Source organism: Salmo trutta, chromosome 8 (assembly GCF_901001165.1).
Source record: "Salmo trutta chromosome 8, fSalTru1.1, whole genome shotgun sequence".
Classification (NCBI taxonomy): domain Eukaryota; kingdom Metazoa; phylum Chordata; class Actinopteri; order Salmoniformes; family Salmonidae; genus Salmo; species Salmo trutta.
The window spans coordinates 33,308,280-33,380,368 of NC_042964.1; the positions used below are offsets into that span (position 1 = coordinate 33,308,280).

General features: G+C 42.1%; 1 protein-coding gene across 1 annotated transcript; it reads left to right on the forward strand.

The window, feature by feature from the left end:
• Positions 1-25,949: 25,949 nt before the first annotated feature.
• On the forward strand, positions 25,950-43,419 carry LOC115198730 (leucine-rich repeat neuronal protein 3). The gene is made up of 2 exons (XM_029760957.1): positions 25,950-26,281; positions 39,395-43,419. The coding sequence occupies exon 2, from the start codon at positions 39,789-39,791 to the stop codon at positions 41,907-41,909; it is 2,121 nt and encodes a 706-aa protein (XP_029616817.1). The 5' UTR covers positions 25,950-26,281; positions 39,395-39,788; the 3' UTR covers positions 41,910-43,419.
• The last annotated feature ends 28,670 nt before the right edge of the window (positions 43,420-72,089 follow it).

Consider the following 72,089-nt stretch of genomic DNA (forward strand, 5'->3'; position numbering starts at 1 on the left):
GCGGGATGTTTTCCTGGGCCAAACGTGGAATTAGCTGTATTGAATATCCGCCGTTGAATATCAAACAGCTTTTCTAGTTATTTTTCTTCTCTCTTTACCAACTACAACCCAAAATGACGATAAATGTAGAAACAGGTGTGGTGGCTAATTTCTGCATTACCAAATGAGAAGAGTTACAAACACACCAGTCCGAGTTAAACTACATCTTTAATACTTAAGATACTTTTGCAAAAGTTCTTGACCTTCAATAATGCACTCTCTCGAATGAACCAGGAAGGTGATTACACAATGGCTACAGAGATCTTTTATAGCAACGATACACCCCCTTCAACGTACATTGACAAACCACAGATACTTAGTAACAGTTCACAAAGGTTAAGTTTTGTATGACAGATATCCATAAAACACAGCAGACAGTAACTGCTATGTCAACCTGGTTCATTGAATAGCCCAGTATCTGGTCTCCTTAGAACCGTCCCTCCCTGGTACGGTATAGAACAAAAACACCATTTCATCCAATGGCATATATCAATTGTCAACTCTAGATACTCCCATCTCAAGCAAACCCCCTCTTGACCCTACTCCTGGACAGGCTCACTGGGGAGTGAGCCTCTAGGCCATATATTATCACAGGATAAGTGCGAGATCTATGAGAGGACATACAAGGGTCCATTTACTGCCATAATCCTCCCCACAATAAGGAAAAGGAAGGAGTGACTTGCTCACAGACATTGTGGAGACAAGTCATTGGTTCCCCATTAATCACGCCATCCCTTCACATGGTTTAAGAATAAGTAAAGACACATTCCCATGACGACAAATCTGACCTCTCCCCTCTCTTGGCCCCAAGTGTCTGAGCCCCAGCTAAGGTAGACGTGCAACTGAAAAGACACCAGAGTCCAATGGACACTTTCTAATGACAAGTACCTCAAATAAGCATATTATACTAATAAAACATCTTAATTATCTATGTTACCCAACTAATTCTGATTCGTCCACGACATTGGGCAAACGAGGAATTCATTTCACCTATCCATTACTGATGTGAACAATTTATCTAGGTTACGGCAGGTACCCAAAACTAGACATCCGAACAGCGTGCTGCGTATCACAATGGCGGTCTCCTAAAACTGAATGCCTTTTGTTCTGAATTTGAAATAGCTGAACGGTTTCACCGCTCCCATTACTCCAACATTACCCTGGTATTCCATTTAGCACATCAATGCCGGGAATATTCCTGGATCCTGGGGGTAGAATCATACGGTAGCGTTGCGCATCACTCTCATTAGGGTAGGCATTTAAAACACCCAGGCCCTCCACTCCTCCACTCCGGCCGGTGTTGTATCTAAAAGCACTCCCATTGCTAAATATTCACTGCGTCCTTCTCTTTCAGTCAGTGTAGTATTTTTGAAGTGTGTAAATTCCTTATTGGTGTTCCATAGAGCAGCTTTAATGGTGCGTGACGTGATGGTGGACACACAGCAACTACATAAAGCAGCTAACAACATGTCTGTTACATGCAGGTACAGCCAGAGGTGGGTCTGACAGCTGGAATAGGACCAGGCTAACATCTATGTCTGTATGTGTCTGGGTAGGCTATACTGTGAGGATAGGAGACAGGCGTTATGCTGGTTGAATACATAGGCGTGAACCCTCCTCTCATGCCACACTTGGCTGATCTCAGCCTCCAGTATTTATGCTGCAGTAGTTTATGTGTCGGGGGGCTAGGGTCAGTCTGTTACATCTGGAGTATTCTCTTGTCTTATCCGGTGTCCTGTGTGAATGTAAATATGCTCTCTCTAATTCTCTCTTTCTCTCTTTCTTTCTTTCTCTCGGAGGACCTGAGCCCTAGGACCATGCCTCAGGACTACCTGGCATGATGACTCCTTGCTGTCCCCAGTCCACCTGGCCATGCTGCTGCTCCAGTTTCAACTGTTCTGCCTGCGGCTACGGAACCCTGACCTGTTCACCGGACGTGCTTGTTGCACCCTCGACAATTACTATGATTATTATTATTTGACCATGCTGGTCATTTACGAACATTTTAACATCTTGACCATGTTCTGTTATAATATCCACCCGGCACAGCCAGAAGAGGACTGGCCACCCCTCATAGCCTGGTTCCTCTCTAGGTTTCTTCCTAGGTTTTTGGCCTTTCTCAGGAGTTTTTCCTAGGGAGTTTTTCCCAGCCACCGTGCTTCTTTCACATGCATTGCTTGCTGTTTGGGGTTTTAGGCTGGGTTTCTGTACAGCACTTTGAGATTTCAGCTGATGTACGAAGGGCTATATAAATAAATTTGATTTGATTTGATTTGATTTGATCTGATCTTGTGTTCCTACTTTCCCCGCCCATCACTTCCTCCAATTGAAAGTTGAAAATTCGATGTCCTTGAGAGTAGTAACCTGCCACTATGTAATCTCACATAGGATTCCCTTTTAATTGACAAAAGCACCATCAAAGGTAACTTCACAGCACAGACTAACCGTCAATTCTGTTTTAATTAAGAAGGGATATAAGGTTTCCTTTTGTACTAGACTTTCCCCCATGGACTGGAATTCAAATTCTACAGTAGCATTACTCCAAAGAGATTATCTTGATGCTAATGGGAAACATTGTTAGCCAAGAGGAGGTTACGACATTCCTTTTAATACATCTTTTTAGGCAATAGGGCATCGGTTTTCTGCGGCACATCGTTTACAGGAGGCGAACAAAAAAATAAACGAAAAACAGAATAAAGGAAACTTTTGTATGCAACATATTTTGCAAGCACCACAGAAAAGGGTTGATTGTGAGCAAATAATGATTTTTTTCTTCTTCTTCATAATCATCACCTTAAAAGCAACTGTAAAACAATGATAGACGCCCCGAACGAGAAGTCATGCCATTGTGAAAATGCAAAATGGGAAGTGCTGCACATCTATAAAACTGAACTTGAAACAGTGGTAGTGTTTAACCCATTATATGTAGGCCAATAGCATGGGCTGTGTGTCCTATGGTGTCCACATGCATTACTATCCTTTTGTCGGCGTGAAGACAAATAATCAATCAACAACTTTGTCTTCGTTAAGACTTAGCGATCAACTAATAAATTACCAAAACCAATCTGGTCTTGTCAATGGCAACAGATGAACAATGACTAGAACAAATGACTACAAGCAGCATGTTAACAAAATAACAACAGCATACAACGACTACAATCTACTGTGCTGAAAGACAGCTAAGAAACAATTAAGAGGACTGTGCATGAAGCCATTAGAAGCCCAACGTATTCATGAGTTATTTAACCCCAACGTAATTGTCATCTGAAGACTGACAGATTCAGACATGAGGATAGGCGAAACTTCTGAGGGCCTTTCGAAAGCTATCGGTTACCCAAATGTGCCAATAATCAGTCACTCAAGCATACACCTAGGCAGTGGGAGGGAAGAGGCTAATCAGTGACCAGCAATGAACACACATATTTATTCTAATCTATCCTTTTTTTCATGGTATCAAACTATGCCATTTCACGTGGCAGGAGGGTCGCTGCAGCACTTGGTGTGTATCCATAATGGCCACAGTTACTTGATTAGGGGGCTCCCCTCAAGGCAATCACAGTGCTGTGGGCGCCTGTAGGGGCGAATGGTGACCTGGTGTCACAGGCAACTCTAAAGATGTGCCTTGGGTTTCAACAGCTAAAATGACAGAGGAGGTAAAGATGGTCCAATTAGAGGTGTATAGGGCGACAGGTAGAATAGCAGTTAAGAGCGTTGGGCAAAGTAACCGAAAGGTTGCTGGTTCGAATCCCACGCTGGCTAGGGGAAACTTCTGTTTGATTGCCCTTGGGCAAGGCACTTAACCCTAACTGCTCTGGATAAGAGCTTCTGCTAAATTAATAAAATGTGTAGTACCTATAAAGGATACTAGATAATCTAAGCTTTTAGCAACAATTAGACTAGGAGTAATTCACCTGGGTTCAGGTTTGTATGGGCTGATTTTTATAAAGTGGAAAAATATTCAAAAACTATGATAAAAAAAGTGTACCTTTATTTACTGCTCTGCAGTAGCTAGCCAGCAAGCTGCCCCTCAACTCTCCCTTGCAAATGTAGTGTGATATCAGGTTGGGCATTTGGACCGAACAGCAAGTCTGGACTTTCCATCGGTAGCACTATGCCCTCTGGTGAGCTGGAGACAAACAGCAAACAGCCATGGCTATGAACAGAAACATAAAAGCACAAGTGCATCTGAAACTACACACACACATACACACACTAACTAATGCTAATGAAAAGTGTCTCTAATTAGCCCTTCATCTCCCTCCCACTTTCTCAACACAGGATCACAGTGTTGGTCGGTCATCTGAGTGTGGAGGGCAGGAAATTCGCCAGAGAGCCCTTTACTGTTGAAAAGCACAAAGATGCTGGTGAGCAGCTTGTCTGATTAGCGCTGATTACTCTCTAATTGGAGTTCTCCAAAACAAGATGACCTCTGCTTTGTTTACTGATGGGATTAATCGTGGCCTGGTAGAATTAAAAATCCCAGCGGAATTAATTCCTCATTATTTTGAGAGAGGCTGCAAAGGGCCCCCTGCCCGCCTCATGTTCAGAATGCAAACTGTGCAGAGGTGCTTTTCGCCCTGAAATGCCCCAAACAAGTTCACGTTGAGTCAATTAACTTACAACAGTTAGCTCACTCTCTTGCACTGACTCTATGCACACACTGGACTCTACCCACACACTCACACGTACTTACAGTGACACCCCAACACACACACACACGCACACACACACACACACACACACACACACACACACACACACACACACACACACACACACACACACACACACACACACACACACACACACACACACACACACACACACACACACACACACTCTTGTTTGTCCATCCTAGGTTGATGATGACCATGAAATGATTCATTGGCATGAGTCTGAGGTACGGTTAGTGCGCAGATGGCTGATGAGAACAATCCCGGAAACACTCTTTACCAAACTGGACATGATATCTTGGTAGCAAGATCTCCCGAGGTACGGCTTTGCTGAAACTGCTCTTTCGCTGTTGTCTATCCACCATGGCATTTTTGGTCCTGCTGGTTTCAGAGGTGGTAGCGCCATCCCCAGATTCTGCCAGGTGGTTCAATCCTGAGTAAGGCATTCCAATGACCTTAGATCGATGTTAAACCTCTTGAGGGAGGCCTCCAGTGTTTAAAGTGTTTCTTCGGCCCACCTTGTGCCACCTTCCCATTCTTCAGCTCTCCGAAGAAGATCTGCTTAGGGAGACAGGTAGCAGGCATCCTGGTCACATGGCCCGCCCATCTGAGCTGTGCATTCATAAGCAGCGTGGGAATGCACATCATTTCGGCACGGCTGAGGACTCCAGTGTCTGGAATTCTGTCCTGCAACTCGATCCTCAGAAGCTTCCTCAAACACTTCAGGTGAAAGTGATTTAGTTTCCTGGCAAGGCGTTGGTCGACTGTCCAGGTTTCGCAGCCATAAGTAAGGGTCGGTAATATGACTGCCTGGTAAACCTTCCGTTTTGTTGCCGGGTTTGATGCCTGTCCTTTTTCCACACCGAATCTCGCAGACGGCCAAAGGCTGCACATGCCTTGGTGATAATGATGTTTGTTTCGTTGTCCATATGAACAGCATGGGGTATTGTGCTGCCAAGGCAGGGGAATTTGTCCACAGCTGACAGTGTCTGACTTTTCACAGAGATGGTTGGGTCCATGTCAGGATTACTATTATCTATTATCTATCCTTTTGCGTAGTCACTTTACCCCTACCAACAGTATATGTACATAGTAACCTCAAATACTTCGTAGCCCTGCACTTTGACTGAGTACTGGTACTCCCTGTATTTAGCCATGTTATTTTTGGTCGTTATAGTTATTTGTTATTCACTGTGTATTTATTCCTCGTGTCGCTATTTCTATTATTATTTGATATTTTTTTTATCTTTAACTCGGCATTGTTGGAAAAGGACCCGTAAGTATGCATTTGACTGTTAGTCTACACTTGTTGTTTACGTAGCATGTGACAAATAGTATTTGATTTGACGTAACTTGGCTTTTTCCCTTACTCTTTGGGTAAGCTCGTTTGACTCAATGCTTGATGAAGTACTGTTCATGCTTAAGGAATTTTGTGGTTGCACTTCAAATGCTCACTTCAGTTCATTGTGAACAAGTCCCTAACGGAGCAGACAGCGGGCAGAAGAAAGGAAAGAGGGAGCGAAGGAGCGAAAGATAGAGAGAAAGAGACCAGATGCTCTGGGATGGATCTGGGGTCCTGGCCATCACGACCAGAGCTTGTTGTCAGAAAAGAGTTTGGTGTTTGACAGTGGAGATCCCACACGAGAGCCTGTCTGGGCTGACTGTCTGGGGCCTTTATGGAGCCAATTGGGGTCATTCCTCTGTAAGGGACTGTAAGGCACTCACCCACAACCACTCTCAGAGCAGAACATGTCTGGGTGGTTGACATGTCCAGGTTTCCCATAATTCTTCTGACATCTGTCATCCTCCCTCAGGCCAACTTGTTAAGGCTTGTCCCCGACCTGATGGATTTCTTTGCAAGGTTTCTATTCTCCGATCCGTCTACCCATCTATTCCCTGGTTGTCTGACCTCTGCTACTGACGTCTGCACATGTCAAGACATTAGTTTTGAAAAGGCAGTGACAGTGTTTTCTTTTAACGTTAGCTAGTTATGAAAAAAGTAACTTGTGTTATTTGTTGCGTGTGTTGTGGAGAGGTAGCTGGCAACACGACGCTGATTCAGATGCATGTTCTGTGGCTCTGAGCTATTCTTTGTGTCTTTACAACTGTCAGATAATATCTTTCTCAATGTGAAACAGAAATGTAAACCAGCTCCTGTAAAGACATGTCGGTAACAAAATATTTCCCATTAGCATTAACTCACACTGACAGCTCCTCAGATGTTAAAATGCAGTCCTCTACCGAAAGTGTGCTGCAGCAACCAACTTTAATAAACGCATTACGGAGTGACTAATGGAACACTCCTCTTACCAGATTCTTAATCCGACATTTTCCATTTGGCTAATAACAAAAAAAACTCATGTTCAATGTGAAAGACAGTTAATAATGCCCCTCTGACATGATAAGTGCAGTCGCCTCTTACAGGGACGTGAAATGGAGTCCAATCATACTTTTTGTTTCCTTTCAATTTTAGCCTAACACTATTGATCAAGTCATCTCTAAAGTACCTAACGTCACCATTTCTGTTGTTTCAGTCATATATTACATCATTATGTCTTGCCGTATGACAGGTTTGGTTAAACTCCTACATGTCCCCAAAGTTGTCCACGGGGAAAGTTCAAACCAAGACTTCAAACTAACAAACACATGTCCACACAGCATGGTGTGTGAAGACTCGTTTCAGATGACGATACATGATCTTCGTCTTCGTGCTGGTCGTGAATCGGGATCTGAGGGGTGAGGAGAAATATAGCCTCCATAAATAACTCGGCCGTCACATCGTCACATCAGATGGCTTTGATGAGCGTTCGTTATTACTGCCTGCTGTCACAAACACTATCCAATATGTTTTTGCGTTGAATGGGAGAAGGAGACAAAGTTCAAGAAGAAGACTTCACTCCACGGTTCATAGAGCCCCTAAAGATGAAAAGAGACTTTTGAAACTAAATTCTTCATCTCTTCTTGCAAACTGAACCGACTCTTATCAACGGAGCACTGGAAGATTTAAGTGGCCGCCACATATTACGCTTGTATTGATTACAATAGGTTCTCAGTTCATACCTTTAATCTGTTACTCTCTCCCTAGATGACAAGATAGAGCAGGGCCCTACAGTTCACTTCAATCTTTGAAATCCAGTCTTTCCAGGGAGGAAAAAGGCTCTAGTTAAGAGCACAATTGACAATTGATCTACCCACATCACAACCGTAACTTTTAAATGTTGAAATAATGCTTCAAATCCAGCACTGTCCCCTTTAATCATGCGAAACACACTACTAGTCTTCCCTCCTCAAATGACCCTGAGATTTTACCACTAAATTTCACCAGGTCAGGCTCTCTCTCTGACAGATCCGCGCTCACAAGCTGAATACAAATGATATAATTGGTGATGTTTAAGTCTCATCTATTAGACAGTGGGAGCGTTGTGTTCCATAGCGTTCATACCGTTCCCTCCAAATACACACCATGCTTAACCCGGGGTAAGGGTTAGCTTTTCCGCTATCATTTAAAGCAGTGGGAAAATATGGCCACAGCTAACGGATAAATCCGAATGCACTTATGCTACTTTCTGCTTCTCTCCTTTTCTCTCTTTGCATTCTCTCTCTCCTTCTCTCTCCCCCTCTCTCGCTCTCTCTCTCCTCCTCTCCGGGCCTCACAGACTGCATTGATTAGTTGAGAGATTTGTGTTTTCATTACCGCTCATATCCACGAGGTCTCCGGTCCTGGCCCGCATTTCATTTCCAGTTTCTAATGGACGATACGAATAAATACATCCCGGTGACTCCTTCTCCCCTTGTAAAACCCTCCGTTTATCAAAAGAGACCACGTCCTAAATGGCCCCCTATTCTCTATGTAGTGCACTGGTATTGACCAGGGCCCCATAGGGAATACGGTACCATTTGATACACACACAATGAGACCGCTATGGTCCTCAGTCACTGTGATGCTCTGGGGCTCGCTATCTTTAAAAAGACACCCATATGTTACAGCCCGTAATCAAAAGGGCGGTTGACTGTGATGAGGAGATGAGCTTATTATAATGAAATATGTCCCTTTAATACATTCAGTCGCAGTGGACTCAATAGATGTGCCTTGTAATGGTGTTTTACCGGGAAATAAATGGTAGTGGCCATTTCAATGTAGTATGTTCTACACGGAGCAGGACTCCATATATGCACACAAGAAATGCCCATGTGCATGTACATACACACACACGCGCACACGCACACGCACACGCGAACACACACAGAATGTGAGAGGCTGTCATAGGTCGCCAGCCCAGCTCGATCTCTCTTACACACGTCCGTAGTAGAATCCATCCCGTTCAATAGAATGGAACACAGCCAACAACGCTACTAGCGCCTCCCTCTCTCACCTATCGACACAACACGTCCTTCACAATACTCCTTATGATACATACTGCCCTAGTCTGAATGAGAAGCTCCATGGTGTCTCTCTGTCAGTACATGGAGATCCATGCTTCCCACTGCTAAAAATCATTACCAGGCAGGCTCTGTTTCCTCCCGGTGGTCTAGTTCAGTTGTATCACGTCCGTAACAACTAGCCTACTTACTGGGCGGATTATTATTCCGTTAATACACAGATCAAAGGATAAAACGGATCATTCAAGTGAAAGTCCACAATCCCGAGTAGTTCAATATTTCAATGTATTAATCTCCGCCTCAATCATTGTTACTAGAATGAATCTAAGCTAAATAAGTGAATTTGTTTACATGGCATTTGTAGTGACCTACAATTTCATAACTATCTCACGGCCTGGGATGTAGTCTGCAACCTGCTGCTCTCCCGTCTGTCAACAGTTCCACCACTCTGAGGGCACAGAGGGCACAGAGCTAACTACGAACGCCACCCCAGGCTGCAACTGTACCTAACACCCTGCTGTGATCTCACACCTCCACGTGTACCACTGAATTTGGTCAGCTGACAAGCCAAGCCGGTGTCTAAATGTCTGTGGTTATCACAGGCCGAATGCTGAATTACAAAAGCACATTGATTTCTTGGAAATGAATGACTGAATGTATGTTTATAGAAGAGAAACTGCTTCCTGACACACTGCTCGCTTAACCCGGAAGCCCGCCACACCAATGTGTTGGAGGAAATACCGTCCAACTGGTGTCCAAGGTCAGCTTGCAGGCACACCACCTGCCACAAGGAGTTGTTAGAGCACGATGGGACAAGGAAATCCCGGCCGGCCAAACCCTTCCTAACCCGGACGGCGCTGAGCCAATTGTGCGCTGCCTCATAGGTCTCCCGGTCACGGCCGACTGTGACTGAACCCGGGGCTGTAGTGACACCTCAAGCACTGCGATGCAGTGCCTTAATCCTCTGCGCAACTCGGGAGGCCCTAGACAGAGAAACACTTTGTTCATGTCAGTCATTTCCTAGAAGCAAATAGAAGGGAGCAGTGTAAACACACGTTATGGATAAATGGAAAGACAAACACGCACGCAGACACACACGCAGAGACGCACAGACACACAAGAATTCACTCTGTGATAAAGAGTCACTGACTCAAAGCCACAAGAGAGGAGAACATATTTCAAACGTTGCTTGCTAGGGGGAGGTAGTGGCAGAAACGTTGGACAGGGTCCTGGCACAAGGATCCCAACGCACATACCTCTACTTTCTCTATCTCATCCAGGTGATGAACACGGCTCCATTTGGGTACTCAGCACAAGATAACGGTGCAAATTAGAGCGTATAAAACGCGTCCCCACTGGGAGATCCATCACTGGGTTTAGTGGCTGGCGACTAATGCTCACGGTGCGTGTGTGTGTGTCGGTGGCTGGTGCCTGGGTGGGGGAGAGGAGTGGAGAGAGGGATGAGGAGGGGGAGAGGGTCCTCAAGAGGATTATACTGTTGGCCTGCTTCTCTTTCTCTCTCTCTCCCTCCTCTCCCCCCTCTCTCCCCCTCTCCCCCCTCTGTTCCCTCGTGGTTTTGCTATGCGCCAAAACCCAATTCCACACCCTGAGTGCTGTTGATAAGGGGCAGCATGGTGCCGACAGACCCAGGAGAGGAGTGGCGTGTGCCGGCGGCATGGCAGAAAATCGAATTTCTCTGAAGACAATGAGGTCCATTTGTACCGTTAAGCTGGATGAAAGGACCATATTTAGATGACCAGTGTTTCTCACACGTCCCTCCTGCATTGTCTGCAGAGACAAATAAGGGTTATAGAATAGGGAACGTTTGTAAAATTGTTTCCCCCCCGTTAATTAGCTAGCGTACCATCGTGACCGCCAATGCTTCTTATTCGGCTGACGTACAGTAACTATTTTACGTTGTATTGTGACGATGATTGGCACTTTCTCTAAAACACTGGGTCGGAGGAATTGTATTTGATGTAAAGTACAATTGTACAGGAAGTACTTAGACTTCCACCATGAGAGAGGCTTTTTAATAGACAAGGTGAAAAGAAATACCAGACAGAAGTGTATCGAGAGTTCAACATAGAACTATAGAACCCGTTGGCAAATGGTCAATTCGTCCAACACAAACCCTCATGTCAAGGACCCAGAGTTTTTCCTTGTCAGGTCACCACGCGGTCAGGAAAAACTCCTGTCACTACTTTAGGTCCACTATTTCTCAGCTGACTGATTAGTGATAGCTGAACATGTTGACGGGTGGTGGCTCACCAGCATGGTTTAATTGTGCATCAAGGATATTACTGCCTGCTCTCATGGTTGATGAGAGTGACAAAGACGATGGCAACCCCTCATTTTCCCATCAATGTGTAAAAGTGTTCCCCGCTGAGCACACCCCTGCTGAGTCTGTCCAGCTGAGCATCAAATGGCTGCATGCATCCATCCATCCATCCCCTCCTCTCCTCTCCTCCTCCCTCCATCTCCAGAAAGAGGCAGAGGCAGCGGGTAATGGCATGTTTTCACGCCCGGTGACCCTCAGTGATTCCCACAAACCTTCCCTGATGCATTCCACTGCCTTTCCCACTCATCCATGCTTTGTGCCTTTCTGACAGCAGCAGCACCGAGCAGCACCCGGAATCGGCATTTGGCACGTTCCCTTTTTGAAAGACTTTTTGATCGAGTAGTAGGTTGACCAGATCAGAAGTTCAGGAGAAAATAGAGGAACCTTGATGAGTTCTGTGTTGTATTATGGCACTCGTATAATAGAAGGACGAGTCTATATTCTATTGGCATTGATTGGGGCATTGCACTCTGTATCTTTGCTGGATTATTACATTAACCGGCGGTTTAATCGCATGAAAAATTCAAAGGAGTTGGGATGGAGTATGTCATAACCCCACTGACAGGCACATCAAAAAGCTGGGCCAGGGCTTGGGCCTGCTTGGAGAGAGGGGGGAGAAGGCCTGTCTGGCTGGCTTCCCATTGTGGACTATGAAGTCTGCTGACTGCACTCACTGACAAATTCAATTTTATTTTCCGCAGGGAGCAGCTTTTCAAGAGATGATTTATGTTGTGTTCCTGTCTACAGTGACTGTGATCTGGGCTTTAGGGGGTGCTTGGGTTTCTTTGCCACTCTTTTTTTTGTATTCTCTGAAACTCTCTGAAATTGCGAGCCATTGTTTTAGCAGGAACAATGAGATGTCTTTAATGCAGCTACTTCCAAGTTTCCACACAAAACTTATCTGTTTAGGGTCTTTATGCCTCTCAAACTTCTACATTCAAGACTTGACCCTTAGATAGAAATCCTTTCCTGAAACGAAGTGACATGAAACGAAGGGAAGAGAATTTCTCAGTTGGTATGCCTTCTGCGCTTTCACCATCCACTGACCTGCATAATGCCAGATCCCTCACTCCACAAAGCGACAGATTGTGCCTCGTCACTCAGTCAGTGTCTATAAAAATTATTCAGCGATGACTCCGACTTCAGCTTGCTCTGGAGGTTAATTTACCCCAGGCTAGTCTGGCTCTCTCTCACCCCAGCAAGGGTCCTCTCTTGATGGGCATCGCTCCTCTCAACGCTGCCCTCTCAGTGGGGGAGCCAGCCTCCTGCCTCAGTCAGAGCCAACCTCTTGGCACTCTCTCCCATCACCTTCCCGTGACTCACACACTAATGAGTAATTTACCATCTCCTGGACTGGAGACGAGGCCCCTAGGCCGTGGGCGAGGCCCCTCAGGTTCAATGTTCCCCTCGCTGTGCACCTGGCCACCTGCACTCCTGCTGCCCTCGTTGGTGTCTGAATGAATACTGATGCTCCATACTGATGCTCCAGATCATTCTTTGTCTGACTATGCCTCTGCATGTTTGTCACAACCAGAATTCATTGGGTGTCCATTAAGAGTTGAACGTGTCCAATGAACATACTGCAGGTCTCAACCTTGATGACGGGCTGTATGACCGACACGTGTTTAGCGTCTCGTAGATGTATCATAAAAAAAGATTGACAGACAACTTGTACAGAAGCTTGAGACGGAGACAAAACGTAAGTGAAACGTGAAGAGAAATTCTCAAAAAGACAATAGACCAACATCAGCATGTAGCTAAGAATGCAAAAATCACGAATTCACCACTAGACACCTTCTCAACGCATAAGAGCTGCTTCTATAGTGAATAAACAGATCTGACAATAGCCTACATGCTTTTCTTCTACAAAGCGTCCCCGGAGGATTTTGTAACCAACACCACGGCCATGCACAGTCTCAAACGCAGTCTCCACTCCTTGACCCTTGGTTCGGTTTCTCTGGTTGGGTCCCAAATTGCATCCTATGGTGCATTACTTTTGATCAGGCTTATGGGCCCTGGTCAAAAGTAGTGCCCTTTATAGGGAATAGGATGGCATTTTGGAGATAGGAGGCAGCCTATCTCTCCTGGTGGCAGTCAGAGAATATCCAAAAGCCCATTCTCCGCCGAGATAATGACCCATGCTGCTCCACTGCCTTATTTGCATAATCATCAGCAGTCATTCACGGAGGCAACACAAAGGAACATAATGAGGAAACAGAGAACCAAGGAACATTTCAGAATCCATTGACAACGTAACGCACATCTGGGCATACTTTGTCTTAGGCTTTAGCACATCTAGTGTAGCGGTGTAGGCCCACCACAAAGACAGATTGAAACTGTGTGGATGGATGTTTGTGCGGGGAGAATCACAGACGGAATGTAGGTTTGGTCAACGGGTTCGTGGACGTTCCGTAAGTGAGCGTGTTGCACATGACTCAAACAAACGTAGCTGCGGCGTCTCGTACGTCGCGCAAACGCGTACGCTCAGCTGCAGACTACGTCTATGGGTCAAACTACACGACTTAAACACACGGACGTGGGACTGTACGCTTATTTTCCTGCAGATGCGAAACATCATGTTTGACTGAAAACCTGAGAGAAACAGACAATCTTTCCGATCTATCTGCCTGTGGCTACATGACATGAATAGCTGCTTTATAGCTCATTTATTCACAGTTGGGGATCACTTAACTTAAAAACTTCTCTGCACACATCAAAGGGAATGGCACAAGCATTGATCAACAGACCCCAATCCCATTTCCTCCCACGCCAAATCATTCACAATACATACATTGGCTTTGATGTCACTGATGTATTGGAGGTGTGAAGACCAAACTGACAAACAGGGGAAATCAGGATCAGGGGAAAAAGTTGAAAATGTGTCAAAGTCAAAAGTATTCCAGATAAATTAATCATGAAGACCCCATACCGCCACACAGGCTCAGTAATATTGCAACAAAAAAAAAAACACAGCCCAGAACCAGAGGCCCCTTCTATCAATAATGGATCCATGCCTTGCGTCGTATATCATGAAATATGTGTGCTGACAGAGCAATGTGAAAAACACACTGAACACAGCTACTCCACATACAAGCCTGGAAAAACCAACAGCGAAAAACACATCCAAAACCACAGCAAACTACAAGCCACACTGGATATAAACTGAACACACTGCAGTATGTGGTCCTTGTTTTGGAGGTTGGTAAATGCATGTTACACTACATCAAGCTGCATGTCCTTTGACGGGTGACGCATCATTTATATAAACAACAAGAAAATCAGCCATTCACCCATTCCCCCTTACTGAGCCTCTGCCATGTAATGTAGTCAGTGTACATTGAGTAGACTAACCTCGTCAACAAATCAGTTCAGTCAAGAGCAAACCTGCTGTGGGGACAAGAAGGAAGGAAACTGAGTGCTGTCCTATCTCTCAGCTGTCCTAGTTATCATGCTCTCTCTCAGCCTGTCGGTCTCCTCTGTGGTTCTCGCTCTTACACTTCCTTCACTTCACAAGGGTCCCCTATGAAAGGACCTGTCATCTCTACAGTACACCTCCCTCCAACTTTATTTCCTCCCTTCCTCTCTCTCTCCCTTCCCTTCCCTTCCTCTTCCTCCTTTCATCCCTCTCTCTCTCTCAATCCCTTCCCTTACTCTTCCTCTCTTCATCCCTCTCTCTCTCTCTCTCGCTCTCTCTCTGTCTCGCTCTCTCTCTCTGTCTCTCGCTCTCTCTCTCTCCCTTCCCGTACTCTTTCTCCCTTCCTCCCTCTCCCTCTCTCTCTCTCTCTCTCTCTCTCTCTCTCTCTCTTTCCCTCTTCCTCTCTTCCTTCTCCTTCTCTCTCTCTGCTCTGCTTTTGGTTGGTAAGATTTCACTTGTTTTACCTCGTCTTTCTTCCCTGGAACATGTCCTCAGTGACAGTGTCCCCGTCTCTCCCCTGTATCCTCTTGGAGTGATAGAGAGGTTCCAAAACTCCAAAAGCACAGCAAGCCTTCCTCTCACAACTAGGGAGAGGGAGCGGGAAAGAGAGAGAGAGAGCGTCAGGGCTGTGCCTCCTCTTCTCCACAGAGGGGATATCAAACATCCTCAGGCTATATCCCTCAGCCTCAGTTCTCTCACGGTGGAGGAAGAAAAAAAAGAAGGCCCCTTCTTTTATGTCATAAACTTTTGTTGCATTTCAGACAGGTCTTAGGAGTAGGTGTGCTGCTGCTGCTACTGCTGCCGAGAGGGACGAGGAATACAAATGTTGGACGCCTTTGACTGGGGAAAACAGGGGATTATTGTGGGGGGCATTAGGCTGTTTCTTGTGAGCCTGGCTCTTTTGACAAGGACAGCGGAGGAGGCACTCAGAGGGGCCTGCGGGTTGAGCTGAATGAACTCCAGAGCCTGTGAAGGTGCTGACACAAGTCACTCTTTTATTACAGTATAATACTGCCTAATAAATCTCATCTTTATTTGAATACCTTTTAATATTGCCAGCGTGGGCCATCCTTTAATAAGCCAATGCAAATTAGCTGTGCAACTGACCACATTATTGAGTTTTTGAACAAAGGTATTTTAGAATCATACCATCTACAGTGTATCGATTACACCTTGAAGTACTCTTTGGGTTTTTACCACACCAGCAGATTGTGCTCGGGGCTGTAAAGCGTGTGTGTGTGGGTGCACAGGCAAGGTGCGGGGGGGGGGGGGGGGGGGGAGTTGGGATGCGTAGGCTTTATTTAAGGCATTTTGGCCGGTCCTTAGAGCACAGAGCACCGGAAAAGAGCACATTGCTCTGCCTGCGGTCTCTATGTTTATAGAATAAATCAGCTCAGAACACAAAGATGAAATAGTGTTTTAATGCGAAACCTGACACGTACTGTAGTCGTTTAATGACTCCCTCACAGTCCCACGGTGCTGACTCACTTCTTCAGTCCGTTTCAAAGTCGGGGCATGTCTATTTCCCGGCTCTAAAAATACACGAGAACCATAAACATGTATAGGGGGAAAATAAAAATGTTTTTCATATGACATTTACCGAACGCAACATGCAAATGATATGGCTTATCTTTGTTTTAACCCTGCTATCACACTGTAGAGTGGCTACCTCACACACAGTATATAAATACATAAGTACATTAGGTTATTTATAGTCACACCCAAGGACACTATCTGCAGGGATATTTTCTATATCATCTACTGTATCACATTAGCATAATTATGGGGGGAAAATAGCATTTCCTTAAATGGGTTTATGAAGGGTAATGGGTTTAATTTACACAGACGGGAACACTCGCTCGCTGCCTGCCTGCTTGCCTTGCCTGCTGCTGGTAAATAAAATAATAAAACATATTCATTTTTTATTTTTAGGGGCACTGAAGAAGCTAATATCAGGTGTATAACAGTATAATTAGCAGCCTGGCTTGCTGGAGTCTTCCAGGTTCCAGGTTGGTATTTTCTTAATGGGCTTTTCCCGAAACACCCTCCACCTGTGCCGTCTTAAAGACTGCTTCAGTGAACCTGCTGGAGCCCAAACACCGGCTTGGAGAGTACATCTACCATCTGAGATGCTGCTATTTGAGCTAGCTCGTACTGTGCTGTAGCCAAGATTCATGCGGTCTGTAGGCATCTAGCTAAATGTCAAACTCTGTCACTAAGCTTAAAACGTTTTCCTTAGAAAATGAGACGTTGTCCAGCTTTTCAGTTACAGTATTTCTCATACGTTTTTACATCTGTGCTGTGCAGCATTTACTATGAGGTGTGACACAGGGTTTGTTTGCGTTAGTGTGACATTGAGTTAATGATGAATTAAACTGTGGTGTGTCTCCTTGAATGTCAGTTTCCTCCAGGGACAGAGAGGCATAGAGAGCTTCCTATAGAACAGTCAGGGAATGCTTCTCGGTTATTTATCATGTCTATAGGCTTGAAGCAAATGCTAGAAGACAGGGTGTTGAAGAGAACGTTTCCATATAGTTTTTAAACAAGACCTGTTCATTATTCAGTATAACTACACAGGACTACAACATCCATCTAGTGAACTAGTGACCGATAAATAGTTCCTAGTGGGATTTGAACATAGAACTAGTGACCAATAAAATAGTTCCTAGTGGGATTTGAACATAGAACTAGTGACGGATAAAATAGTTCCTGGTGGGATTTGAACATAGAACTAGTGACGGATAAAATAGTTCCTAGTGGGATTTGAACATAGAACTAGTGACGGATAAAATAGTTCCTAGTGGGATTTGAACATAGAACTAGTGACCGATAAAATAGTTCCTAGTGGGATTTGAACATAGAACTAGTGACCGATAAAATAGTTCCTGGTGGGATTTGAACATAGAACATTCTGGTTACAAGCAGTGGTTAACTACAATACTTTCACAAGTTCTCCACAAATAATCTAACTGTACATTAAATACTTTTACAGATTTCCATTGCATTGCTCAGATGAGCAGATCCGTTTTTGTTATGTTCCCAGTAAAACTGTTTATTATGTGAAATTCACTCAATAAATTCCGCTGCCCTTTCAAACCCTTTTCCCCAGCAAAGGAGACGTCTAAAATGTCACCATGAAACACTCCCAGAATATTTGCTGAATTTTTTCATAAACAGGGTCCGGGAAGGAATAAATAATTCAAATCATAAACATTGTACCACCCCGAAAACCGATTTATAGCTTTTAATTTGATATACACTGAGTGTAAAAAACATTAGGAACACTTGCTCTTCCATGACATAGACTGACCAGGTGAATCCAGGTGAAAGCTATGATCCCTTATTGATGTCACTTGGTAAATCCACTTCAATCAGTGTAAATGAAGGGGAGGAGACCGGTTAAATACGGATTGTTTAAGCCTTCAGACAATTGAGACATGGATTGTGTATGTGTGCCATTCAGAGGGTTAATGGGCAAGACTAAAGATTGAAGTGTCTTTGAACGGGGTATAGTAGCAGGTGCCAGGCATACCGGTTTGAATGGGTCAAGAACTGCAACGGTACTGGTTTTTTCATGCTAAACAGTTTCCCATGTGTATCAAGAATGGTCCACCACCTAAAGGACATCCAACCAACTTGACACAACTGTGGGAAGCATTGGAGTCAGCATGATCCAGCATCCCTGTGGAACGCTTTCAACACCTTGTAGAGTCCATGCCGGACAAATTGAGGTTGTTCTGAGGGCAAAAGGGTGTGCATCTCAATATTAGGAAGGTTTTGTACACTGTGTACATTTTTTTACACCATGGCAGTAGGGGAGAATGGGGTATTTTGAGCCAGTTTTTATATTCAGCATCACAGTGTCAAGGGAAATAAAGTATTCTTTCTAACAAAGATTTCTACATATATTTCAGGATGTTGTGTATCCCTGGAAATAATCAGAATGAATGTAAACATAACAGTTTTGAAAACATAACTTGTCGAAACTATATGGGGTAAGTTGAGCATAGGGACAGGGTAAGTTGAGCCGCCTTGGGGTAAGTGGGTGATAGTGCTGGTACAGTAGGTCAAAGTTGAATTCATGGAATGGGGGTGTGGTGTATTGTATATCTTAAATGTATGCCTAGATTCAGCTATAGATCTCTCTGTTCAATATCACTTACCCTCCCATTTCTTGGCCAGTTGTCTGGGACAGAGATGTTGTTTTCGATGCGTCAATTCGTAGAAAAGTTCTCTGCATTTAAAGCCCATGAAACTGGACCGCGAGCTTCTTCATTTGCTAAGCCAGCTCAGACTCCATGTTATCAGATAAGACCTTGTGTACCTCTGCTACTCTATCATAGCCTCTCTTTCGCACAGGTACATGTTCATTGTCTTTTTTTGTCAGTGTACATCTTGTCATTCAGTCTATTTATTCATCTTTTGCTTCTGCTCGAATGGACTTCTTCCCTTCTTTCACTTCCTTGGCTGCTCCTTCAAGAACCTCATGTTTGTATACACGGAGGCGTGATGATGTCTGCTCTATAACAATAGAAATGGACTATCGTGAGTTCATCGGCATGACACATTACAAAGATTCTATGCATATTATGCATAAAACTGGTACTAAATGTAATCATAATTTGTATGGGGTATGGTGGCCATTGTCTCAACTTACCCCAAGGCAAAAAATTTGACTATGTTAGCCCACACAGCTACAATGATGCACTTCCATGCTGGATTTAGAGCCTCATATTGTAGCTTATAGAGACCCCAACGGATGTATAGAACAATCTTAAAATGATCTACTTTGGTTTAGATACAGGCATCATAAAACCTAGAAGACATTACATTCATTTGAATTTGTGAAGATCTGTGTTTAGGAACTTCACAGACTCCACAGACTACGGGTCAAAAGTTTTAGAACAACTACTCATTCAAGGGTTTTTCTTTATTTTTACTATTTTCTACATTGTAGAATAGTAGTGAAGACATCAAAACTATGAAATAACATATACTGCTCAAAAAAATAAAGGGAACACTTAAACAACTCATCCTAGATCTGAATGAAAGAAATAATCTTATTAAATACTTTTTTCTTTACATTGTTGAATGTGCTGACAACAAAATCACACAAAAATAATGAATGGAAATCCAATTTATCAACCCATGGAGGTCTGGATTTGGAGTCACACTCAAAATTAAAGTGGAAAACCACACTACAGGCTGATCCAACTTTGATGTAATGTCCTTAAAACAAGTCAAAATGAGGCTCAGCAGTGTGTGTGGCCTCCACGTGCCTGTATGACCTCCCTACAACACCTGGGCATGCTCCTGATGAGGTGGCGGATGGTCTCCTGAGGGATCTCCTCCCAGACCTGGACTAAAGCATCCGCCAACTCCTGGACAGTCTGTGGTGCAACGTGGCGTTGGTGGATGGAGCGAGACATGATGTCCCAGATGTGCTCAATTGGATTCAGGTCTGGGGAACGGGCGGGCCAGTCCATAGCATCAATGCCTTCCTCTTGCAGGAACTGCTGACACACTCCAGCCACATGAGGTGTAGCATTGTCTTGCATTAGGAGGAGCCCAGGGCCAACCGCACCAGCATATGGTCTCACAAGGGGTCTGAGGATCTCATCTCGGTACCTAATGGCAGTCAGGCTACCTCTGGCGAGCACATGGAGGGCTGTGCCGTCCCCAAAGAAATGCCACCCCACACCATGACTGACCCACCGCCAAGCCGGTCATGCTGGAGGATGTTGCAGGCAACAGAACATTCTCCACGGCGTCTCCAGACTCTGTCACGTCTGTCACGTGCTTAGTGTGAACCTGCTTTCATCTGTGAAGAGCACAGGGTGCCAGTGGCGAATTTGCCAATCTTGGTGTTCTCTGGCAAATGCCAAACTTCCTGTACGGTGTTGGGCTGTAAGCACAACCCCCACCTGTGGACGTCGGGCCCTCATACCACCCTCATGGAGTCTGTTTCTGACCGTTTGAGCAGACACATGCACATTTGTGGCCTGCTGGAGGTCATTTTGCAGGGCTCTGGCAGTGCTCCTCCTGCTCCTCCTTGCACAAAGGCGGAGGTAGCGGTCCTGCTGCTGTGTTGTTGCCCTCCTACAGCCTCCTCCACATCTCCTGATGTACTGGCCTGTCTCCTGGTAGCGCCTCCATGCTCTGGACACTACGCTGACAGACACAGCAAACCTTCTTGCCACAGCTCGCATTGATGTGCCATCCTGGATGAGCTGCACTACCTGAGCCACTTGTGTGGGTTGTTGACTCCGTCTCATGCTACCACTAGAGTGAAAGCACCGCCAGCATTCAAAAGTGACCAAAACATCAGCCAGGAAGCATAGGAACTGAGAAGTGGTCTGTGGTCCCCACCTGCAGAACCACTCCTTTATTGGGGGTGTCTTGCTAATTGCCTATAATTTCCACCTGTTGTCTATTCCATTTGAACAACAGCATGTGACATTTTTTGTCAATCAGTGTTGCTTCCTAAGTGGACAGTTTGATTTCACAGAAGTGTGATTGACTTGGAGTTACATTGTGTTGTTTAAGTGTTCCCTTTATTTTTTTGAGCAGTGTATATGGAATAATGTAGTAACCAAAAAAGTGTTAAACAAATCAAAATATATGGTCAAAACTGAAGCCACATTGTCAAAACTCTTCACACCGTCAGCGAAACAGAAGTGTGCGTGGACCAAACTGTGAATCAGCTTTCACACACAATACATTCAATGACCACATTCTCCGAAATCCATAAACTCTTCTCTCATTCATACTCCATCACCTGCAAAACTATATATTTGCAGCACATGTTTTCAAATTCTAACACACTGTTTCCAAAACTGTTAAAAACACATTCAAAACAGAATAATGGCAAATGTCGTGCATTTCTGCAGTAACCAGATTGAAACATATAGATAATAACAGCAGAATTTTGAATCATTCCAAACACAACTGATTTCAATTTCAGCTGAAAGCCTACCCAAGTGTCCTGTTTTAAGTCTCGTTACCAAACAGACAAAAGAGGACGGCTTCGGAATGATTTATTTTGGAAACATGGATCAAGGAAGACAGGTTGGTGGGGAAAGAAGAGTGGCAGGGAGAGGGAGAATGCGTGGAGGACAAAGGAGAGGAAGACCAAGAGCGGTGGTCTCTGATGAGATAAGGGCCACAATTATTGACCATGTTGTAAACCAGGGTCTCTCTTTGAGAGAGGCCGGTTTAAGGGTGCAACCAAATCTGCAGCGTTCAAGTTGCATCAATAGTACGGATTTTCCGGTAAAACAACAGGTGAGATGTGCATCTTTCAATGATAATTGAACGACATATTACAGTACAATACAGTATGTTCACATTTTTACATTTTGAAATATATTGATTGTTTTGTGTTTTTCAGTAGGATCCAAAGGTTGCCTCCCACAGGAAGGAGAGGCAGAATACTATCAGATGCACAGGAAATTGCCATTGTTGACATGGTAATTTGCAACAATGCAATAAAACTGTGGGAAACTCGGGACAGAGTGTTGACAGACAATATCCCTTTTGGAAATGTGAATACAGTCAGCACAACAACAATTGCCAGAGTTCTAGAGAAACATAAAATAAGGATGAAGCAGTGTACCCTTTGAGAGAAACGGTGAACGTGTGAAAGAACTCCGGTATCAATATGTCCAGGTAAGATGTCTGTTCATTAACCAAACAAGGTACATACACAGCTAAGCATAACATAAAGTACTGTAAAACTGTGGATTTACTGTATTTTAGAGAGTAATGGAGATGGAAGCCAGGCAAACTGCACATACATTCATCTTTGTGGATGAAGCTGGATTCAACCTGGCAAAAACACACCACAGGGGAAGAAATGTGATTGGACAGAGAGCAACCGTGGATGTCCCAGGCCAGAGAGGAGCTAACATCACAATGTGCCCAGCACTGTCCAGTGATGGCTTGCTGTTACACAAACCCCTCATTGGCCCCGACAATACAGAGAGACTCATTTATTTTCTGGATGACCTGCGTAATCGACTTGTGTCAGCAGAGGAGAGAGGGGCAAGTAAACTCCCCTACCTTTGTTGTTGTGTGGGATAATGTGGCATTCCACCACTCTGCTGTAGTCAGACTGGTTTGCTGCACATCCCAGGATGTCAGAACTATTCCTGCCTCCACAATCCCCCTTCCTAAACCCCATAGAGGAGTTTTTCTCTGCGTGGAGGTGGAAGGATTATGACCACCATCCACATGACCAGACACTTCTCCTGAAGACTGCCGAGGTTAGATTAGACATTCCAGAAGATACTTTCCAAGATGCATCGCCAGAGAAGACATAAGATGTGATGTTGATGAGAACTTGTGGCCAAATGCAGGAGAGAGGGAGAACTAGAACCCTCACAGTACTGTACAGTATGAGTGATTATACTATACATGTTGTTGAGAACTAGAACACTCACAGTACTGTACAGTATGAGTGATTATACTATACATGTTGTTGAGAACTAGAACCCTCACAGTACTGTACAGTATGAGTGATTATACTATACATGTTGTTGAGAACTAGAACCATCACAGTACTGTACAGTATGAGTGATTATACTATACATGTTGATGAGAACTAGAAACATCACAGTACTGTACAGTATGAGTGATTATACTATACATGTTGTTGAGAACTAGAACCATCACAGTACTGTACAGTATGAGTGATTATACTATACATGTTGTTGAGAACTAGAACCATCACAGTACTGTACAGTATGAGTGATTATACTATACATGTTGTTGAGAACTAGAACCATCACAGTACTGTACAGTATGAGTGATTATACTATACATGTTGTTGAGAACTAGAACCCTCACAGTACTGTACAGTATGAGTGATTATACTATACATGTTGTTGAGAACTAGAACCATCACAGTACTGTACAGTATGAGTGATTATACTATACATGTTGTTGAGAACTAGAACCATCACAGTACTGTACAGTATGAGTGATTATACTATACATGTTGTTGAGAACTAGAACCATCACAGTACTGTACAGTATGAGTGATTATACTATACATGTTGTTGAGAACTAGAACCATCACAGTACTGTACAGTATGAGTGATTATACTATACATGTTGATGAGAACTAGAACCATCACAGTACTGTACAGTATGAGTGATTATACTATACATGTTGTTGAGAACTAGAACCATCACAGTACTGTACAGTATGAGTGATTATACTATACATGTTGATGAGAACTAGAACCATCACAGTACTGTACAGTATGAGTGATTATACTATACATGTTGCTGATTTTGTTTTGTAATTATTATTGCAGCCCTGGAATTTCAGGAATTAGTTTTTTGTTTCAACTTTTTATTTTTCACAAGTAAATTACTATATGCAAAAGATATAGAAAAAATAAAGGCTATTGAAGAAAATTGCCGTATTTCTGATTCATTCTTGTTACATATACTTTAGTACAGTCAATAAAGTGAAAAGGTGTCATTCTTATTCTATAATGAAACACAGATTTATGTGAAAAATCATTCAAACTTCAAAGAGAAGAGTTTTTTAGGTCAGTGTGTTATGAGTGACAATGCATGCTTTCTGAGTGAGAATTGTTGCCAGTGTTATGGTCGAATAAGCTTATTTTGAGACCTGTACGAAGTGTTTTGGTGGTTTGAGTGAGTTTTGGAGGTGAGATTAACTGTTTGGCTAAAATGCATGTTGGTAATGCAGACTGTGTGAAGAGTTTTGAAAAAGTGTCTTCAGTATTGATCGATGCTTGTTAGCAATTGAAAAAAACTGTAATTAACTTTTAAGAAGGCACACCTGTTAATTGAAATGCATTCCAGGTGACTACCTCATGAAGCTGGTTGAGAGAATGCCAAGACTGTGCAAAGCTGTCCCCAAGGCAAAGGGTGGCTATTTGAAGAATCTCTAATATTTAAAATATATTTGATTTGTTTAACACTTTTTTGGTTACTACATGATTCCATATGTGTTATTTCATAGTTTTGATGTCTTCACTATTATTCTACAATGTAGACAATAGTAAAAATAAAGAAAAACCCTTGAATGAGTAGGTGTTCTAAAACTTTTGACCGGTAATGTATTTGGTCACATGTTTCATTTTGTGTATGGTTTAGAAACAAGGGGTGGCTCAACTAACACTTTGGGTCAATTTACCTCTCTCCCCTATCAGTCATGCACCACATAAAAAAGTGACTGCCATTCACCCCATTGAGAGTTTTACTATGAACTGTGTGTGTGTGTGTGTGTGTGTGTGTGTGTGTGTGTGTGTGTGTGTGTGTGTGTGTGTGTGTGTGTGTGTGTGTGTGTGTGTGTGTGTGTGCGTGTGTGTGTGTGTGTGTGTGTGTGTGTGTGTGTGTGTGTGTGTGTGTGTGTGTGTGTGTGTGTGTGTGTGTGTGTGCAGTCCCCTGGGTCAACGTTGAAGGTCTGAGCATGGGCGGTAAAAGTGCGAAGCCAGCTTAAGGACAACTTCCTTCACAATTTATTCATCCCTGAAAATTGAGTTGGCTCCTTTCTAAAAGCTAGGGGGATTGTGGCCGCTGAAGCCTATACAAAGTAAGGGCACTTTAGAAGTCATGAACTTCTCATTATGAGAAACTTAATGATGTTTTACATTATTCATTCCAGAAGATATTATAAAACAGTAACTGTTTAATAACGGCATGTTATGATAAGATGGCACCAAATGGATAGCAACATGTCCTAAATGTCTCTAGGACCTGATGAACAGAGGGTATGGGAATCCAAATGATCTGTTCCAAACCACTGGTAAACCATACAGTAATGGAGCTTCCTCTTACCCAGCAGGAACATCCGTTTGTCGAACAATGTGTTCAAACCCCCCATGGGACTCAATCCGAGCGCAAGCTCTAATAGGAACAGATATCCATTTTCTTCCTGCGCCCTCATCTCATTTCCATCCTTATTGCTTCAAGACTCCCCTGCAAGACTCCCTGGGAGAGAGGGTCGAAGAAAGGACAGACGGGTGAATTCAGCCAACCAGACTCGGGATGCTGAGAGCGCCGTGCCTGAATCTCCAACGCCATTGGCTGTTCTCTGGAGAGCCGAGGTTGTTCTGATATTAATGAGTGTTGAGCAGAAAGCACCATGACTCTGTGACAGCTGATCGAGAGGGAGATGCGCCGTTAACCACCGTGGAAAAGGACACGGGGGATAGAGGCTCTTCTACCAACCCAACAGCTATCTCTGCTTGTGGACTTTCGGTTTTCTGATAGGGAACAACACTGGGAAGAAGGAAAATCTGGAGCTGGTCTCTCTCCAACTGCGTAAAAATAAGAAGCCGCCGTCTAGGCTTGTCTGTGTTGCGCGCTCTCTCTCCTCCGTCTCTGGACCAGTGCGCTAGATGGGGATATAGGGAATACTTATCGATCGATGGGAGAAGATGACTATTGCGGGTGAGTTCCCCCCTTTCCCCAATATTTTTTCTGTCATCTAGAGAGCAGATATGTGGGGCATATTCTTTATCGCCACTGTTGCAGTACGGATTTCCAAGAAGTTAACGGGAAATATCTGGTTTGCTGAAAGGCTTTGACGACACAGTAAATACTAGCATAACGAGAAAAGGTGTTGCTAAGCTATATAAAACATGATGTATGAAAATGTATATCGTTATGTTTTACTGCAAATGTAACAATCGGACATGCATGACAGCTTGGAAGGCTACTGATTGTTCTCGAACCTTCAGACGCAGGAAAGCTTTTGCGCAACTATGCAGAATGTGCTTTATGATGGAAATGGATTATGAATGAAATCCCACCAAAAATATACGACGTCGAATATATATATTTTCGTAAAGCAGGTGGATTTGTGCATATATGTATGCTATGATGCGCGTCCTGTTGCTGATGCATTTAGAGAGCGCGCACACAAGACACGTCTAGAAACTCTCAGAATGGTGGCTAACTCTCCCTCCCCTCTCGCTTTGCTCTCGGTTGAATCATCCTGTTGCAATCAAAGAGAACCCGTTCTCAGTAGCTACCTGCCACGAAAGCACTAATAGGCCTATCCCCGGGCTGCACGCAACACACACAACACGCGCACGCACACACACACACACACAAACACTCCCACGATGCATCGTGCATCAGATCCATTCGCTTCAGCACCATATCTGCACGTTGCATCCGGAGCTTTTGCGTAATGACACTTGTCACTGCGAGGCATCTTATGTTCAGATCATAGTCCACATTGAACACAATCACATAACCACATATCCCCGGAGCCTGACCTCCTACACCTTGCAGGATTTGGAAAGCGAAGCAGCGAGTCTCTAATCCTTTAACTGCATTGGGGCGTTTCTCTCCCTCTCTCTCTCCAAACTATAACCTCTCCAACGCTCATGGAATATTCAAATGAGAAGTCAACATGTCAGGCTTACTATAATGTATCCTATATATGAGGCACAGTTGTCCTTTGACAGTGTTTACCTTGTTGCTGGATCAGGGAATCAGTCTACCTTGTTGCTTCTGAAAGCTAATGCTGCTTATATTGAACATGGGCACAATGGGTCGAGAACCATTGGAAGCCTAACCAACACTCATTCAATATGAAATGATATAACATTGCTCAATGCTCACCATGAAACCTAACCACCCTTTTATCATTGTAATTTGCCTCTGATGGAGACCATCTTCATCCTGTGGTGAGAAAATGGCAGACCGAACGGTGCTTGGCACGCCTATCCAAGGCCAGCTCATCCTATAGCGCTGTATAGCACAGCATAGCACAGTAACCTGTCTCTATGTAACACAATTCATATTTAGCCTAGTCTACTGTACATTACATACAATACTGTTTACCTTCATTTTACAGAGCTCTGTGTATGTCTATGGACGGGTTGGTTGTTTAGCAACAAGGGGAAAACCAGATGGGGTTGGTTTAGACTGTTAACAACATTTAAACTGGTAGACTCTTACTATTTTTTTAGTTTTTAAATTTTATTTTTTAGAGTTTTTTAGAGTTTTTTAGTTTTTTAAAACGTTTTTTAGACTCTTACTAGTCTCCAAATGTTTATTGGAAACATAAATACATTTGCACAATGAGCACTTGTTGTTTCTCAAATATATCATTACAGTTGTTGGTTAGCTCATAAGTGGATTTTAGCCGTATTAGCATAGACATGACGTCAGTCAAAACACCTCAAAACAAGACATGGCATCTACAACAAGCTGAAACGAGACACACACAATTCCCCACATGGCAGCTTCTTGTCATTGTTGCTAGCTATCTGACCAGTAAGAGTCATAACAACACACTCCTTCCGTCCACATTGAACGCACGCACATAATTTTTGTGATGTTGTCAGCAAACCCGTCGATATTCACCTTCTCTTTAAACGAGTATTGCTATTCACTTTACTGAGTTAATCTGTAATGCTATGTGTCTAGCCTGGGATTTTAAGAATCAGAGCCCTAAATGTAACTACTTCTCCCTCTCAGGTGGGAATAAAAATCCTTCAGTCAAATGGTGATTTCATTTAGTTCAAAATAGATCATTGCTTTTTACCCAATAACTCCTGCAGTAGAGCACAGTGTAAACAGGTCTATTGATCTTGTTAGGGCTACATTACATTGGGCCTATGTGAAACAGGATTTAAATAGCTTTTTCTCATACAATAGCCTAATACAGTGATGTGTGCCAGTGTGTGGGTGTATGTATTTAGAGGAGAATTTACATGTAGCCCGAGTGCAATTTTCAAGGCTATCTATCTATGAGGAGGAGCAAAGATGTGTGGGTTTAACTCTCAGTCCTATACTCAATGTCAAAATACACTGCGCCTAATTAATTGTTAGTTGCATAATGATGTATGACAAGAAGCCCCTGGTTTGATTCTGATACCTGAATACACAGCATGGAAACAGTGGTGCAGACAGAGAGCTACAGGGAAGAGTTCAGAGCATTCAAGCATACAGTAGAGTAAACAGGCCTTCCATAGCTGATAGCCTTCTGTTTACAAACATATTTGGGTTGGGCACACATTAAGAAAAGCAAGTATGAATTCAAAATCAAAGTATTGTTGTTTACCTGCATCAATGACATTTCAGCTTTTCTAATCTAGCCTGAAAATGGCGTTGAAATGAAGCGATACCCTTTCATCCGTTCAAAGGTAACTCCTGAAGTCTCAGGGAATATAGATTTTAATCAGAGGGAGCATGGTAAGAGGGACATATGCAAATAGCATTTTCAAATAGAGGAGAGACATCTGAGGATTGCTGCCGTGCTTTCGATCTGTTCCATAATATTCAAGATTAATAGGTATAGCCCCGGATAAACTAATGAGAAGCTATTGCTTAGGAGTGATACAATACCACTGAGACTGAATGGGCTAAAATCCAGGCAGTCACGCAATTGTGAGCTACCCAGACAGAGTGATGGATGTATGGAGACACAGACACATGCATCATAGACTTGCACACCCACCCAGACACACGAGTACAGTCGACATGCATGCACAATTACACACACACACACACACACACACACACACACACACACACACACACACACACACACACACACACACACACACACACACACACACACACACAGACACAGACACATACACTCCCCTCTGTATGTATTTGGATAGTGAAGCAAACATTTTTAATTTTGCATCTGAGTTTGTAGAGTCACAAGCTTGATGTAGTCATTGCGTTCAAGAAATACAGGACCAAATACTAAACTTTTCACTTCTTTGATACACTATAACCACTATGGCAGGTAGCCTAGTGGTTAAAGTGTTGGGCCAGTAACCTGAAAGGTTGCTGGATCGAATCCCTGAGCTGACAAGATAAAAATCTGTCGTTCTGCTCCTGAACAAGGCAGTTAACCAACCAACTGTTCCCCGGTAGGCTGGCATTGTAAATAATAATTTGTTCTTAACTGACGGGCTAAAATAGTAACTGACGGACTTACCTAGTAAAAAAAAATAGTGAATTTGTCCAAATACTTATGACTTCTTCACATGGGGGGGACTAACAACATAAGGTGCTTTCATTTCTAAATGGTAGAATAGATACGTATGAAAATGCACTCAAATTAAAGGTGACATTCTATACTGTCGCCTCATATCAAACACTTGATTTCAAATCCAACATGCTGGAGTATATACCTTTGTAATTTTAGCTTGACTGTCCAAATACATACGGAGGGGAGTAAATGTGCACTGTACCCAACATCAGTACAGACATACCTCTACTGAGCCCATGGACATACCTGATATAGCAAACCATCTTGCATTTCCAGGTGGCAATTTTTTTTCTTTAACTAGGTAAGTCAGTTAAAGAACAAATTCTTATTTAAAACAACGGCCTAGCCCGGACGATGCTGGGCCAATTGTGCACCGCCCTATGAGACTCTCAATCACAACTTTATGTGATACAGCCTAGATTTAAACCAGGTACTGTAGTGCCACCTCTTGCACTGAGATGCAGTGCCTTAGACTGCTGCGCCACTCAGGAGCCCCAGACCGCTGCGCCACTCAGGAGCCCCAGACCGCTGCGCCACTCAGGAGCCCCAGACCGCTGCGCCACTCAGGAGCCCCAGGCATGTTCAGGCCTGTTCTGAGCCAAGGTGAATGGAAACAATAGGTACCCTAGAATACCCTATAATTTTTTATTTAACCTTTATTTAACTAGGCAAGTCAGTTAAGAACAAATTCTTATTTACAGTGAAGGCCTACACAGCCTATCAGAGCCATAAAATCATAGTAAAGAAGGCCGAGCTGAAATTAAATTCATTTCAGTGGTGTATAAAGATTGATTCTGTCTGCTGAAGGAAACATAGTCCCTGCAGACTCGTGGCCTCTTGACCAAATATATATATTATTCATATAAATATAGATAGCCGTGCATCTATCTCCAAGGGAGAAAACATGACACATTTGCACCTGCAGATTAAATTTCCTTCTGACTTTGAGTGAAATCTCTGTCTCCTTTCATTCTGGTTAACAACTATGAGGAGAATAATGTAGATGAGTGACAGGGAGAGTACGGTTATCTATTAGGGAGATAAATAAGTGTTTGGCGTGTTCGCCATGCTTTGGACCTTATCAATGGCTGATTTAGCGGGATTATAAAATGATGCCTTATTCTGTAATTCAGATGGGCTAACTTTCTTGTGCACGTGTGGTTAAACACGTGCATGTGTGTGAGTGTGTGTGTGTGTGCCTGCCTTTGCATGCATGCATGTGTCCGTTTGTGTGTGGTCTGTAGTTGCCTGTAGGCAAATGTTTGTGTGCATGTGATTTTGGATGTGTGTTCTCTGTTCTCTCTTGCTCAGCCCAAGGGCACTGGCTGTAGAGCAAGAGAGGCACGCGGCTGAGCTAGGCTGAGCTCAGACCTGGGGTGTCCTGTGGTTAATTTGGAACATTGATTCCGCATTAACTGTTGACTCGCTGCTGATTTGCGGCCATGCAAGAGCAGGTGTAAGGGGAAACGTTTTCCCCTTTTCACACCGCCACACAAAACTTAATTATGCACACACACTGCATAGTAGACAGTGTTTAATGGACTCTCCCCTTACCTTAGAAAAAAAGGTGTAATGGCAAATCAATGAGGTAAAGGGCAGGGGAAGGGACAGGAGGCTCACAAAGCAACCCACCAAGCGGCTTATCCATGCAGCACTTAGCCTGCCAGGCAGACAGACATGGGGACCGGGAGAGAATCAGGCAGGCAAACAGGGGCAGGTCAGGGAGACACATTGCGTTTCCTCTATTGGAGATAATGATGCTAATGGGTTGAATGGAGAAGAGGGAAGGAGTGGAGATGGAGAGGAGAGGAACCCACTATAGGGGTTTCATCTGGGGAAGAGAAGAATGAGAGAAAGCATGATGAGAAGAGAGAAGGAAATGGGCAATATAGAGAAAGGCAAGAGCAGGAGAGAGAAAGAGAGAGAGGGAGAGTGTGTGTGAGAGAGAGAGTGAGAGAGAGAGAGAGAGAGAGAGAGAGAGAGAGACAGGAGGGGGGAGAAGAAACACGGAAAGTAGGATGAGAAGAGAGAAGGGAAGGGAGATATTAGAGAGAGAGAGTGGGAGAGGAAGAGAGAGAGAGAAGAGGGGTAAAGAGAGAGCCTTTGATGATTATAACCAATGGATCAGAATTCCTGTGAACCATTTCTTAAATACACACGCCATTTCTCCTGCAAAAAGGAGGCAATTCCACTGATGCCCTACTTTGCAATTACGTATGACCTTTATGTCGGGGAAACAGTTTTAGCCCTGCCAGGGTAATGTCTACCTTTCAGCAGATACCATACTTCCTTGTTACCGGCGAAATGGTATAGGCTACATAATCACATCCCTGAGGGCCAGTATGTTCCCTTTCAACACCTACGATAGATGCAGCACATCCACTGTTTCCTCTGGGAATCTACTGTACATTCAGGGAGTTTTACTGACCCGTGATCAGAACAGAATGTGATGTTTATTTCATACATAAGACAGTACCTTTCGTTTCTTACAACATATCTACAAGCGACTGCACACTACCAAAATAATGATCTCAATTTTCTTCACCTCTCGACCCCAGCCTAATTTACCCCAACTTAATGTCGGTACAGAACATTTTGTGAATGTAACGCAACATCCCCTTTGTACCTCCATACTTATAAATACTGTAGATTGGCATAAATAAGTGACGGTTACATGTTCCAAAGTAATCATCTCCAGATCCCCCCTCATCGCCACTTGACCCCAGCCGACCGCCGCAGGCTAGGATTTAGAATTCACTTCAAACAAGCAGCTAGCTTCCAGACTAACAGTGCAGGCTGGCTGCTTGATGATGAGATGAGCCACAGCGGCATGGCTGAGTTACCGTCACAGAGTCAGGAGGAGCCCAGCTCTCTGCTTGTCTGAACTGAATTCTTCCGCTGCGCTATGTTCGCTACGTACTCCAGTTCTGAGACTGCCGTCGTTGATGTCGTTTGTGGTGACGTGAAAATGAGGTTGTGTTGTACAAAACAAAGTCATCATTAATTGGATCATCTCTAGCCAATCAGAGTATCAAAGCCAATGACGAATTTTCAAAAATTGCTGCTTTACCCATATGTGTCCTGCCTCTTGTCCAACTCATCGGTTTCTAGGACCCATCAAAACAGTTGTCAGAATCAGAACATGTGTTTGTGTTCTAGAAATCATTGGGGATGTACTCTGGAGAAGAAACTATCGTCTGTTGGCATGTTGTAGCGCAATGGTCACCAAGGCATTGATAAGGCAATCCTAATCGATCACCAAACATTTCTGTAAAAAACTACAACGATAAAGCTTTGCATGCCTATATTTTGTATTCGTTTCACGCTGTTGTCGGGCGGTGCACTTGATTCAGCCGCCCTAGCGACTGTATATATATATATGTAGATATGTATCTAGTCCCCTCATTTGAAGGTGTCATAAATATTTGGACAAATGTATTTATAGTGTATTACATTTAGTCAAAAGGTTAGTATTTGGTACCCATTTGTGGACAAGATACATGAAGGGCTTTAATTTCTAAACGATAAAACAGATATGTATGAAAATACCCTCAAGTAAAAGGTGACATTATGTACTGTCACCTCATATAAAAAATGTGATCTCAAATCCAAAATGCTGGAGCGAAGAGCCAAATTAAAAGTTTTAGTACATAGGGGAGTGTATGTGCCACTGGCCTGGACACATTGGAAGCAGTAGGGACAAATCCAGATTTCTATTTCTCTCTCCCTTTGCCGTATCGTTCTGTTGATGCTGCACTGCATCAGGACTCTGATTAGGAGCATCCATCTTATAATTCCATTTGGCTTCGGTATTAACCGCATTCCTCTTTGTCTGAGAACCGCAGGCGTTATGCAAGTTATTGCCACTTAACGCCAAACAAGCTCCAGTTTTCCCTCCTCCCCTCTTTGTTCCTTGGAACTCTTGTTTTCACCTAAGCTTAAATGGGTTATGGCTGATTTCCCTCATCTGTCTTGGGCTAAGGTTTTTAATGCCATTACGACTTCCTCAGGTCACTGGAGGTTAATGTGATGGTATTGATACCCAGGCAGTAATTTTTTCCTAGATATTTTCTCCATTGCTTCCTGTTGGCTACTGGTAATTGAACAGTGTATTGTGGGGGAAATTAACTGTATTGTGGGGGAAAATTAACTGTATTGAAAGGGAAAGAAAACCCAGCTTGACCTGATTTCATACTGACATGTTAGTACAGTGCAGGAAACACTTGAATCCTGGACTAGACACAGTAGTTAAGTGTACGAGCCCTTTGCCACATACACTATTGCAGGCTGTACTGTTTGTAGTTTACAGCAGCTAGAGTACAGTGGCTTGCGAAAGTATTCACCACCTTGTCATTGTTCCTACTTTGTTGCCTTACAACCTGGAAATAAAATTGATTTTTTGGGGGGGGGTTTGTATCATTTGATTTACACAACATGCCTACCACTTTGAAGATACAAAATATTTTTGATTATGAAACAAACAAGAAATAAGACAAAAAAACAAAACTTGAGCGTGCATAACTATTCAACCCCCCAAAGCCAATACTTTGTAGAGCCACCTTTTGCAGCAATTACAACTGCAAGTCTCTTGGGTTATGTCTCTATAAGCTTGGCACATCTAGCCACTAGGATTTATGCCCATTCTTTAAGGCAAAACTGCTCCAGCTCCTTCAAGTTGGATGGGTTCTGCTGATGTACAGCAATCTTTAAGTCATGCCACAGATTCTCAATTGGATTGAGGTCTGAGCTTTGACTAGGCCATTCCAAGACATTTAAATGCTTCCCCTTAAACCATGCAAGTGTTGCTTTAGCAGTATGATTATGTATGAAGGTGAACCTCCATCCCAGTCTCAAATCTCTGGAAGATTGAAGCAGATTTCCCTCAAGAATTTCCCTGTATTTAGCACCATCCCTCATTCCTTCAATTCTGACCAGTTTCCCAGTCCCTGTGATGAAAAACATCCCCACAGCATGATGCTGCCACCACCATGCTTCACTGGGGATAGTGTTCTCGGGGTGATGAGAGGTGTTGGGTTTGCGCCAGATATAGCGTTTTCCTTGATAGCCAAAAAGCTAAATTTTAGTCTCATCTGACCAGAGTACCTTCTTCCATATGTTTGGGGAGTCTCCCACATGCCTTTTGGCGAACACCAAACATGTTTGCTTATTTTTTTTCTGGCCACTCTTCCGTAAAGCCCAGTTCTGTGGAGTGTACGGCTTAAAGTGGTCCTATTGACAGATATTTCAATATCCGCTGTGGAGCTTTGCAGCTCCTTCTGGGTTATCTTTGGTCTCTTCATTGCCTCTCTGATTAATGTCCTCCTTGCCTGGTCTGTGAGTTTTGGTGGGCGGCCCTCTTTTAGAAGGTTTGTTGTGGTGCCATATTCTTTCTATTTTTTAATAATGAACTTAATGGTGCTCTGTGGGATGTTCAAAGTTTTGGATTTATTTTTTTATAACCCAACCCTGATCTGTACTTCTCCACAACTTTGTCCCTGACCTGTTTGGAGAGCTCCTTTGTCTTCATAGTACTTCTTGCTTGGTGGTACCCTTTGCTTAGTGGTGTTGCAGACTCTGAGGCCTTTCTGAACAGGTGTATATATACTGAGATCATGTGACAGATCATGTGGCACTTAGATTGCACATAGGTGGACTTTATTTAACTAATTATGTGACTTCTGAAGGTAATTGTTTGCACCAGATCTTATTTAGGGGATTCATAGCAAAGGGGGTGAATACATATGCACGCACCACTTTTCCGTTTTTATTTCTTTTGAATTTTTTGAAGCAAGTTATTTTTTTAATTTCACTTCACCAATTTGGACTATTTTGTGTATGTCCATTACATGAAATCCAAATAAAAATCAATTTAAATTATAGGTTGTAATGCAGCAAAATAGGAAAAACGCCAAGGGGGGTGAATACTTTTGCAAGGCACTGTATATTCTTACCTTACACACTGCGTGGGGTAGTATTTACAACATGTTTACTTTTTCACGTTTGCATTATAAGGCTAGGAGACCGAATACCTCTGAATAGGCTATTTAAACCTAGCGATGGATTTCGTATCATCATCTCTTTTACACTATTGTATTATGAACCTGGCAGTGTCCTAAACATTTAAAATACTCTAGCCTAGCTTGAAAGTTCTGTCGGTGTCACCTCCAATTCCCCATTTCTCTGTCCCCTGACTAATGTCTCTTAATGTTCTGTTGAATAGTAGAGCAGCAGAGCACGGAGACAGTCTCCTCCGTTGGGTCATGAATTAAACATTAATAAGTGAACTTACTTAACAATATTAAGTTACAGACGTAATGTTGAAGTAATTCATGTATTTAGTTTCTAATATGAAAGTGGTCACCATCAGCATAAAAGCAGAGGGCATGGGAGTTGAATTAGGTTCAGTTCTTAAGGGATGTCTTTACATTTTTAAGCTTATTGTTGATTAAACAGTATCACAAAAGAGCACATCACCAATAGCACCAATCTCTCAACATTCTCTGAGATGTTTCAATTCATTTATTAAATAGGATGCTCAGTGCACACTCATTCAACAGAAAATCTGGCATCCCTAAAGTACTGGTACTCGGGTAGTTTAACCTTGTCCAAAAGTGAAGGGTAAAAACCTTTATGATCTATGATTATGTGTGGAGGAAATGCAATAGTGCTGCAGCGTGTATAATAATTCTAGCCCTCTTGTCATTACACAACGGGAGAGGCTAAGAAAATATTATGCAGGGTGTGAACACAACCAGAAATAAATTGTATGGCAAAACATCAATTTTCATGAATCAAGTTGTGATTATCATAACTCAAATTTACTCACAGATGAGTAAGTACTGAGCAACGCTGTTATGTTATCCAGGCACACCACACCATTTGAATCAACAACTAACCTCAATATAATCATACACTAGTCTACATGTCATGTGTAGGAGGGATTTTAAGCACTGACATTAAATGGATATGAAAATAGCCCTTTGTTCCATTGTACAATCAACACGGCAGTACTGTAGGCTACCTTGCTACCCGTTCCAACATTCGGATTCCATATCACCTTGCCAAATCTGAAGGAATCCAGGAAGAAGGTAGTATTCATTCACTCCATTTAATATATTGTGTGGCAGCTCTTTTTTTTAAATTATTTTTTACAGACCCCTGATTCCTCGTTCAGGCTGCTACCGGTATTTTCCAGCCTCCATTTTGTGACCACTGTGAAGAAGCCCCGTTGGCTCACAAAGATATTGATCACCCAATGGAAGTCATATCCAAATAATGTCTCATTTAGCCAATTAGCAGGCAGGGTGGGTGATTAACAGCATAACAAGGCACCAGACCCTAAGGGACCGACAATGGCTACCCACTGTGATGGAACATGCGGTGGATGCAATAACGTTTAGCCCAAACACATTAAGGTGTCTCTAATTGTGATTAGTAAACACAGGAACAAGAGCAAGCAGGGGGTGAGAACCGAAACACCATAGAAGAAAATTACAGTTGTAAGAGAAAGGAAGGTCCTGTGTTCTTTCCCCAGTGAATATTAAGCAAAGAGCTAAACAATGAGAGTCAATGCTCCCTGAGGGAAAGAGAGGGTAACCATGTTTTTCAGAATGCTCTAGGTATTCCACTTACTAAAGTGCCAGGTGATTTGAAAAATAATATCCCCCCCCACCCTCTCTTGTCGCTTTCTCTCTCTCTCTCCCTCCCTACCTCATCCAAAACCACATTCTCAGCCACACACTCCGACAGTGGCTTGAGAAATGAACTCTTGGCCTGTTTTGCCATTGGGGCTGACTGCAGTGTTTTTGTAGCACCGTTCGGACTTTCTCATCTCCGTCGTCGTCTCGGAGCACCGGGGTGGAAACAGAAATGAGGATGATGGAATGTCTCGGGTGCAGTGCACCCCTCCTCTCTCTCTTTCCCCCTTTCCTTTTTTCTTCTCTCCGTCTTGTGGCTCTGCCTGGCGTTTTGTTGCTCTGCAGCCCAGGTTATGACAAGCACCATCAAACCCATCCGTTCAGTAAAAAAGTGTTTATGTATGACAAATGATAAAGAGCAACATCCTAACTGTGGAGAGGTAAGCATAGAGAGGAAACAGTAAACAGAAACGCAGCAAAAGTCATTTTGTGTTCATGAGTACTTTTAAATGAAAATTGTACTTTTTACTTAATTTTTTTATTTTTCATGTTTTTTTTAAATCTGTTTCCCATACATATTTTCCCAGGTGATATACATTTTGTATAGAAAAGTATGTGCAGACCCCTTCAAATTAGTGGCACTGTTATAGGATGCCACCTTTCCAACAAGTCAGTTCGTCAAATTTCTGCCATGCTACAGCTGCCCCGGTCAACTGTAAGTGCTGTTATTATGAAGTGGAAACGTCTAGGAGCAACAACGGCTCAGCCGCGATGTGGTAGGTCACACAAGCTCACAGAACGGGACCGCCGAGTGCTGAAGCAGGTAGCGCGTAATCTGTTCTCAGTTGCAGCACTCACTACCGAGTTCCAAACTGCCTCTGGAAGCAACGTCAGCACAATAACTGTTTGTCGGGAGCTCCATGAAATGGGTTTCCATGGCCGAGCAACCGCGCACAAGCCTAAGATCACCATGCTCAATGCCAAGCGTCGGCTGGAGTGGTGTAAAGCTTGCTGCCATCGGACTCTGGAGCAGTGGAAACACGTTCTCTGGAGTGATGAATCAATCATCACCATCTGGCAGTCCGTTGGACGAATCTGGGTTTGGCAGATGCCAGGAGAACGCTACCTGCCCCAATGCATAGTGCAAACTGTAAAGTTTGGTGGAGGAGGAATAATGGTCTGCGGCTGTTTTCATGGTTCGGGCTAGGCCCCTTAGTTCCAGTGAAGGGAAGTCTTAACGCTACAGCATACAATGACATTGTAGACAATTCTGTGCTTCCAACTTCGTGGCAACAGTTTGGGCAAAGCTCTTTCCTGTTTCAGCATGACAATGCCCCTGTGCACAAAGCGAGGTCCATACAGAAATGGTTTGTAGAGATCGGTGTGGAAGAACTTGACTGGCTTGCACAGAGCCCTGACCTCAACCCCATCGTACTCGCAGACTGCGAGCTAGGCCTAATCGCCCAATATCAGTGGTAGTTAGTAACTTTTTTCAAAATGCAAGCTGAGACATAAAAAACGGTATCCACAGGTTCATCTGACTCTGGGGAAGGACATAAAGGGCTTCATTGCCAAAATCCTAAAGTATCCCTTTAAGCCGACGCAATCTGCCATTTAAGAATTTAATAAAGACTTATCGCTTTAACTCTAAAGGCACTATCCTCCTATATTTATCCTTTAATGCCATATCAGGAGGGCACAGAAATGCCCCCAAATTATATGAAATAGGTCAAGCAGATCTAAATCCGTGCTGATGTGTCTTGAAGGGCCGTGCAATGTAAATGTCAACATGCGTCCTTCTGCCTCTATAACAAATGTCAATATGTCTAAATCCCCTTTGTATGATGCACCCAGGTTTTCTGTCAATGTATTCACAGTTTTTTCCCCTCTCTTCTTTTACAGGTGGGAATGGACTCATTTGACGATGCAGGCAGCTAGTAACAACGGCGAGAGATGGATGTGATTCATCTTCAAAAGAAAGCAGAGCGTTAATGGAGGCTAACCCAGATGTGTTTAGCAGGACTGTAGCTTACTGAGGTATATGTTCATCGTTATCTACTTGGGCCTGTATGACTGAAGTCTTAACCCCAACCCTTACGCCCAGGAGGGAAAATTGAGCGGTTGGACGCCAGTACAACCACAGCAAAACAAAAGCCCCCTGGGAAACCCTCCTTACCGGTGGGGGGTAGTCAGTCGCTATAGCAACAGCAACAAATTATTCATTATTTGTGAAGTTAACAGCTCAGACCACTTAATCTACAAAGACCAATTACTTACTGGAGGGAATCGGGCCAATATGAAGGACGTGTCATTTGTAGATTGTTTCTTCGTAGGCCTTGCCATGACTGCCTTTGTTCTGGCCTCTGAGGAGAGAGTCGATTGCCCTCAGCTATGTGTGTGTGAGATCAGACCCTGGTTCTCTCCCAGCTCCGTGTACATGGAGGCCCCAATTGTTGACTGTAATGACTTGGGACTTTTCACTCTGTCTGGGAGATTACCAATGGACACACAAGTGCTATTGCTGCAGACCAACAACATTGCAAAGATTAAGAAACCTTTGGATTACCTGGCCAACATCACAGAGATTGACTTGTCGCAAAACAACTTATCCTCAATGAGTGACATCCACCTCGGGCGGCTGCCTCAGCTGCTGTCCTTACACATGGAGGAGAACTGGATACGCCAGCTGCCAGATAGCTGCCTGGCAGAGCTGGCCAACCTTCAGGAGCTTTACATGAACCACAACCTGATCTCCTCCATCTCCCCCACGGCGTTCCAGGGTCTCCACAGCCTCCTCCGGCTCCACCTTAACTCCAACAAGCTGCAGACGATCAGTAGCGAGTGGTTCGACACCATACCCAATCTGGAAATACTCATGATTGGGGAGAATCCGATCACCTCCGTTCAAGACATGAACTTCAAGCCCCTTCGTAATCTCCGAAGTCTAGTTCTGACCAGGATGAACCTATCGCAGTTACCCGACGGCGCTCTATCTGGCCTCGACAACTTGGAGAGCATCTCGTTCTATGACAACACCTTCCCCGAAGTTCCCCACGCAGCTCTGAGGAACTTAAACAACCTCAAGTTTCTGGATCTAAACAAGAATCCCATAGGGAGGATACAGCGTGGAGATTTTACAGACATGCTCCACCTCAAAGAGCTGGGCATTAACAGCATGCCGGAACTGGTCTCTATCGACAGCTTTGCCCTCAACAACCTCCCCGAACTGACTAAGATCGAGGCCACCAACAACCCCAGGCTCTCTTACATCCATCCCAATGCTTTCTACAAACTGCCCAGGCTGGAGACATTGATGCTGAATGGGAACGCGCTCAGCGCCCTACACAGGATTACCGTGGAGTCCCTTCCCAACCTGCGGGAGGTGAGCATGCACAGCAACCCCATCCGTTGCGACTGTGTGGTCCGCTGGATGAACATGAACAAGACCAACATACGCTTCATGGAACCGGATTCACTCTTCTGCGTGGAGCCTCCTGAGTACGAGGGCCAGCATGTCCGCCAGGTCCACTTCAGGGAGATGACAGAGATCTGTCTGCCACTCATCTCTCCTGAGAGCATGCCCGGGCACGTCAGCGTTGACAACGGGAGTTCTGTATCGCTCCACTGCCGTGCCTTTGCCGAACCCGAACCGGACATCTACTGGATCACACCTTCTGGTACCAGGGTCCTGCCCAATACCGTTTCAGATAAATACTACATGCACTCAGAGGGAACGTTTGACATCTATGATGTAACAGAGAACGAGGCTGGACTGTACACCTGCGTTGCCCACAATCTGGTCGGTGCAGACCTAAAGTCAGTCTCAGTGGAGGTGGATGGATACTTCCCCCGACCTGCCAACGGCTCTTTGGACGTCAACATCAAATCAGTGCAGTCCAACTCGGTCCTGGTGGCCTGGAAAGCCGCCCATGGTGGTCTGGCTCCTAACATAAAGTGGTACAAGGCTTCCGACCCCAACCACCCGACCATGGCATTCACTGCACGCGTACCATCTGATGTGAAAGTGTACAATCTCACCCATCTGACTCCCGCCACCCAGTACAAGGTGTGTGTGGACATCCGCGGCATCCTCTACAAACATGACACGAAATGTGTCAATGTCACCACAAAGGGATTAGAGCTGGCAGCCAAGGACACTGAAAAGTGGCACGCGGCAGTAATTGCTGTCTTTGGTGTGCTTCTCGCTGTGATTTCAGTGGCCTGTCTGCTTATTTATGTGTCTCTGAGGAACCACCACCTTTGTGGGGATTTAAGGAAATGCCACTCCAAAGTGTCCCTGACGCCGGTGGCCGGCCTGCACTCTCCTTTTACAAGGCTGTGGGTCTCAGGGAACGGACTGCCAACTGCAGTGGAAGTGAAACCCACAGTCATAAATGTATCTGACAATGCCTTTTAAAGAACTATACCCCCGTGGAGCTTACCACACAATCGCAAAGAATGGACAAAGCGTATAAAAAGGAGAAACCTGCAGTAATTGTTTAAAAATGTGCATCGGCTTCCTTTTAGCTTTGACTCTGACATTCTGGAAAAATATACACCATCATTGAATTGAGGAGTAACCGGTAGGAGGGAGACAGACCACTCTCTTGGTTACAACATAATATCTGACGTGGCGGCTTTATAACAATTCAATTGCTTTATCAAGCTAACATCACCAGGGAGATCGTTTTCCCTGCTAAAACACACAGTTCGACATCCCTGGGTTCTTCACAGAGTACAGATAGAATAAGAGAATATGATGACGATGGTGTTCTCTCTCTTGTAATTGACTGTTAAATGTGTTAAGAATAGTGGAACTGTCCTTGTGGTCCCCAAGCAATAGCGTCTGTGCTGTACAACATCCATAGGTGAGATAGAGATGACAACTGTCTATAACGGAGGAACTATGTAGTAGAATAGACAACAATAATGACTATGGTGTAAAAATTTTGATGAATATACCCTTTTTTCTATTTAGAAAGAGAGGATTTTTGTTTTTTCATTGATAAATTGTTATATATTCTATCTGCTAATGTATACATAAACCCTCTGTTGTAATATCTGGACAGTAAACTGGTGTGATATTAATAATGACAGACACAAATCACTCATAACAACAACATCATTATGCTAAATAAAATGATACTGCGTATGGGTACAGTATATAGAGAGGGTATTTAAGAAATGGTTGTTTGCAAGTGTTTGAAGAAGGATCTAAGAATCTTGACAAAGGCAGACCTTGAGTTGATGGTGAGTCGATGGTCTACATGTGATTGTCTGTCCTGACATCTCCTAGAGAGGAATGATTGTGGTTTCCCACTGGGCAAAAACTGGTTAAATCAACATTGTTTCCACGTAATTTCAACAACAAAAAATGAAATGTGATGACGTTGAATCAACGTGGAAAACTGATTGGATTGGAAAAATGTCATCAACATAAGGGTATTTCGTCCCCCCCCCCAACTTTTAACCTAAATCCAATGACATGGTGGTATTTGTTGTTGATGTCACGTTTAATTCAAGTTGACAACTCAACCAAATGAAAAGCAAAACTAGATGTTGAACTGACGTCTGTGCTCAGTGGGTTGTTACGTCCCGGTAAGTGCCTACTACAAGAACTACACAAGAAGTACACAGGAAGTACACAGGAAGTACACAAGAACTACTACAGAGAAATAACAACAAGGCCATGTCATATCTGCAGACTCACAAGCTAATCTCAAGTACTTTTAGTGAAAATACATTCTTAGTATTTTTGGCATATAAACATTTTAAAAACGTTGCATTCTTGCTTTGGGTGTAAAGTTATAAAAGCCATTTTTATATTGACTGTACTGTCTGTGATATCTGGGCACAACTGGGACTGAGATAAGAATCTGTGCTGAGAAAAAAAAAATGTAATAAACATCAACGTTTCTTTGCAATCATAGGGTTAGTCCCTCTCTCCCCTTTCTTCAGAGTGCTGAAATAATTTTATTATCTCACTACACGACAATCATCACAGTGGACTTGATGAAAAACACTATACAACCTTTTGTGTTCCTGACCTTTATATTGCCAGGAAACCTTGATAATGATCACACAGCATTTCATATAAGAGCAAAAATGCCTGTGGTAACACAATGTGAATATACTGTATCATATGAGTTTGTATGTATTTTAGCCTACATTGTTATTCCCAGATACACCCCAATACAGCCTCATTAACTGGCTCATTAGGAACATGTTCATTATTTAGACAGAGGTCCATGGTCTGAACAAACCCAGCAAAGTCAGTGTCACAGTCATGTAGAGCGGAAAGATACAAAGTCCCAATGACAACGCTCTGCAAGGGAAGTCAGCCGGTTAAAGCTTGCTCCAAAGCAGACGGAATCGGAAAATCGCATTATATTTGTTTCATTAAGGATCCGATGCTGGAGTCTCGAACATAAAAATACCAGACATGATGAATGTCTGTCAGGGGCAGGGTGACATGGAGGATTTATCAGACAGGACCTGCCTCATACATCACTGCAGCCTTCAGCACCATGGACAGGGCTTTCAGAGCTCAGCCATTTGTCACAGACAAAGGGAGCTAAAATATGAGCAAAGCCCCTCCGCTCAGGTAGTGGCTCAGGTCAGACTGAGCTGAACGTTGACAGTCTGCCCGAGTCTGACGCACACAGAGGCACACACAGATTGTACATACACTACCGTTCAAAAGTTTGTGGTCACTTAGAAATGTCCTTGTTTTTGAAAGAAAAACTTTTTTTTTTGCCCATTAACATAACAGCAAATTGATTAGAAATACAGTGTAGACATTGTTCATGTTGTAAATCATTTTTCATGGAATATCTACATAGGCGTACAGAGGCCCATTATCAACAAGCATCACTCCTGTGTTCAAATATCATGTTGTGTTAGCTAATACAAGTTTAACAGGCTAATTGATCATTATTAAACACTTTTGCAATTACGTTAGCACAGGCTCTTTCTTTGCAGCTCTGCCTAGAAGGCCAGCATCCCGGAGTCGCCTCTTCACTGTTGACATTAAGACTGGTGTTTTGCGTGTACTATTTAATGAAGCTGCCAGTTGAGGACTTGTGAGGCGTCTGCTTCTCAAACTAGACACTCTAATGTACTTGCTCAGTTGTGCACCGGGGCCTCCCACTCCTCTTTCTATTCTGGTTAGAGACAGTTTGCGCTGTTCTTTGAAGGGAGTAGTACACAGCATTGCACAAGATCTTCAGTTTCTTGGAAAATTCTCGCATGTAAAAGCCTTCATTTCTCAGAACAAGAATAGACTGACAAGTTTCAGAAGAAAGTTCTTTGTTTCTGGCCATTTTGAGCCTGTATTTGAACCCATGAATGCTGATGCTCCAGATACTCAACTAGTCTAAAGGAGGCCAGTTTTATTGCTTCGTTAATCAGACAACAGTTTTCAGCTGTGCTAACATAATTGCAAAAGGGTTTTCTAATGATCAACTAGCCTTTTAAAATGATAAACTTGAATTAGCTAACACAACGTGCCATTGGACACAGGAGTGATGGTTGCTGATAATGGACCTCTGTACGCCTATGCAGATATTCCATAAAAAATCAGCCGTTTCTAGCTACAATAGTCATTTACAACATAACAATGTGTACACTGTATTTCTGATCAAATTGATGTTATTTTAATGGACAAAAAATGTGCTTTTCTTTCGAAAACAAGGACATTTCTAAGTGACCCCAAACTTTTGAACAGTAGTGTACATACACACAAGCAAGCAAGCACCCACACACACAAACACACACACACACGCACACACACAAATACATACATACATACATACAGACAGACACACACACACAGACACACACACACACACACACACACACATACAGACACACACACACGCACACACACACATACATACAGACACACACACACACACACACACACACACACACACACACACACACACACACACGCACACGCACACACACACATACAGACACACACACACACACACACCTTGCAATATCTTTACCCTGGAGACATCATGAGGTGCTACTGTGGCTAAAAGCTGTGTGCTCTATGTGCCCACAAGGAGAACAGTGTGTTCTTAGAAGAACCAACAGCTCATGGGGTATTATTATTTTTTAGCACGAACCCATGATTTGATTACATCCTTGGATGAACAGGCTCAAGACTTAACCCCAAATTCATTTCTCCTCTGTCTACACCTCTCTCCCCTTCTCTCTCTCTCTCTCTCTCACTCTCTCGAAGCGGGTATGAACTCAGGTGATAGCTTTTTCCCTGTAATTGTACATTCACAGCCACCTATGAGAGACATCGGGATTTAACTTAAATCCTACATGAAAAGAGCCAGTGAGGTGCAGCCATTTAATCCACAGAGGGTGTAAAAAGAGAGTTTCTGATGAATCTTCAAATATTTTCTTTGAATCACTTTCTACTATTATAAAAAAAAAATCCCCATCTGCAATGCTGAGATATTAAAGCATTTTCTCTGTGCACATTTTTTATTATCTATGTGTATATTAAGGTGTTTCTGCCAGTTATACAGTTCCATTTAATTATGCAAGGATCATCACCACCAACGTCAGTCTCCATGGTGGTATAAGCTAATATTATTGAGATCTTATGTAATAAAACAAATGTATATGACATTTTAAGACAAATGCAGTAACAATGGTTAGTTAATATTTGCTTTCTTCAGTCTTTGCTTTATTTATATTTATTGCGTATGCTGTGGGTTATGAAAGAGGATTTCATAAGTATAACATTGTTTTCTAATTATTCATATGAATGTATAAATCAAAGTAATGCATAATGCCATATGTAATGTCGTGTGACAGTCAGTGTGTACTACTGTGTACAATTCAGTAAAATGAGTAAATGATCCATTGGAAGCAATAAGGAAACTCTCCTTTATCTTTCTCGGCATCTCCGTAGAAAGTTACAATCTATCGGTTTCCACTGTCCGTAGTCATTTGTGCTTGGAGTCCAGCCAGCGAGTCTTCAGCAGAAAGATTCATGTATATTGGAGTTGTTATTTTGTTAATAGATCAATTTGAACACCTCACACTATAATATTTATACAATATACAAACTGCAAACCTTCAAATGATTTTGAATACTAATAATGTACACGTCAATAGTATTGTTTGAACCATTTTCTTTATTCACACCAGAGGTCAAAAGCCTTGAATGGGATTATTGAATTTAATCATTTTATATAATTTCACACCATGTATAGAAAACACACACAGCTAACTGTATATGCCAGTAGCAGGTACTATAAAAGAGGTCAAACAACTCTATCAGCTCTCCATATACCTTATTACAGCTAGACATACCTACATAGGTCAGCCTGGGCAGCTACAGGCGACATTTCCAATAAAAGTGAAATGTCAACATTTATTTATAATCCCAGTGCAGCTATAGCACCTTAAATGTAATTATATCTCATAGTGGTTACCTGAGTAGCCAGCAATCACAAGAACAGCCAAGTTGACATTTAACGATTTACTGTGACACAAAACTATGACTTTTCTTCTTTGTTACATTAGAAAACCAATCTCAATCTCTCAGGCAGATTTATATTTTGCGTTCTCCATTTATTGTTTGTAGATAACCCACCCAGTCCACAAACCTTGACCTGGAATAGCTGCTAATTATATCAAATGACAGAGCTAGACATTTTGTGTACTCCAAACTAAGCACCTTTGTTGTCACGAACCTAGCATTAGTCCAGACAATCTCCGTTCCTGACATGCATTGCAATGTATTTCCTGAAAAGTAGAGACAGGACATCATGGTGAATTTGCCATAGCTTGTCAAAGGGAAAATGGTCAAATGCCATTTGTCTGTATCTTCCAGTTCTGCCTGGCCTCCCCATTTCCATCTAAACAACCATCTCTCCCATATCCTTTCTCCTACCTCCCGGTCCCTCTCAGATAAAGAGACGCTGTCCACCCTACCACCACATGCAGACACACAAAGACAGAAAGACACTGACTCTTTCTTTCTTTTTCTCTCTCTCTCTCTCACACACACACACACACACACACACACACACACACACACACACACACACACACACACACACACACACACACACACACACACACACACACACACACACACACACACACAGAGAGAGTCTCCAAAAACACATCTGCAATCATCAGTCACTTTCTTCTTACGGAGCCAAATTGATTGGAGCTCGGCTGTGAGGCTAATAGAGCGTTGATCCATAGAGGACTGTTATCACATTTGCATGTTTCACTTGATTACCAACCTGGCACTGCCAGTAAAGTTACCACACGTGCACACTTGGGTGTCTTTGACATTTAAATAACAAAAAGTAACCCTGCAGAAAGTAAACAAAATTCCCCTTACATCCGAGCGCCCTATAGGTATCGTATAGCATTGTCTAACGTCAGATAGAGTGACGACTCCGTGCCTCCGTCTGCAGTGCCGGTTGAGGGACGAGGGTCGTGTAGGAGTGACGCCACCTGTAGGAAGACGACGAAGCATAGTATCTGTTAGACATACACATTATGATGTAAACGTTATGAGACGTTATTGACAAAGAAAACAATGAAATGTGTCCTATACATCTTTCCACCATTGAGAAAATCTAGTTCAAAATGAATGGAGGAAGGATATGACACCATGAGGTGTTTTTTGTACTAATTGGCCATCCCATCCTCCCATTGCCAAATGGATCATTGGTTTCCTGATCATTGGTGGATCGTCTACACTCCTCTCTTGTCTCTGTGCTGTTTCCTCAGCGAGCAGAGCCATGCCTGCGTGCAGCTGTTATGAACAGATCAATGGCAAGCAAACCTAATGAGCTGTCCTCCACATGCATGTGCTTGCAATGATGGGGAGAAAGAGTGAAAGAGTTCCGAGCGCGCGTCAGCTGCAACATGATCATGATTAGAGGGCTGTGTTTTCTAAATGTTCTAGAATCCTGGCTGTCCATGGTCATGTTCTAGATTAGAACCTGCTCTAAGAATACATCACAACTGACATTTGCTATTTTGCGCTGTAGGAGAGATGAGATGTCTGGCCTTGATGGAACTCATCTCTCTGTGTGTTCTGCTTTCCGTGAGAGGTGGCCTCATTCTGGTGATGTAATGATGACAGAGTAGAGATGAATTTTGGTAGATGGGGATGGAGAGAGGAAGGAAGGCTCTGGAGGCCTGTTCAATATAGGAACAGAGACAGTCAAAAGCCACATCCACAGCAAATACAATGTGCTCTCCTTTAACTGAGGTCTCACCAAAGGACGTTATTAGGTCATTGTTACTGGCATATGGGAGTAAACATGTTCTGTTTTATAATGTCCTTACTGTGTCTCTGAGTATTGATTGAATCCAGGGGTTTCATTTTATTTAGAGTACGTCTAATGATCTATGCGAGGTAATTCTCGGTATGTTAACAAATTGGCTTCGAGAAATATCCTCAAAGCAGGTACCTAGCCTAATATGGCATTATGATAATGATATACCCGCATCCGAAGCAGGCGTATAGTATATTATGGTATTTCCCATTTGGACTCAGAGTAGCATGAAGAAATAACATGCTAAATAAATGACATGTTAGAGATCCTTGATTATACTGCTCGAGCGTATGATTTCCCCATCATTCACAAAAACCGGAATAGCTATATTTACCACACAAGTGTGTGTTGTGGAAATACCGTACATGTCAAATGGCAACCCTCGAAAGGAAGGCAACATACATACAGTGCCTTCAGAAAATATTCACACCCTTTTGACTTTTTCCACATGTTGTTGTGCTACAAAGTTGGATTAACATTTATTTAATTGTCATTTTCTGTCAACCATCTACAAAAAAATTATTTATAGTCAAAGTGGAAGAAATATTCTAACGTTTGTAAAAAATGAAATACAAGTAAAACACTAATACACAGCATCTTGATTAGATAAATATTCAACCCACTGAGTCAATACATGTTAGAATCACCTTTGGCAGCGATTAGAGCTGTGAGTCTTTCTGGGTAAGTCTCTAAGAGCTTTCCACACCTGGATTGTGCAACATTTGCCCATTATTGTTTTCAACATTCTTCAAGCTCTGTCAAATATGGTTGTTGATCATTGCTAAACAACCATTTTCAGGTCTCGCCATAGAAGAACATGTAACCCTTCTGTTGTGTTTGTTTCATGTTAATTCATTCTGTGTTCCCCGGTCCAAAATGACCGCCCCATTATAGCTGATTATAAATCCATAATAATACATATATTATCAGCTAATGTCGTGTTAGATCTTTTTATCAACTTAAGTTATTGTGAACATTACAAGTTTTGAACTTCTATTTTCTATTTAGGGCCTGTAGGCCTCATTGACCTGAGCTCATACAACTTGTTTTTGAGTAAACAAAGCATAATGTATGAATTATTTTGACTATAACAAATACTCAGATGAAACATATTGTGCTATTTATCACAGACTAGTTTGTGTCAAAGTTTAACAAGGACTCTCTTCTCACCAGTGCCATGATCAAAGATATGATCAAGAGCCTCACATACAGTATATCGTTTGGTCATTGTGTTGCCACAGAATGAATTGTGAGCAAGGCCTCAAAAAAGCTTTATATACCAGAGCTGCGAGAAGAGTTCTATATAATATTGAAACAATGTTGCGATTGTATGTGAGAATGCCAAGAGGTATGGTTCCCGTGGGGGAAAGGTTCCCGTGGGGGTTGCCATGGAAGCCAAGATGGGGAGTGAGGTGTGTGTGTGTGCCCAAACACACATGCATGTGGGGGTCTGGGAGAGGAAGTGTGTCCATCTGATGAATGAGCATGTGCCTGAACTCAACTTTATACACTAATTGTAGTCTCACCCATTCATTTCTAATGACCGGTCATTTTTGACGGGGAACACCACAGGTGTACAAAAGTTAAATAAAACAACCAAAATGTAATAAAAATCATCAAAATGTATTTTGTGTGTTCAGATGCCCTGTGTAGACAAGTCATGGAACCTTATGACAATCAGATTAAAATTTAATCTGATTGTCATAAGGTTCCATGACTTGTCTACACATGACCTACATTTTTCAGAGAGAAAACTTGAATCGGTCTAATTCGACCAGAACCCAGCAGGAGGGTTAAGTCAAAATTATAACTCAGCCACTCAAGAACATTCACTGTCTTCTTAGTACGCATCTCCAGTGTAGATTTAACCTTGTGTATAAGGTTATTGTCCTGCTGAAAGGTGAATTCCTCTCCCAGTGTCTGGTGGGAAGCAAACTTAACCAGGCTTTCCTCTAAGATTTTGCCTGTGCTTAGCTCCATTCCGTTGATTTTTTATCCTAAAAAAACTCCCCAGTCCTTCACAATTACAAGCATACCCATAACATGATGCAGCCACCACTATGCTTGAAAAAACGGAGAGTGGTACTCATTAATGTGTTGTAATGGATTTTCTGCAAACATAACACTTTGTATTCAGGGAAAAAGGTTAGTTGCTTTGATTTTTTTTTTTTTCAGTATTACTTTACCGCCTTGTTGCAAACAGGATGCATGTTTAGGAATATTTTTATTCTGTACAGGCTTCATTCTTTTCAATCTGTCAATTAGATTGTGGAGTAACTACAAGGTTGCTGATCCATCTTCAGTTTTCTCCTATCACAGCCATAAATGGTTAAATAAAGGTGAAATAAAATAAATAAATAAAATAAAATTCTGTAACTGTTTTAATAAAGTCACCATTGGTCTCATGGTGAATTCCCTGAATGGTTTCCTTCTTAACTCAGGCAACTGAGTTAAGGACGGCTGTATCTTTGTAGTGACTGGGTGTATTGATACACAATCTCTAAAATGTAATTAATAACTTCACCATGCTCAAAGGGATATTCAATGTCTGTGGGATTATTTAAGTTACTCTTTAAAGATATACTATTATGGGGTATTGTGTGTAGGCCAGTGACCAAAAATCAAAATGTAATACATTTTAAATTCAGGCTGTAACACAACAAAATGTGGAAAAAGTGGGAATACTTTCTGATGGCACTGTACCTCATTCATTATACATTTCTAGCCTGATGCTTTATTCTTTTGTATATTTTCTTCTATCAAAAATAGAACATGTGCCCAGCATGTGCTGGGCACATTTCCTTATCATTTTGGCATGTTTTTCTAGATTTAGAACATGAAACAACATTTATAAAGCAAACATTATCCCTTAGGTCTAGCGCAGCAAATATTTCAACTGTTTAAGCATTTGTTGCAGAATTGTGATTCAAATATATTTTTTAATTGGGTTAGCCATCGGTGACGGAGTTGACAAGCCACTGATACTCAAATCAGACATATTTTTGCCTCTAAAAATAGAAGTTCAGTATAAACATTTGTAAAATATGGAAAAGTATTATTTTCAAAATCCCCAATTAAAACATAACCATTCTATCAGATCTTTTAGCCCTCTGACGGAGTTAATGTTTTACAGAGTTGACCATTTTATTTTTCATTTAAGTGGTATACACATTAGCAATTTCGATTTTACTCAATTGCTTTATGACTCAAAAACGTAATTAAATGTAACATATTTGAACCAAAATTGTAATCTATAAGGCAAATGGAGTTGACAGTTTAGGGTCGTGACCATGGTGATTCCAATATTGTTTGTTTAAAATAAAACGTTACAGATCATGAATTGTCTTCTGGCACTATATATTATAAGGACATGAATAAGGGGTCCTTATGATATAGCTGACCCTGTTCATTCCTGATTCATTTAGGATTTTAGACAAATCTGACGGAGTTGACCAATTCTCCGGACACATCTTTTAGGAACCACAGTTTTGAGAGAAGTATTATTTAAAGTCACAGAGGGCAACACACTACATACTGTAAGATAATTGTTCAGCTAATATCCATTATTGGCAGTTTTTTTATTTTAAAACTTTTTTTCGTTTGAAATTGGGATCCTTTGCTTTGGACAAGGGCATATCCAGACAGAGCCGAAAGTATTTATTAACTTCCCAAAACAAATATTTTACTTATTAAATTCCCCTAAATATAAAGGTTTTTCTCAAATATTGCAACAACATAAATCGTTTCAACTATAGAAATACATTTTCCCTGCCGGACAAGGATTTTCCTGGCTTTCACGAATTCCTGAACTAATTTCCTGCTATTCTACACATTTTTCCATGAGGCTGAGAGAAAATGTTGCAGTTTTAAAGCAAATTTCCTGTTATAAACAATAATAATTCATGGCTTATGATGTGTTCATATGCTTTCTGGGAGGCCCGAACTCTGGGGGTCCCCCCCTCCACAAAAAAACTATCTTGCGGGTACTGTGAATCACACCTGCAAAGCCTGTTAAACAACTGCATAAAGTAAGTCAATACCAACTACTGGAAGGGCATAGGAATGGCATGCCTAAGAAAGGTGTAAAATTCCTACGTCTGAATCGGGCCCAAAGGGGGAATGCAGCAGCCAGCTGATACGAGCCATCCACGTCTGAGGAAGTCAGGAGATGACATGGAAACCTAACACTAGGGGCAACAGTGAGCGCTGTTACCTTCAAGTAGGTTTCAGTTTTGCAAGGGCGTTGTGGATTGGGGATGGTGGATGGGTGCTAAGGGTTGCATGTTTGAATCAAGCGATCGAAAGATGTTTTTAAAATGTTTGTTTTAAGCCTATCCGAAACCTTAACCTTTACCTTAACAATTTGGAGTTAATGCCTAACATTAAGATTTCGGAGTTAATGCTTAAACTTCACATTAAACAGTTCGAAATGTGACTTTTGGAACCACTTCGAAATTTGGTTTGAGAAATATGGATGAACGTCTAATTATGACGTAAGACTGTGAGAGCTTGTTGGAATTCTGACTTGCGTTAAGCGTGCATAAATGGAACATAATTCCCTTTTTATGCACGTTTCTCTCTAAGCGTATTCTGACGACCTTAAGCATGAGAATGGAGAGGGTGGAGATCAAAGAAATGACGGTGTGATGAAGAGGTGTCTAGAAATACAGTACACTGTATTTGGACCTTTACTTAATTCCCTTCTAATTACACCACCTTTAATTGCTATAAAACAATGAATAAGGTTGAGCAACCTACTTTCTTTTTTCCCCAAGTGGAACAATATCTACTTTATTTTTTTCTGATAGAAATAACACCACTCTCCATGCACTGCAATTTACAAATGGATAAGAGCTATTGATAACAGCTAAGCAGATGAGTAAGCCGTATGGATAAGGGGATTGTAAATATATAGTGCCTTCAGAAAGTATGCATGCCGCTTCACTTATTCCACAATTTGTTGTTAGAGCCTAAGTTATTTATTTTTCTCACCCGTCAGCCTGAATTGAAAATGGATTACAATACCCCGTAATGACAAAGTGAAAACAGGTGAAAGAAATGTTTACAAATGTATTGAAAATGAAATACAGAAGTATTAACACCCCTTTGCTATGAAACAAAACCCCATAATGAAAAAGTCAAAACATGTTTTTAGATGTTTTGCAAATTTATAGAAAATTAAATACAGAAATATTTCATTTACATAAGTATTCACACCCCTTTGCTATGACACTCCAAGTCTAAATTGAGCTCAAGTTCATCCAATTTCCTTTGGTCATCCTTGGGATGTCACTACAACTTTACGGAAGCCACTCCTGAGAAAAAGGCACATGACAGCACACCTAGAGCTTGCAAAAAGGCATTTGAAAGACTGAGATCATAAGGCAAAAGATTAAGGCATAAGGAAAAAGATCATAAAGCAAAAGTGGTCTGATGAGACAAAAATGTAACTCTTTAGTCTGAATGCAAAGTCCTGTGTCTGGAGAAAACCAGGCACAGATCATCACCCGTCTAACACCATCCCTACAGTGAAGTACGGTGGTGGCAGCATCATGCTATGGGGATGCTTTTCAGCGACAGGGACTGGGAGACTGATAAGGATAACGGGAACAATGAATGGAGCCAAATACAGGCAAATCCTTGACAAGAACCTGCTTCAGAGTAAAACGCCCTTAGACTGGGGGCGAATATTTACGTTCCAACAGGACAATGACCTAAAGCCTACAGACAAAGCAATGCTGGAATGGCTTCAGAACAATAATGGAAAAGTCCTTGAGTGGCCCAGCCTAAGCCCAGACTTGAATCCCAGTGAAAATCTGCGGAAAAACTTGAAGATTGCTGTTCACTGCCATTCCCCATCCAACTTAACAGAGCTTGAGAAAATCGGCAAGGAAGAATGGGAGAAAATCCTGAAATCCAGATGTGCAAAGCTGATACAGACATACCCAAGACGACTCAAAGCTGTAAACTCCGGCAAAAGTACATCTACAAAGTACTGACTCAGGGGTGGGAATTCTTATGTAAATTAGATATTTAATTTTCTATACATTTGCAAAGATTTCTAAAAACATGTTGTCACATTGTCATTATGGGGTATTTTGTGTAGAAGGGTGAGAAAACCCCCCAATTTAATCAATTTTCAATGTAGGCTGTAACACAACAAAACTTGTAATAAGTTGAGGGGTATGAATACTTTCTGAAGGCACTGTAAATGACAAGTGTTTTAGATCTATTTTACCTTGTGATCGATCGCTGGAGACAAATGTGAAACCAGTCAGATGGCAGCAAACTGAAGCATATCAACATATCACCTTTTACACAGTGAAGTTTATGAAATGCTGACATAACTTGGGATGACATTTGGAGACACAAGCTATAGGTTTCTGTAGCCAAGTGCAGATGACAGTATAGCGCCAAACCTACCGAAATGATTTAGGATTTCTAGAATGTTTTAATTATATGCCCAGACTTTTCACTGTATTCTTTTTTACAATTTGCATGATGTTAAATATTAGCCACTATCGGTAGCCACCATCAGTTACACCCACATACATTTATAACTGTCACTGATTTAAGTGTCTGTTTCCTTACATGTTGCATCATTCCATTGCATCGTTATTTTACCTTTCTTACCTCTGTCACATTCATGTGGTTGATCCTGCTAGAAGAAGTAGATCATATTAGGCTAACGTATTACAGGTTTGGGACATGTAGTCTATTTGAATCATTATGAAACGCAGGCCATACGTAGTAGTTTAAACCTGGAGCCTGGAGCACGGTTCACGATGACTGGACTGTTGTCATCACAGTTCCATGATTAGTGAGGATTATCGAGGTAGATTTATAGGACTGTTCAACCCTTATTGTACAATTTTATCACCTTCCAATATTTCGTGGATTAAACTATTTAAAATGACAGCATTCAGGATGAATCAAACCACTATTTTTGATTCACCAATATATGTTGTGTGTAAAGGCTCTCCGAAACTGTATTTTTGTGTTATTCATAATAACTTTCGTAAGAACACGGCATTTTTTTATCTACCAATTGGTGCTGGAAAGGAGAATATGTACATGGCTTTCTTCATCTATCCCTAATATTCTGAACCGTTCTCTCCTTATAGAGTATTCTAGTGAGGCTGTCAAGAAATGTCTAATTAAAGGTTCACCAAATTTAAAGGGATGGCTTTAGATAAATGTACTGAAAACCCTTTGAATCGGCCCTTTGTTGACAAAAATAGATGCCTAATTCGATTTTTATAGATTAATTTTAAGTTGTTCCTAAAGCTTCTCTGAGGAATCCTTTGTTCTCTTTTCATGTTATCGACATTCCATACCATTATTATCCATCTATAGAATATGTAAGCAAGGCACATTGTTCACCACATCATTCAGTTGCCTTAGTTGTTGTTTTCATGCTTGTCAACGCTGCTTCCTGGTTCAGCTTTTATGCTAAACTTATCAGGAAGCTGGAACATGCATCGATATCAAGTCTCATTGGTGCCTATTGAGACTGTGTTCAGTCAGGTCTCATTGTTACATACAAATACCTATACTGTATTATCCATAATAGGCGAGCGGGACTGAATATATGGATTCTAGTTGTGACACACTGTAAAATTGCAAATGTCATATCCTTTCAGTTCATTACACAGTTCCTTAGAAACTAAAATAACAATTGCCCAAGCAAAAAATAAATAATGTGTTTTATGTTCATTATCCTTCCAGCTGATTTCTTCCTTCCTTTCTCTCCAGCTGTCTCCTCTCATTCCGGATAACACAAATCCTTCAAATTAAACCAGATCACTGCAAAAACGAACTGCAATTTTATATTGACGATGATTTCATCAGATTAGTTGCAATTGAAATGAGAGACTACAGCAACACGCATGGCGCCATAATCAGCTTCTCAAAGTTAATATACACATTTAAGTAGTGTTCAAACTTAACATGATGAACAGGAATGACATTTAATCTTACGGTGGCCAAAAATAACTCACTGAAAGCCACACCCCCAATAGACCACACCTCCTGAACGTAATTTAAAGATTATATTAACAAAGACCCAGAATGAAAGTGAATAAAAACCCAACAGATGGTGAAATTAACCCATGTTTGTGTAATCAAAAAGCATTGCCTATTGGGGGCCAGGCTTTCAGATAGTTATTTTTGGCCAACTGTGAGAGTAAATGCCATTCCTGTTCATGTTAAATTCATATACCGCATATTTTAATTAAGTACTCTGAATACCCCATTTCATGTTGTTCAGTTCAAAAGAATACAAAATAAACATCGCTGACACCATTCAAACCAATGAGGGTTTGGAACTTTAAAGTCAATAATCTCATAATCATCTTTTTGCAGATAGAATCTTATAGTCCTAAACTCTCAATTTGTAAGACTCTCTCAATCGAGGCGAAAGAAATGGTGATAATGAGGATCATCCTCTCTCTCTGAAGCCTCAGTCCATTAGCGGCACCCCTCCCTCTCTCAAGTGATTGGGCAACAAAGATTCCTGAAGCATTGAGCATTTCCAGCCAATTGTGTCAAAAATAGGTTCATTACTTGAGGCTTTGATCAAAACAGTGTTCATTAGCGGCACCTGCTGGTCAAAATAATTTTAAACAGACAAATTATTATAGATGACGTCGCACACGCCATAGCGTGTGCACAAGGTAGCCTTTTGTCCTCAACTGATACCAAACTAATCAGGTGGTTGTTCGACAAAATGAACCTTTGGACGTCGTTGTGCTTCTGATAAAGTGATACAAGCAACGACACACTGTTTCGAAGTAAAATGCTTTGTGACGCACGCCTCAGAGCTCCGGTATCTCACAACCTCTCTCTTTTCCCAGGCACAGTTCAACAGTCAATCCTATATTCCATGATCCAACGGAGCCACAATCATTAAAATCAAACCAGAAATGATTATTTTCATGGACTTCACTGGCCTTTGTTAGAGCTCTCTTTCTCTCTATTCTCCAGTGTTAAATCAACAATAACAGGGTTATTGGGCCGGTGTCTATACGGGTCCACACTTTTGAGTGTGAAGGGCTCTATTCAATCTGAATCGTGGAACTTCAGTTTTACAGTGTGATTGAAATTGAAAGACAATGTTCCCGCTTTAGCGGTGACTGTATTCACGGTAAACGCTGCATATGTCGACTCAATCAGAAATGACCTTTACATTTTTAGCTCAGTATCTCTAACACTTCAGCTTTACAGATTGAATAGAGCCATAAACTAACACTGTGCTTAGTGTTGACACTGTTACAATTTGTCAGTGTCAGTGAATGAACACTTTCAGTGTTATGCAATGACACCTCATCTAGTATTTTTAACACATGGAAGTCTACAGAGCCTTAGGAAAGTAATCAGACCCCTTGACTATTTCCACATATTGTTACGTTACAGCCTTATTCTAAAAATGATTAAATAAAAACAAATCCTCAGCAATCCCATAATGACAAAGCGAAAACAGGTTTATAGAATTTTTGCAATTGTATTAAAAATAAAAAACAGAAATTCCTTATTTACACAAGTATTCAGACCCTTTGGTAGGAGACTCAAAATTGAGCTCAGGTGCATCCTGCTTCCATTAACCATCCTTGAGATGTTTCTGCAACTTGATTGGAGTCCACCTGTGGTAAATTCAATTGATTGGACATGATTTTGAAAGACACACACCTGTCTATGTATGGTCCCACAGTTGACAGTGCATGTCAGAGCAAAAACCAAGCCATGAGGTTGAAGGAATTGTCCGTAGAGCTCCGAGACAGGATTGTGTTGAGGCACAGATCTGGGGAAGGGTACCAAAAAATGTCTGCAGCATTGAAGGTCCCCAAAAACACAGTTGCTTCCATCATTTTTAAATGGAAGAAGTTTGGAACCACCAAGACTTTTCCTAGAGCTGGCCAAACTAAGCAATCGGGGGAGAAGAGCCTTGGTCAGGGAGATGACCAAGAACCTGAGGGTCACTGACAGAGCTCCAGAGTTCCTCTGTGGAGATGGGACAACCTTCCAGAAGGACAACCATCTCTGCAGCACTCCACCAATCATGCCTTTATGGTAGAGTGGCCAGACGAAAGCCTCTCCTCAGTAAAAGGAACATGACAGCCCGCTTGGAGTTTTCCAAAAGGCACCTAAAGGACTCTCAGACCATGAGAAACAAGATTCTCTAGTCTGATGAAACGAAGATTGAACTCTTTGGCCTGAATATCAAATGTCACACCTGGAGGAAACCTGGCACCATCCCTATGGTGAAACATGGTGGTGGCAGTATCATGCTGTGGGGATGTTTTTCAGCTGCAGGGACAGGGAGACTAGTCAGAATCGAGGGAAAGATTAACGGAGCAATGTACAGAGAGATCCTTGATTAAGACCTGCTCCAGAGCGCTCAAGACCTCAGACTGGAGTGAAGGTTAATCTTCCAACAGAACAATGACCCTAAGCACACAGCCAAGACAATGCAGGAGTGGCTTCAGGACAAGTCTCTGAATGCCCTTGAGTGGCCTAGCCAGAGCTGGACTTGAAACCGTTCAAACATCTCTGGAGAGACCTGAAAATAGCTGTTTAGCGAATCTCTCCATCCAACCTGACAGAGCTTGAGAGGATCTGCAGAGAAGAATGGGATAAACTTCCAAAATACAGGTGTGCCAAGCTTGTAGCGTCGTACCCAAGCTTGTAGCGACGTACCATCGTACATTTACATAAGCATTCATTCCCTGTGGGTCAGAAGTGTACATACACTCAGCTAGTATTTGGCAGCATTGTAATTAAATTGTTTAACTTAGGTCAAACATTTCGGCTAGCCTTCCACAAGCTTCCGACAATAATTTGGGTGAATTTTGGCCCATTCCTCCTGAAAGAGCTCGTGTAACTGAGTCAGGTTTGTAGGCCTCCTTGCTCGCACACGCTTTTTCAGTTCTGCCCACACATTTTCTATAGGATTGAGGTCAGGGCTTTGAGATGGTCACTCCAATACCTTGACTTTGTTGTCCTTAAGCCATTTTGCCACAACTTTGGAAGTATGTTTGGGGTCATTGTCCATTTGGAAGACCCATTTGCGACCAAGCTTTAACTTCCTGACTGATGTCTTGAGATGTTACTTCAATATATCCACATATATTTCCTCCCTCATGATGCCATCTATTTTGTAAAGTGCACCAGTCCCTCCTGCAGCAAAGCACCCCCACAACATGATGCTGCCACCCCCGTGCTTCACAGTTGGGATGGTGTTCTTCGGCTTGCAAGCCTCCCCTTTTTCCTCCAAACATAACGATGGTCATTATGGCCAATCAGTTATTTTTTCTGTTTCATCAGACCAGAGGACATTACTCCAAAAATTACAATCTTTGTCCCCATGTGCAGTTGCAAACCGTAGTCTGGCCTTTTTGTGGTGGTTTTGGAGCAGTGGCTTCTTCCTTGCTGAGCGACCTTTCAGGTTATGTTGATATAGGACTAGTTTTACTGTGGATATAGATACTTTTGTACCTGTTTACTCCAGCATCTTCACAAGGACATTTGCTGTTGTTCTGGGATTGATTTGCACTTTTCGCCCCAAGGTACGTTCATCTGTAAGAGACAGAATGCATCTCCTTCCTGAGCGGTATGACGGCTGCGTGGTCCCATGGTGTTTATACTTGCGTACTATGGTTTGTACAGATGAACGTGGTACCTTCAGGCGTTTGGAAATTGCTCCCAAGGATGAACCAGACTTGTGGAGGTCTATAATTGTTTTTCTGAGGTCTTGGCTGATTTCTTTTGATTTCCCCATGATGTCAAGCAAAGAGGCACTGATTTTGAAGGTAGGCCTTGAAATACATCCACAGGTAAACCTCCAATTGAATCAAATTATGTAAATTAGCCTATCAGAAGCCATGACATTATTTTCTGGAATTTTCCAAGGCACAGTCAACTTAGTGTATGTAAACTTCTGACCCACTGGAATTGTGATTCAGTTAATTCTAAGTGAAATAATCTGTCTGTAAACAATTGTCGGAAAAATTACTTGTGTAATTTGTGTACATGCACAAAGTAAATGTCCTAACCGACTTGCCAAAACTATAGTTTGTTAACAAGAAATTTGTGTAGTGGTTGAAAAACGAGTTTTAATGACTCCAACCTAGGTGTATGTAAACTTCCGACTTCAACTGTATATATACATATAAATATATACATTTTCAAACATTTCTAAAAACCTGTTTTTGCTTTGAAGTTATGGGGTATTATGTGTAGATTGAGGAGGACAAAAAACGATTTAATCCATTTTAGAATAAGGCTGTAACGTAACAGAATGTGGAAAAAGTCAAGGGGTCTGAATACTTTGCACTGTACGTACACGCGTGCCATTTACCACAAAGAAGCTAAATATTATAGACTGAAGCAGGTATCCATTTTTCTTTTATTGCAGGCTTTATCTAAATATTCCGCAAACCGGAATACACAATGGACAAAAAAACTATTTCAGTTTCTCCTCATGGCTCAGCCACATAATGCCAGGGTATATCTAGTGTACTTTCTAGAATAAGAGCAAGCATATATCATGGTAGAAAGGGCAAAAGAGGATACAGTAATTACATAATTTTACCTATTCCATTTCACCACAATACCAACCTGGTAATATGTTCATCAATAAAAATACCCAAATATTTCAAATTGCTAGTAAACTCAAGAATGTCTTCACCAAAACAAAACTGAAAAACACTTATCTTAGTACCTGGTTTTCTAAACTGCGTCTTTTACCACCAATTGACTGCACATTATAACATGTTCTGCAGGTCTTGTTCAGTTTCTGCCAAAATAATATAATCAGCATATAAAAGGATACTTAGCATTTCAACATCATATCTTACTCCAATATTTAACTGTTTAATTTCTTTTGCCAAATAATTTATAAACATAGCAAACAAAGTCGGTGATAAGGCGTCTGGGAAACCAATCTGTACTCTATTCATTAACACGCACACAAGCAATTGGTACTTTGTAGCGACTGGATTGCACAATAAAATTTCCCATCAACCCCTGTCTTTAACAAACTATAGGCTAAAAGATCCCTATTTACAAAATCAAAAGCTTTCTGGGAATCAATGAAACATGCAAAAGTATGCTTTTCTTCCTGTAATCTATTTCTGATGATTGTACAGACCGAGGACATATGATCTATACAAGCTCTGGATTTACGAAAACCATTTTCTTCTTCTAACAGAATGTTTTGATCCTCCAAAAAGGTCATCAGCCTATTGTTGAGGATGGATGAATATAATTTATAGACCATACTTAAGAATCTTATGCTTCTATAGTTCAGTTGCACTCTTGGGTAATTTTTTGAAGACTTGGAAATGGGATTCACTTATGCCAAGTGGATGGCAGTATACTGTACTCAAATTTTTTGAGCAAATCACGTAGGACATCAATTCATTTAGGGGATTTTAAAACTTCATTAGGCAGTTCATCAATGCCAAATGCGTTCCCATTTTTTGCAGAGTCAATCACCTTCTTAATTTCTGCCATAGACAGCTCCTCATTTAAATATGGGTTACATATATAAGAGGGTTCTGACATTGTATTTTCCAGTTTAGTTCTCAGGGAACACGTCTTTATAAAACTCTTCCTCAAAATATGCCACATTTTTGTTACCTGAGAACAAACTAACAAACCCCTTCTCCCACTCCTTAAGTACCTGTATAATAGCAGAGTTCAGCCCCCCCTGCTCTCCCTGACTTCCATTGGAATTTTCTTATGTCGTTTTGGTCCTAACTTGTTTGTTTGGCTCCAATTTCTTGTCTGTATCTCCTCAATGTGTAATAGCTGCCCTCTCTGGTATCTCCGTTTGAATAGGCATCGTCTTTTATCAAATTCCTTCCTGAAACGTTCTCTTGTATTCCCATATTTACACTGTAAAAAGAAATACTCACCCTAGGTCCATTAACTCATCATTCCAATAAGGCTTGTTCGGCTTGTAAACTTTCCTGGACTTGGGGGGTGTATTCTTCATTTGATAATTTTTCCAATTTCAGAATATATGAAATCACAAAGTGTTTCATACCACACATATAAATCAAATGATGTTGCTTGGCATCTTCGCGGAGTTTTGATGAGTTCTACCAGAGTGCTACATGCCATTTCAGAACATAGAAAGTCATTTTGCACATTTATTTTCTTTACATTTAGGCCTATACGTGGTATGTAGCATTTTCCCCGAGTGATGCACAGTAATGGTTGAGAAACTGCATGGCCAACTGAAAAGATCCTAAATAAAAGATCAGTCAAGTCAAACCATCCGCGTTCTTCAACCGTCTGTGTAGGTTGTAACACCTTACATTCCTAACAACTTTCTAGACAGTCATGGAGGGTAATTACATAATGCATTACAGTTTTGCCTTAGCCAGATATGGATGTAAAGTTATCGCTTAAGGGGCATATCCTTACATTAATGATACACATTTTAGAGTCCCGAAGGAATTCTAATAGGGATTCCCCATGATGATTAACAAAGCCATCCAAAGCAACACGCGATGGAATATCATCAATATCATTGATATAGTCATCTAACCTCCCAATTCGACTGGGGCCACCCCTTCCCGTTCGGATCCCGGTAACGGGATTGCTTGACAAGATACATTGCGCGAAATTCAAAACAGCAAAAATCAAATAATTTACATTTCTCAAACAATCAACTATTTTACACCCTTTGAAAGATAAACATCTCCTTAATCTAACCACGTTGTCCGATTTCAAAAAGGCTTTACGGCGAAAGCATAAAGTTAGATTATGTTAGGACAGTACATTGACAAAACATTACACACAGCTATTTTCAATGCAAAGACAGGCGTCACCAAAAACAGAAAACAAGCTAAAATTATGCACTAACCTTTGACAATCTTCATCAGTTGACATTCCTAGGACATTATGTTAGACAATACATGCATTTTTTGTTCTATCAAGTTCATATTTATATCCAAAAACAGCATTTTACAATGGCGTGATGTTCAGAAAATATTTAGCCTCCAAAACTGCCGGTGAATCAGCGCTACAATTTACAAAATTACTATTCGAAAACATTGGTAAAATATAATATTGTCATTCAAAGAATTATAAATTAACATCTCGTGAATGCAACCGCATTTCCAGATTTCAAAATAACTTTTCTGGGAAATCACAAATCTGCAATAAACGAGGTACTATGCTCAGAAAAATAGGCTAGGCGATACAGACTAGCGCCATCTTGGAGTCATCTAAAATCAAATATACTATTGTAAATATTCCCTTACCTATGATTATCTTCATCAGAAGGCACTTCCAGGAATCCCAGGTCCACAACAAATGTTGTTTTGTTCCAAGAAGTTCATAATTTATGTCCAAATAGCTCCTTCTTGTTAGCGCATTCCGAAGGCTACTCAAAATGTACGAAGAGCGCGGAACATGTCGCCACGAAAGTACAATTTTTTTTATTTATGTTCGTTCAAACATGTCAAACGTTGTATAGCATAAATCTTTAGGGCCTTTTTCAATCAGAACTTCAATAATATTCAAGGCGGACGATTGCATTGTCTTACAAAACGTTTCGGAACGAAAGAGTACCCACATGCACGCGCATCATAGTAGTAATGGTCCTCCCCCTATGAGAAACTTTCCAGGCCTCTCGTTCGGGTCAGTTTTTACAGGAGAAGACTCAAACCACTTTGTAAAGACTGTTGACATCTAGTGGAAGCCTTAGGAAGTGCCAAATTAATCCTAACTCACTGTGTGTTTCATAGGCAAAGGCTTGAAAGTGATTCCACACATCAGATTTCCACTTCCTGTTAGGATTTGTCTCAGGGTTTTGACTGCCATATGAGTTATGTTATACTCACAGACACCATTCAAACAGTTTTAGATACTTTAGAGTGTTTTCTATCCAAATCAAATGATAATATGCATATTCTCATTTCTGGGCAAGAGCAGTAACCAGTTTAAATCGGGTACGTTTTTTATCCGGCCGTGAAAATACTGCCCCCTAGCCCCAACAGGTTTTAAGATCCCCACATATGTAAATAGCATCTGATTCTGTATATAAGCACACTTGAATTAACAGATGACTATAGAAGGAGTATGCATCTCTACCCCATGTGGACTGTTCAGGTAGCAAATAGCATGATAACACAACAAAACAATAATCGGACTCCCTAAGTTGAAAGCAAAAAACAATAATTCCTTCCATGGCTTTATCGATCATTTCAATTTTAGATGCTTACATCATATCAGACGTTTACACATAACCTCACTACCGCAGAGCCCCTAGGGGCTTTCACATGAGTTTTTCTGTTGTGTCCATACCATATATACCCTTCAATATCAATAGTTTTCTGCCAACACAAGTGGTAGTGCTCTGTCCTCCTAGACTGTTGCCCTGGAGTAGGATTAGATAGGGTTGAATAGTTGAATGGGTGGTGTTTTTTTTGTGAGGGCTAATAGCTAGCAGGGTAATTTATTACCAGATGTTATTGTAGGTAGGCCGTGACTGTCCTCACGTTCCAGTACAGCAGCTGGCGGTGAGTGCACCTAAAAGTTGGATGCGATCCACCGACACAATCTCAAAGAAGAAGAGGAAGAAGAAGAAGCAGAGAGAGGGGCATGAAGCCTTGTTCAGAATCAGAAATGGATGCTACTAATGAGTGTAGTCAATTAGAGAGCGAGAGAGTAAGTCCACTCTCTAAACAGCTCGGAACGAAGAGGGCTTAAATCCACAGAGATCTGTCGATTGCCAACAGCTGAAGTACTGACTCTAAGTATTAAGATATTATAATTTATTACAAGTTTGCAAAGTTGTCTCTGTTTTACAATAGTTCTTGTCACTAGGGAGTCTATATATTTTTTGCAGAATGTCTCAGAAACTACATGAATACAAGTCAAATAATTTCATTCCAACTTGATATTTGCATACCTGCCTCGAGTGAGTGGTTAGATAAACTTAAGTTGCCGTCTACAGTACACCTGTCCAAGGATATTGCACCATAGGGAGAATGCTGTGTGTGTGTGTGTGTGTGTGTGTGTGTGTGTGTGTGTGTGTGTGTGTGTGTGTGTGTGTGTGTGTGTGTGTGTGCGCGTGCGCGTGTGTGAAATCTAGAGGGAAGCAAATACAGAACAACCTGCAGCCTACACAGAACAAACTTACAAACAAATCCAAATAATTCCTGTCTATGTCATCAGACATGTCGCTTTCTAAGCAGAACAAAGAACCCACGCTATATTTACACCAGCACGGCAGTGTCACAAATATTGATGACCCAAAGCAGAAATTAGCCTGGTTGTCAAAACAGAATACTGCAGACGCTAGTATCCCACATTGCGATTCGGCATCAACAACACTCCTCGTCAAGTCAAAGAAATGTGACTGCACAAGCACAAAGCTCTAAGACATTAAATTGTGGCGGATGGGTCTAAATTTAAACTAAGCACATCTGCCGTGAGTCTCACTGTCATTGAAGTTTGATAAAAACATTGAGGTGTTTGAAATTCTTTACCGACTTAATTGGAATATAACCATTTTACAATACTTTAGTTTGACATGTGTTTTGGATTCTATAAGGCTTTTGTTATTGTAGGGACCATAGTTGGAATAATCTTGAGTGGATGGCTCATTCCTAATATTCTTCAATTCTTCTAAGTAGTGACTAGCATTTACGCATTCATCTTTTCTGTTTCCATTGACATCTCTCTTGATTGGCCCAACCCAAAGTGGATCACAGACTTTTGTATGAAACAGTTATGGATTTCTAGCACCAAACAATTTCTCCCTTTCCTTGGCCCACACTTCATCTGCAGAACATTTGACTGCAAAGTTCGCAACAGCACAGCACAGCACACCATCAAATAGGATAACATAAACAACACTCAAAAGACAGTGGCGATTGACCGGGTGTTCGACGGCGGCACTTGTTCTCCCTATCACATTCGTTAACTCTCAGGCCGCTCTGACATTTCCATTTGCACATTTCAATTGACAAAATAAAATATTCCTGTTCTACTCTCATACCCTTAGCTCGGTGCAGGGTAATCACTTCTTCTCCATAGCAACATCACTCCTCTCCTCCTCTCCCATCCCTCCATCCCTCAGCAGGTTGGCTCATGATTGACTATGAGACATAAACTAAAGCCCCCTCCGTCGAATAGGAAGGGAGGAATACATACCACAGTGCTCAGCAGCATCTTTCTCCTTCTGGGGGTCACTTCTACAAATCACCTCTGGAAGGACAAACTTAAACTTCTCATTCCTCATTACTCTCGGTCTCTCTCTCTTCCTCTCATTCTACCGCTCTCTCTCTCTCTCTCTCCGTTTCTTCCCCCTCTCTCCCTCGTTCTCTCTCTCTCATTCTCACTCCGTTTCTTCTCGCTCTTCTCCTGCGTACAGTTCATACCTAAACAGCTCTGTGTCGGGCATCGTCTGAGAATCATTTCCCCATCAAATGATTGACTTGGCCGCATGTATTCTCCCCGAGTCTCCGCCATTTAATTTAGAAGCAATGTTTGACTCATCAGCATCGGGGGGTCAAACGGGTGCTTTAAGGGAGAGACCGAACGGAGGTAAATTATACAAATTAACTGTCAGGCAAGATGGGGGCGATGGGGGAAGATGATAAACCTGTGTAGCTCTATGAACCTCTGTGACCCTCCTCCTTCCTTAATGATGTATCTCCCAAGCCAAGCAGAGGAATCAGCTGATTGTGGGAGCAGATCTGTGTCTCGCTAAAGACGCTGCTAAATTAACTGCCTCCGATTCGTACTATACAGAAACGTGCTGAGATTTTATTAATCTGGTGATGCCTTGATGGCATTTAATCAATCAAAATATTATTTTGGAAGAGTAGAAGGAAGAGAAGAAGTTGTTTTTTTCATGAGCTTTTCTCTAATAGAATAACACAGACCAGGGCTTATATCACAAGGGACTAATCGGAACAAGGCGACTGAGTCTTTTTTAAATGTAGTTGAATCCTGAGCATGTTTGTTTTTAGGTAGTGTCTTTTTCAGGAAATAACTATGAAGTCCCATCAGTAAGAACATGTACTGAAACGGTACTTACAATGAGGTCAGATGCTCCTCTACCTATTATAAACATTCCCTCTGCCATTTAACGACAACAACAAGGACATGTGGTACAGAAGCGTAGTCCTACGTTTTCAAGCCAAAACGAATAACTACTGTAGAAGGCAATGCTACAAGGCCTCACTGACATGATGAGAGCATCAGCTCAGCCATCTAACAGAGAGAGAGAGAGACAGAGAGAGAGAGACAGAGAGAGAGAGAGGGGGAGGGAGAGAGAGAGAGAGAGAGAGAGAGAGAGAGAGAGAGAGAGAGGGAGAGAACAGATGGACAGATGAATGGTGGTCAGGTGTCACCCACACTGACTTCTCTCCTCTCTAGCTGACTGATGATGCTGATGCCTGCCATGTTTGGCAGGTCATTCACACAGATGGTCTGTACCTGGCCATCCCGCTGCCTCCTGGTCAGATGTGGGATGCCGTGCAGGGCCTGACACACCAGCAACTCGAGCTGAGCATCTTCAGGAATCGGGAACTCGAGCAGATGAAGCCTTCGACTTGGATTAGCGTTGGGGCCATTCTCAGCGACTACAAATCGTTGGCGGTTGGTGTACGAGTCGATGACCACATGGCTTTGACAGTCGGAAACGATTTAGTAAAATAGCTCATTAATGAAATGCATTGCATTGCGTATTTTTGTATGTGATTTAATTTTTATAAAACAGTTGGATATAGAGTATGTTAAAAAAAACGAGTATTTAGTTAGCAGTCTATCACAACCCAACTAACTTTCTTGGACAACAAACAGCCATGACAATAAGGAGTGCATCTCAGACATAATTATTTTCCTCTCACCCTCTCCCTCCTAAGTCAAAATAAAGGACTGCATGGCATTATCCTCTCTATAATAGAAGTCTCATTCCATTGATAAAACAACACGGAGGGAGTGTTCATTGTGTTGGCTGATTTAATCTCGTTGGTATGCAACAAATACAGTAAACAGAGAATAGACTTGGCTATGATTGACCTTAGTTATATTGATTTTGGCAGGGGTTTCTGCTTTCTGGTTCTGGCTCTAGGTCTCTGGCTGGGTGTCTCTTCATGTGTCTCTACAGCAGAGGCCAGAGAGCTCTGGACGCTTATAAAACAAACAGGGAATATGCTACAATTCTGAACAGAGCGGTCCTAATGCCCCAATTAGGGTTGCACATCAACACAGTACATCACGGAGCTGTAGCTACTCACAGACAGATTGGCTTTCCCCACAGGTAACCATGACCAAAGGAGTACATGTGAATAGTACAGTAGGCCAACTGTACTACTGTAACACACATACATGCAGTACAATATTTGAATGACTCAAGTGAATGCTCTGCACGTACTTACTGTACTGTAAGCTCGTAATAAGGCTAAACCTTCTAGAGTGAGAAATAAAACACTATCAATGCTCTACTTTTAAAATCCTGCCGTACAGTTCAGCGAACCGAGTGAACTGGGATAGAACCGCAAACGGATAATAAGGAGGGCTCTTATGAAATCATCACGTGGACTTACGTAGGTACCCCTTAAAAACACACAGCTACTGTAGCTAACCCTTGGGCTGCCTTCACCAGCCTGTCTACCGAATGGGTAACGCTGCAAGATCACAGACAAAGAGAGTTGCCTAATTAGACCCGAATCTCCTTGATTTGCCAGCGACGCTTAAAGGGAGGGGTTTGTTTAGCTGTTGTTTTTCTGAATCTCTGTGATCTAGGTCCAGTCCTACAGAGCTCTGAGCATATGAGTAAAAGCCACTCTACACCGAAGGCGACAATTGCAGAATAAAGATAAGGATGACCCACTCGAGCTCGAGAACATTGTGCTGCTCATGCTGTTGTTATTATTCTCAACAAAGTTATAATGGCCCAAGAAGAAGTAAAGAAGAGGGGAAAACAGCTTGAAGAGAACTTTAAGTTCATTACATCATGGGAGAGGAAACGCTAACGAGCTGAGGGAGAATGAAAGGGTAGATATGCCGATAGTTGAAAAGGACCTTTAAATTGTACAAAGTATTAGTTCCATTGTCAAGACATTTCTCTAACAAATAACCAGACTACACGAAGATGGCCGTCTTGAGAAAGAGTTTTCCCAGAAGGCAATGACGTCATTTCAACGTCTAGCTTTGATTTGCATTTGATTGAGTTGTCAACTAACGTGAATTCAACATTAAATCAACAAGAATTTGAAGCGTGTCATTGGATTTAGGTTTTTGTATTTCCAATCCATTTTCCACGGAAACAACATTGATTTAACCAGTTTGTGCCCAGTGGGTTGGTTCTCTGTTTGACACGACACACAAGGAGAGAAAAAAAAACAAGGAGGGGGGACGTATCAAAATCTCAAAACGGTATGGTTCTGTCAACTGATGGAATTCAATAGGACTCATCTACCTTTGTCTAGCAGACTAGAAAGTCTGAGGTATAGAGGAATGGTAGTAGTAGCTATAGAACTATAGAGCTATAGTAGCTATAAAGGAATGGTATTAGTTAAACACTCCAGTAATCAATAGTGCAATAATTGTATTTGCAGAATGTTCACAATGAGTACATGTGATGTTACACAGGATTTACATTCCATGGTATTGACACATTTATACAGTCTCAAAGATTTACGAAAGCGCCTGTAGAAAATAAAATAAAAGTACATGGATGAATGCAGTATCAACTAAACCAGCGGTAACCATAACAACAACTATTTTCACCACCTCAAATGAACCTTAAATGAACCCAAACATGCAATTCAGAAAGTATTGTCGGAAATCTTGACACAATTCAGAATAATTCAAGTTCTGTTTAGTGCAGTCACCACAGAACAGCTTGAATTCATTCATCATATGCAAAACCATAAATACAAGATCCCTGTTTTTGTCTTTGTTAGTCGTACGCTGAGAAAAACCAAGGGAATAATTGTCTATGATGGAAGCACTGTTTATTATGCACATAGATATGTCGCACGGCACATGGATAACAATGGATGAAGATGATCAAACTCTGTCACAGTGTGCGTAAAGGAGACAAGAAAGTGCCGTAAGCTCACTACACAGTTAGCTCGAAATGCCGCCAATAGTGCTATGGAATTTGATCCAGCGGGCGGTCTTTATGATAGCAAGGCAGAGGGCCGTGGTGCTGTCAGTTTACCGTGAGTTGCACTCTGAGAGGGAGGAAGCTAATACCGCTAAGCTACCACACTGGTGTCGGTTTGATGTGCAGAGCTGTTTAAGTCAACTGAAGTCGTTTTATCAGCATGCAGATATAAAGCCAGTAGTTTGACCGGCAATATTGTGTATAGACCACATGTGTTACATTAGCAACAGGCGTGAGAAGTATAAACACAAGACAGTATGTGGTAGTGCTGTCATAGCAACTGTAGGGTATTCTGACTCAGGCAAATAAAATGGCTGGGTCTATGACACATAATACACTGAATAAGTCCTTATTTATTTGACTGTCCTTTACTCCTAGTGGCTGAAGGTGCTGTCCGACAGTTGTGGTCCATCAGAGACATTTGCAGAGGGCTGTTAAATTCAGGCAGCACCTCAAGGCGTAACATTTCCTCATGTTTGTACGGTACATCATCATTCAAGCTGCCTGTCACATAAACAAACTACCTCAATGTGACCTTTTCAACTGCAGATCCCCTTTGCCTTTTAAATTTCAACCCTTTCTTCACCCCCATTCCTTCCACAGCCCATCTGTTGTGCTATGAGGGGGTGTTCATTTCACCTCTCCTCCTCCACTCCATCCAATTGTTCTCTTCTGTCTATTCTTTCTCTTTTTCCTCCAGGCCCCCGCTGCTAGTGTTCGTCAAACTGAGAAAGAACTATCTTCTGTCTCTCGCTTATCTTCCCCTCACCACTCTTCATCATATTGCACCCAGCCTTTCATCCATCTTCCTCTTTTCCTCTGCCCATCCTCCCCCCTTCCTCCCCCATGATGAGGGCGCCTGGCAGAAGCTGTCTTTATCCTGGACAGTGCTGGTGTCAGGGCATGTTTCCCTTCTCTTCAAACAGGCTACAAGTCCTCGCAGGAGATTGAATGTGAAATAGAGGGTGTGCTCTGGCTTTGAGTAATAACTCTAGAGAGAGAGAGAGAGAGAGAGAGAGAGAGAGAGAGGAGAGAGAGAGAGAGAGAGAGAGAGAAGAGAGAGAGAGAGAGAGAGAGAGAGAGAAAGAGAGGAGAGAGGAGAGAGAGAGAGAGAGAGAGG

Bases quoted from the DNA above. Each gene is read 5' to 3' on its own strand.
- LOC115198730 (XM_029760957.1), top strand. From the start codon at position 39,789: ATGAAGGACGTGTCATTTGTAGATTGTTTCTTCGTAGGCCTTGCCATG.